General features: G+C 48.2%; 4 protein-coding genes, 2 non-coding genes and 1 pseudogene across 7 annotated transcripts in view; 3 read left to right on the top strand and 4 right to left on the bottom strand.

Moving 5' to 3' along the window:
* Positions 1 to 9,558: 9,558 nt before the first annotated feature.
* On the bottom strand, positions 9,559 to 23,802 carry LOC149371024 (uncharacterized). The gene is made up of 4 exons (XM_089579108.1): positions 23,429 to 23,802; positions 22,730 to 22,998; positions 19,785 to 19,942; positions 9,559 to 11,658 (listed from the first exon to the last, which is right to left on the bottom strand). The coding sequence occupies exons 1-4, from the start codon at positions 23,800 to 23,802 to the stop codon at positions 9,559 to 9,561; spliced, it is 2,901 nt and encodes a 966-aa protein (XP_089435234.1).
* Positions 23,803 to 29,185: 5,383 nt separating this feature from the next.
* Positions 29,186 to 29,267, bottom strand: TRNAL-AAG (transfer RNA leucine (anticodon AAG)). The gene has a single exon. It is a non-coding gene; the product is annotated as a tRNA-Leu (tRNA).
* Positions 29,268 to 40,142: 10,875 nt separating this feature from the next.
* On the top strand, positions 40,143 to 40,224 carry TRNAL-AAG (transfer RNA leucine (anticodon AAG)). The gene has a single exon. It is a non-coding gene; the product is annotated as a tRNA-Leu (tRNA).
* Positions 40,225 to 44,683: 4,459 nt separating this feature from the next.
* Positions 44,684 to 45,403, bottom strand: LOC149371027 (organic anion transporter 3-like). Its single transcript, XM_089579115.1, has one exon. The coding sequence runs from the start codon at positions 45,401 to 45,403 to the stop codon at positions 44,684 to 44,686; it is 720 nt and encodes a 239-aa protein (XP_089435241.1).
* A 5,011-nt stretch (positions 45,404 to 50,414) lies between these two features.
* Positions 50,415 to 51,880, top strand: LOC149371028 (uncharacterized; annotated as a pseudogene).
* Positions 51,881 to 56,509: 4,629 nt separating this feature from the next.
* LOC149371029 (solute carrier family 22 member 7-like) lies at positions 56,510 to 58,384 on the bottom strand. The gene has a single exon (XM_089584458.1). The coding sequence runs from the start codon at positions 58,382 to 58,384 to the stop codon at positions 56,651 to 56,653; it is 1,734 nt and encodes a 577-aa protein (XP_089440584.1). The 3' UTR covers positions 56,510 to 56,650.
* Positions 58,385 to 62,185: 3,801 nt separating this feature from the next.
* Positions 62,186 to 64,382, top strand: part of LOC149371030 (thymocyte nuclear protein 1-like) — a 7,708-nt gene continuing 5,511 nt past the window's right edge. Inside the window, exons 1-3 of one of the 2 annotated variants that reach the window (XM_089584469.1) lie at positions 62,186 to 62,520; positions 63,014 to 63,123; positions 64,203 to 64,271. In XM_089584469.1, coding sequence (XP_089440595.1) covers positions 62,472 to 62,520; positions 63,014 to 63,123; positions 64,203 to 64,271 — 228 coding nt within the window. In that variant the 5' untranslated portion in view covers positions 62,186 to 62,471. The remainder of the gene's footprint in view (positions 62,521 to 63,013; positions 63,124 to 64,202; positions 64,272 to 64,382) is intronic. The other variant, XM_089584475.1, reaches the window with a different exon arrangement.

The raw sequence follows: 64,382 nt of genomic DNA on the forward strand, positions 1-64,382 counted from the left end.
CATCGACTGGAAAGTCGGCTGGCAGCGCTTCCATCGCGCCGCGCTCTCGACGAGTGCTACAGGCAGGACCTGCCCTAGCATTACGTCATCTGGGGGGCCCAGAGCCGTCTGGTAGTCCTCGAGTTGTTGTAGAAACTCGTGGACTGATTTCGCGTCCGTGTACCCGGAAAAGGAGGGGACCTCCATATTTATCCGCGGGCGCGATGCTGTCGCCGATGCTACCGATGCTGCGGCCTGGTTGGCGCCAGCCACCGAACCGAGCTGACGGGCTAATGCGGCAAACATCTCAGTCACCTGCCCCATTACGGCCGCCGCGTCGGCCGTCTCACTACCGGCTGCCCTGCCATCCAAAGCCGTGGCTGAAACATCCTTTCTGGGAGGCATAGTTCGCGCCAACTGTCCGGCCGCACCGGCTAACTGCTCATGGCAACAAGAACATTCACATACACAACAATCTGTCTACAAACACGCGGAAATACACAACAGAAAACGCCCGAAAACTACATAAATAACACAAAACCCCTAACAAATTTACAACACTACACAAGTCGCTACCCCGCGAACATTCCGCCTGACCCGCACCTTAACCCTATCGGTTCGGAGTGGCCCTGAACAAAGAGGGCCTGCCACGAGTCTGGCTGCACGCTGGGCGCCATTATTTGTGGGCAATTCCTCCGCGCGGGGACGCACAGGCAGTCACTCGAGGCAGGACTTTGTACAAAGGGTTTATTCTCACATCAGGGGGGCCGGTCGTCGTCGTGGCAGCTGGGTCAGGCGGTCCTTTCGCAGGGCTGGTCCAAGAGCGAGAGAGCGCGAGCCTTCCCGGTCTCGCCTTATAAAGGCTTTCTCCCAGCCTCGCTCCCCCCGCCCCCCCCCCCCCACTCGGGAAGAAGGGGTCCGAGGCTACCCGCGGTGAGCGGCGCGAGATTTGACTTGCCCGCGAGCAGACCCTACAACGTGTATCCACCGAAATATGTGCGACAGTTACTGCGCAATTTCCTTTCCTCAAATACAATTTTCGACTTGTGTCCACCGAGATAGGTGAGACAGTTACAGCGTAATTTCCCTTCCTCAAATACAATTTTCATTTTCTTCATTACGGCCACTCTTTCTCTTTCTTCTTTCGCTCCCACTTCCTTCCTTCCTGTACGGTGCGCTTCAGGTGTCCACCGAGATGACAGAGAATTACAGCGTCATTTCCTTTCCTCAAAAAGCGTTGCGTTCAAAGGGCAACGCATCGCGCCGAACGGGTGGTGGCGTTCCGTGGACTCCATGGCAGCGCTACAACACGCTGTCGTGTTCCACTCCTAAAGGCAAAATTTAAGCATCATTAATTGGCAGTTAATTAATGCCCCAACAGAATGTGAAGTGAACAATCGCGTAGCAGAATGCAGCACTCAGGCTTTCGCCTTTCACCACTTTAGCTGCAAAAGTTCCTCGTAATTTTATGCGAAGCATATTACTCGCACAACCGAGCTCTTTCTTGCTGCGCGGCGCACGGCCGCGTAGCTACCACTTGACCTTCATCGGCGCACCACATGATATGACGTCACAAGAGCTCTGAAAGCTGCTGGGGCCTCGTGCGTTCGCTCGCGGACGCGCAGCCTCCACCGGCGGCCTAACTCCCGCTCCTACCGCTAGGAGATACTGACGTCGCGCAAAAGGCGACGCACTCGTTGAGTCAGTTGAGCAGCGAGATGTCGGCCAGGGAGAGGGCGGCTCGCCAGACCGCAAAACTATGCTTCGCATGCTAGGCTTAACCATAAGCTAAGCCAGGCCATTTTTTTAATTATAAACTAGAGGAGCAAAATATTTTTTTCAAGAAATATATAGTTTATTGAAGTACAGCAAACTTATCTCTACGCATTCCGAAGGCATTAAATAGTTCCCACAGACCCCACGAGACCTCCCGTGTCGGTGAGGAGGAGGAGGAGGAAAACTTTTATTTCTATTTACAGTGAGAGGTCGATGGGGCGAGCCGGAAGGGCCCGCCCCTTACAAACACTAGGAGGGATCCCTAGTCCGGGATCCCTGTAGCTTCCGCAGCGGCCCGGGCTCTAGCTACCAATGCCTGTTGGGCAGCGGCACAGCGCAAGATGATTTCTGGCAGCTGCTCACCCATGGGATCAGCCACGTGTCTAAAGAAAAAAACATTGCTTTTATAACTGAGCTTATCTTTAAATGCGAAGCCCTCGAGGTCACAGGTAAGAAAGAATCCCGAAAGAATACCTTGGCCAGACTTGCTTGCACTTCAGTGAAATGAAAAATTGTAAATGACTGCAATGTTCGTGTTTGTGTGTGCGCGCGTGTGTGTGTGCGTGTGTATGCGTGCGTTCGTGCATGCGAGTTGTATGCACGCGTGTACGTGCACAGAGGCAATGAAAATGTCAGCTAAACAAAATCAGGCAACGAAACCAGGAAGAAATTCAAAATATCAGAAGGGACGAGTGAACACCCGAAGTTTCACGCCCGTGAAGAGGAGTGGAGGCGTAAAACGCAAGAGGATCAAGCTAGCACTGAGCCATCTAACACAGGTGGCACTAACAGCCAGGTGGCAATGAGCGAGCATTAAAATGTGTGACGTCTCTGATGGTCGGCTTGCAATTTATAGTCGTTTGAACTCCCGCAGAACAGGAGCAGCCTGATGCTTCAACTTCGAGAAAACAGCAGTAATCCGATGAATTAAACACAACTTTTGTACAAAATGTTAGTACCGCAATTATAAACCATTGTCAACCGGGTTAATAATGCAACATTATAAGCGGAAGCCTGTCTTATGGTAGCCCACGTGACACGTCTCAGACGACACAGAGCCATTTTTCCCCAATAAATTGAATTCCGCGATCTGTTAGCCTGGTGGCGGTCCCCTGCTGCATTTAAAATGTTTCAGGACTGGCAAGTGTTCAAAGCAATACACGTTTGTCCTTTTTAACAGCTCGAAGGAAACGAACAAAGATTAGGAGGGGAAGTTTAAGCTCGGCCTTAAGGGTATGACGCGATAGCTTTGATGGGTTAATGCTGATATATGCGTGATCGATCATTCCCTACGTTTCAGTCACGGATCCCTCAGAGTCCTCGTACCCCTCCTGGCTCAGTGGTGCAGCGGTTATGCGATGCGCCACTGCCCTGCAATGGCAGGTGCTGTCACCGGTGGGGGTCTTGCGACCTAGGTTTGCTCTTCCCGAGCAGCCTCTCGCGACCAATCATTAATTTAACTGTCACCTGCCACGGGGAACAGTTTGCTGACAATCCAGTGGGCAGGTTGTGGTGATTGCACAAGGTCACGTGACCTATAGGTGGCCACCTAGGTTCCTCTGCGGGTATTTTTAGCTCACGACGCCCACGACAACGACGCCGGATTTTATGCAGGACGGGAGACTTAACGCTCTGGCGTTAATGACACGTAAGGCCGCTCTGGTTAATGCCAGGTGTTTTCGACGTCCCAGATGTACTTCGGACATTTCCAAATCCTCTCGAATTCGGGCGCACCCGCGAGCGCTCCTCAGCGCACTGCTGTGGTGACTAGCACTGGCCTGGCCCTCAGCGACGTTAAAGGTGAAAAAAAGCAAAAAATTTCTTTTTGTCGTGTTTTTTTTTTTCACTGGTTAAAAACCCGAAAATGAAAACGTCGAAAATTTCTTAATCGGATTTCAAAGTTTCAGGACTTCTTGCTTTTTGTTTTAAGAACTGCATCGTACAAGGAAGAACGATTGGAGAGGGATCATCTTCATCTGTGTAAGACAGCGATTTTTAAACGTCGAAGCTGCGAACTTGCGGGCTGAAAGCGCAGTGACATGGATGCGCCGGGTTGAACGTAAGAAAACTGAGGGGGTCCCTTAAGCTCCACCTTGACGATATGACACGATAGCGCAGTGGGTTAATTCCTAAATATGGGTTAAGCACAGTGGGTTACTTACTCATACCCTACCTGGCGCAGTGGGGCAGCGGTTAAGCGATGCGCCACTGCCCTGCGAATTCAGGCGCTTTCAGCGGCGGGCCTTGCGCAACCCAGGTTGCTCTTCCCGAGCCACCAATAATTAAAGGTGCACTGAAGAGGAATGTAAACTCGCGTTTGTGCTGCGGGAACCCGATCTGCTCGTTCGGAGCATTCTAAGAAACGTCAATTATTGCCCTGTGCGGTCGATTTCCTTAATTTATATCGGACTAACGTCGGGCTCCCGCCTTTGTTTTTTAAATTCCCAGCAGAGTGTCGGAGGAGTCGACCAACGCATAGAGTGCCTTTCAGGCAGTCGTGTGGCGGCTTTGCTTTCGCTTTTATTTCGCGTGTTAAGTTTCCGTGAATAAATACATCTAGCCAGAGACTACACAGCTGAAAATTAGGCCCATGGAAATAAAAATACGCGTGGGCTATTTGCCTTCGCCGATCACTACGTATCACTCCGCCGATGGCAGAGCGGCAAGCCGCCATGTGACTGGTTGAAAAGTTGGTTTACTCGTCCCATCGTCTGCGGGGAATTAAAAAAATAAAGGCGGGAGCCGGGATGTTTAATCTAATGTAAATTAGGGAAATCGGCCACACAAGGCAAAGTTCGAAGCATCTAAGAACGCTCGGAAAGTGTAGATCGAGTTCCAGCGGTAAAAAATACCAGTTCAGATTCCTCTTCAGTCCACCTTTAATTTGATGTCCACTTGCAACGGTGGGCCGTTGGCTCACTATCCGGTGGACAGGCTGTGACGACTCCACAAGGTCACGTGACCTATGTGGCGTATACCTGCCTCCTAGGTTGCTCTCTGGGCACAACCTGTCACAGTCATGCTCGTGATTTTTTGCTCACAACGTCGACGATGACGCCGACAACGCTGACAGCGGATTTTCTGTACACGGAGGCCTTTAACGGTGTCGGGTTAAAAAAAAAAAAAATATGATATCCGAATTCAGGGCTTAAGTACAGCAGAATGGCTCAACATGCTGCGGCGCGACGCACACGGCACAAAGCGTCAAATGTTTCTGCACAAGTAAACGGCTTTCTCCGAAAACAAGCCTTCTTAGCGAGCAAGATTTGTTAATAGAGATATTTAGAATATGGGAACCCTATCGATTGAGGGGATAGGGGCATAGCGCAGCACCAGTGGGCATGCGCAGTAGAATTACCCGAGCGACGTTATTGTCCTGCGCCTGCGCACTGGGGCCGCACTCTCTATCCCTCTAATCGATACGGTCACCTTATTATAAAAGGGTCCTGCTCTATATGCTTCCCACGGGAAGGCTACGGGAACGCGTAGTGCAGCACCTAGCGACACTCAGCCCGAGACCGACAGGGAGTGACTTATCTGTAGGTTTTCGTGTTCACTTTCCCTTAACAATAGAAGAAGAAGTTCGTTTCACGAATATGACATTTATATCTGCTTATTCATGTGAACTACCGAGCAGTGGTTTTGATATTTCTGATATTCAGCAATTAAAAATATTTTTCTCGCGATTTATATTTTCAGAAAATTCCCATTTTTTTTTTCACTCGAAAAAAGAAAGTTTTTTTGTTTTCAAGCTGCACAAAATTTCCGGAAATTTTGCATCTAGCTGATCCCCCTCTCCAAGCGACTTAGGCGGTGTGACGACCACTGATCTCCACTAGGTGGCTGCATGGATGCCGCATTCCCGCTTTCCGAGACGAGCGCGAGTGAAGCCACCGGAAGTTGGACAGCTTGTCCCGGAAGTCGGGTGTCTGCTGTGTATTTCAATGCAGAAAGTCGCGTCTTTCGCCCTTTCGTTCTCAGTGTTTTGCGCTGTTCTCGTATAACGTCTGCTGCTAATATGGAAGCAACAAGCAAGCTGAACGCGAGAAATGTGAGCATTGTGTGCAGAACCCTGTAATTTCAGATAAACCGAAGAAAACAGGCATGCAGATCTCATCCTGCCGCGAATAAGGAGTACGTGCATTAAACACTATGTTCTTGTCTTCCGAACGTGAAGGAGAAGTGGTGGAATGACGATGAGGCTAGGTCATCTTAAAACCGAATTTTCGTGTAGCAAAGAAAAGGCACAGCGCGAGAGGAACGACTGACAAGAAAGACGAATGCTGCAGTGCGCGTGAGAAGCGCTTTTTGAAGTCAACTGCACCAAGCACCACGAATAAAAGCCCATTCTGGCTTAACTTGCTGCAATACGAAACAGTACATGACATGCTCCGTCGAAAAAGCAGTACCATACCTTTTGGAGACGCTAATGCGAACCAAATGAACACCGTCGACACCTCACCAGATAGTAGCCTAGCCCTCGCTCCGGTTTTGTGTTAACATAATTCAGTAAAATGATCACTGCAAAATCAGCTGCCCGGTGAATGTTTCCCACCTATTCTTTCTTATGTTTATTCCCCATTGATAGCATAACTTGGCCTTGAGCGTGGGAACAAGCATCGCAGTAAAGAGCAGAGTTGGTGAAGCTAGACAAACGAGACGACACCGAGCCGAGTAGACGAGGCTCCATACTTGCTGCGTGTAGCGACGTCCTGTCGTCTGCTAGTGTCGTCCCATTGCGATGCAATGGACCCTTACTTTTGAAACGTCTTTCCCGAAGGCTTCGCTGGTCTCCTCGCCCAGTTGACGGCGCAACAGATAGGCATTGTCATGTAAAAAGACGAGAACGGAGAAAAGACGAAATGCTAAGGGGGAAAACAAAACTGGAACTGAAAAACCGTGCTGAGGACCAACGCTGAGGACTGACTTCGTGCACTGCCAAAGGCTGACTTCCGGGACAAGGCTGCTTACTTCCGGGGGCTTCACTTTCGGGCGCTCAATGCGCCATCCAGCCCCCTAGTAGAGATCATGGAGACGACCGTCAGCGAGGGTTCGAAAAAAATCGGGAGGACGCGAGAGGATCAGGGGGGAGGGTGCGACCTGACGCTGGTGGCAGTGGCATCCGATCGCAGACCCACCGCAAAGTTCTAGAAATTTCGCGCGTGTTTATATAAGAGCGCATTGCGTGATAGCATGCGGTTCCCGCTCAGGCTTCTTCGAAGGAAGAAGGGCATCGGTGTGTGGGAAGCCGTCGTCCCCAGTCAGCTACGAAGGCTGAGTCGCTGAGTGTGTATCTGTATTGCGTGCACGTGTAGCCTGTACCGTCGTTTAGGTGTCTGCATTAATTTCAATTATATGTTTTATTTCTAAATTCCTCCCCCCCCCCCCCTTCCACAACGCACTTCCCTGCTGGCCAAGCTGGGCTATGAGGGCAATATTCGAAAAATTAATGAAGCGTGCGTGAACCCAGATGAGCTGTGTAAGTCATTCTAGGTACAGCCGCTCCCCCGAAACGTACACTCCAAAGTACACAACTGGCGCTGGGAGGCAATAGCAAGGGCCTAGGAGAAACGCCAAACCGGAAGAGGAGACGCGGTGTACGTGGACGCCTCCAACTACAGAGGAATCAGAGCGGGAGTAGCCTCAGTGGTCGGCCACACTCATCGGGAGGACACCAGCGCCACCGTGCACTACGACAACCCAAAGGAGGAGGAGGAAGTAGCCACTGCCCTCGCGATGGCCGAAGTCCGCAGGACGGCCACTCACTACAAAACAGTCGCGGACTACTAGGCAGCCTACCGGAATTATGTTAAGGGTAGGATCAACAAGCCAGCCCTCCATATACTACGCCTAGGCCCCACGGCCGACATCGGTAAGCACTAAGTTGCATGGACAGCAGGACACGCCGGCGTGGCTGGGAACCGCGCGGCCGATATCGTAGCTTGAAGATTCAGCAAGCGACTTGCAGAGGACCCACTTGAACCATGGAAGCAGCAGTTCCGGCGTATTATGGTATCTTGGAAAAAACTTGAGGGTGGAGGATGGTTCTGCCCGCACCTCAGAGCAAGCTCAATAAAGAAAAGGCGACCGCTTGGAGGTGGCTCCGGACATTTCACCTAGTTCACACATCCAAAGAAAAGTTCACCCAGCAGCCTATAGGGCCTCCTGTCCGCTGTTCGGGTAGGTGTGCATACTATAATACTCCTCGTGGGCCTGCCAACGTAACTAGGCAGTCCCCAATATACAAAGCCCATCACAGGTGCAGTGGGAGGATGCTTTGTGCAACTCAAACGAGGAAAACCAGGGACGCCTAGTGGACCGGGCAAGAGCTGCTACCTTCCGCGTAGGGGCCGAGTACTGGGGGCTCCACCCATCGGCAATAAAGACTTCCGTCTACTTAGTAAACCTTTTCATAAATTCATTCTCACATGTTCTCCGGGTGTCAACCGTTCGTCATACTCGCGGCGATGTGCACTAAATGTCCTCCGTCAAACCAAAAGGAACTAGAAAAAAAGATGCATATGTGTAAAAGCACGCGTGCGCATTACTATCACTGTTGTTAAAATAAAGCATGAGGCCTTGGAGGCATATCAGAAAGCAAACGTATTTTATACAGTACAGTATATACCCATAGGAGCGACGCTATGAAGGCAAATGCGCTTGTGAGAGACCCCCTTTTGTATTAGCATGATATAAAGACCAGCCTGGCCAGTGTACACGGCACTCCAAAGTATGGGAAGAGCAAAAGTCTACCGCCCGCCGCCTATACTGAACACGCATAAGTGTGGCTAAGATTTTACTACCAATTTACTGGATGACGAAATCCATTGAAAGCGACATGAAATGTGTACGTGAAGATAACTGCCAAATCCACACTTGAATATGTTATTGCAGAGAAAATAGTAGAGTTCAGCCATTGTCGTGCCTCAAAGTTGCTCAGACACTTGATGGTGCAATAAAAAAAATTTTAGTGCTTCTTCAAAATCAGTGCGCGATTACACAATGCTGTTATGATCTAATATGGCATCGACATTTCGCAGTTTAAGCGGAGTTATCGATCTGCGCTTGCCAATACTCTTTTTTAACACATTCACAAAGGACACACACACCGCCCAATCACTGATAAAAATCACGTGTATGAGCGAATACTTAGCTCCTTTCAGGGAGAACTGGTTCAAATCACATTACAAACGCGCAGTCAAAGACTAATTACTGAAGTGCAGGGATAAATTTAAGTTCCAGTTCACTTGAAATAGCGTCAATCTCAGACAACACTCAGGAGCGAGATGATAACGAGGACACCTTTGACGTAATTCATACCAACTTATGCCTGTGGTCTCAAGCTGACACTCCAACATAAATTATAACATTGACGATCGGGCCATCCAAAGGAAAGTTCTGAAGAAGTGGAATTTGTCCATTTTGAAAGCAGAGCCTTTGGCAGCCCTGCGCACCATTAGCGGTCAGAAATAATTTTAGAAGGAGCACCTATATTCACAGCAAACAACGCAAGTGCTCAGTGGTGAATGTTGTACCCTGGCACGCAGGTTCTTAGCTGCAAATAACAGGCTGAATGCCAGTGTTATGTCGGCTGCCAGCAGCTGTACAAAAATTTGCTTATGAAAAGAAAATATTGAGAAGCCATCGCGTCACATTCGTGCATTGCAAAAATCCTGTGCTAGAACAAAAATATAATAAAAGCTCAGAATATTAACAAGTATCGTTTCCAACGAGCATAACACGTGCTGCAACAAAAGCTAGTCTAAAATTATACTTCGGCTGTCAGTCTGATGTAACAGGTTATCACACTTCGAAGAAGCGGCACTTCACTTCGCGATTCATCTTTGATCCTGGCCGGCAGGAAAAGGCCTTGGCGAAGGGCTCAAAGTTTTCCACCGCACTGTTACATAAGGGCGCCGAAAGTTTGCCCGACAAATCCACCTGACAAGCTGTCAGGCAGAACGTGAGGAAAAATATTTGTTCGGCGCTGTACTTCTCCAAACCCTTGAGAGGAAGATCATGTTCTCCATCTCGATATGTCACATACGCGGCATAGGCTATTTCCAGGGCTGGTAGAGAGGGAAACAGTAATTCGACGACGGACGGCTCCACACCGGGACACGACGCGTTGTTCACCAGCGTGATGCCCATCGACCCGTTGGATGGCCTATTTGTATCGCTGCCATCGTCGAGCAACAGCGTCAGGGTGTTTACTGCCTGCACCACCTCTCTGGCGTAGATGTACCCAAGGCCTCCGTACAGCATTGCACTTGTACCGCTCGTGTAGTACAGTGCGGGCACCAGGGTCGCGAAGGAAATGGCGATGACTTCGAGGACTGGATCGTACAACGTCACACTTCTCATGTCAAGCCGTGGTAGTTTGGCGACCGCGGCATGCTGTTCGCTTAAAGCAGATGGCTGTAGGACCTCCCTTAACGAGCGCCACCACGAGAATACGTTAGAGTCGTTGAAGGCAGATGCGTAGTGAGTGTAGATGTTGCTTGGGTCTTTTACGGACGCGAAAGCATCTTCGGGCCATGTGACGGCAGTCGTCCGCTGCAGCAAAGACAGCAGGGCGTCCTTGACGGGACTTCGAATCGTCGACGATGTGCGGACTTTCTCTACAGCCGTGGAATGGACGAGTTCCAGGTAGCGCTTGATGGAACGACGCTGCTCGGAAGCAAAGTTTGCCTGGCTCACAGCGGCCAGGAGGAGATAATCCGTCGCCTCGATGTGTATGGCGCAAACTATCTTCTGGAACTGGGCACCCAGCTTGTACAGGCTTGCATAATTAAATAACTGGTTGCTCGCAAAAATACCAACAATTTGCAAGAACCACCAAGACGTGTGATAAAGGATGGATCGGGCGTCATAGGCGTCCAATAGCATGCCAACAGCAGCCAATATTTCGTCATTTGTCGCTAGAAGTACGTCGTGAATTTCGATGGCAGGAGAGATGTTGAAGGCGGACTGCAAAGCGATCACCCAGTCGTCCGCTTTTAACTGAGGGATAAGAGATGGCAGCTGCTGAATTTTCATGGAAGTGGGAACCAAGGTGGACGCTCTGTTTGCTTGGCTCAAAGTTACCAACACGTGGGTCTGGATGAAGGCACTTTCATCCAGGAACTCTTGGTAAGTTGGTGTCGGTGTTCGATGCACGAAGAACTCTTCGTGAAATAGGTCCAAGTAACTCGCATAGACGTCCTGGTTAGATAGAAGCTCCTGGTGGAAGATCTCCCATATGATCGGAATTGTCGATGGCTTGACAGTGAGGGTACGATTTCCAGTCGCTTGCGAAGGCAGAAGGTCTATGCGGAACCAGAGTGGAAGGGCCCACCGCACGGCTAGCTCGATGAGCACGAGAAGTGCCCTGGAGTAGCCGAGTGATTCACTGCTTTCGTCCTCGGTAGGCCACGCGAAACTCTTGTCGTGCACGAAGTGAATCAAGCTCATGACCGCGTCTTTGTCGTTGCCTTGCCTGTGGAGACACGAATGGAGGAGGCGCATCGGCCTTTTCATTACGTCACTTTCATGTCCTGCTATTGCAACGGCGTCCTCGATGTTGACTATCCAGTCCATGACCACATGCAGCACAACACTCCAGACCAGCCCACGATGCCTGTTAGTCCACGTGGAGCATACAAGGAGGCCAAAGTCTTCGCAAGCCTTGGCTGCAGCCTGACTCGTGGCCGAGCGAATCGCATTGGCGTGGAGGACGCAGTCACGTGTGTCGCAGACTGCCTTTCGAACGGGGTCTTTTTCGAGCAGAGGCAGCACAGCGAACACGAAGAGGAGCAGCAAGACACCAAGCAGACAGAGTGCGAATGCGATCACGATGCACTGCGGTACCGTGCACTCCTTGTCCGGCACTCGTGATGCGGGGCCTGGGTAGAAGCTCGGCATCTGCGTGTAAAAAAGGAACGTCTTCGCTAAGATATTGTGTAGGTACACTCTGAGCACAAATATGCCTATATGGGATTAAAAAGGCAGTAAGCTGTCCTCTAGCACCTTCCTTTCATGAAAGGGAGTGTGCTAGAGGACAGCTCACTCCTTTTTGTTTAGAGTGTACTAGCGACGCACGCTAGGGTGAAAACGTTTAGGCATGAGAGAGTGGAGGCTCTGATTCTTATGGGTATTTATCAGTTTTGTGCAAGAGGAAGGGCACTCGACGACCAGAAATACGCTTCTGCTTGGACCATGACGATTTGTACTTCTTCATCCTTACGAAGTTACGTTTTTTTTTTATAGTACCATGGCCCACACCGCGTACTGGAGCGCACATCTCCAGTTAATTATACTGTAGAACCTCTCAACCCATCTTCTGATCGCCGCCGCCGTGGACGCGAGACTGTTCACGTCCAGCGCCTCAAGCCATTCTACGACCCAGCCGTCCTGCCTGCGCCCTGAGTCGCCAGGTTGGCTCCTTTTCTCCCCGGGGGCAATTGTAAAGACGAAGACGAACATTCTGTGCAGCGGCGGCAGTGCCATCGCTGCGCGTGCTTTGGGCTCGCTTTGGCTGACCGCAGACTGTTGCCGCCCTGCTCCTTTAATAAGGTCCCAGTGCCTTTAATAAACCCCCGTCTTACAAGAGGAATAAAGGAAACATCGAAGAATTGTCATATTCTTTTGGCATGATGCATACAGCCATACACGGCCAATAAGAAAATAAATGACATCCCACCTGAAGAGGCACAACGCTTGTCTTCTAGAGGAATGGGAAGATAGTGAATTGAAAGTACAGAAATAAGACGATACTGATTCATACTGTACGATTCCCCGGAGCACCACTAACAAGTACCCAAAAGTGGCATAATCACAATTTGATCGAATTCCGACCTCATACTGAAAATTATATGATTATAACCAGTCTTCAATAGTGATTAACCACTGTGAACATATGATAAGAATGTTAATGAGACTCTAGCATGTGAACACTCCGAAGCAAGTACTTCCGGCAAGAAACAAGCCTTCGTGACGCACATCATAAATATATTCTATGAGAAAAAGCAGAAAAGCAGTGATATGTGCCGTACCTTACGTTTGCGAAAAAAAACAGCTGCATTATTTTGTGAACAGCAGAAGAACAAGTAGGAAATACGGTTTGTAGCAGTTTAGAATCAGTGCCCACCGTCACAGAGATCATAAACTACCATTCTGTACCAAAGGATATACAGTATTGTGCGTTTTATCGTGAATATTTTCAAAAATTTTCCCGCCTCAACCGCTAGCTCGTTTGCGGTGAAACTGCACCCAGAGCTTACGTATTATGGTAAATTTTGTATCGGAGCAAGTTTTACAACGGTACTTACTTAGTTGAGCCGTGAATGATGCGAAAACGTAATCGTCTGCGTAGAGATCGGTGATCCAAAGCCCGCAAATGCAGTTTTTTCGCTGAAGGGCGGCAGTGGCGCCATATGTTTCCTGCAGTGGAAATCGTCACGACAAGGTGCCGAGGTAAGCGTTGCAAACAATTCCTTTGTATAGTAAAGACTCGTTAAATCAGTTGTTATAATATTTTTTTGTGCTCGGTTAGCCGAAAATGTTGGAAGCGCTACAGTTGAAACGGACGCAAAGGACGGAAGGGCACATTTAAAGGGTCCGCTCATCTTGGAACGCTCGCCTAGGTGCCTTGTCGTGACGCTTTTCACTGCAGGAAGCAGATGGCGCCACTGTCGCCATTCTGCGAAAAAACTGCGTTTGCGGGTTTTGGTTCACCGATCTCTACGAAGACGATTATGTTTTCACATCAGGCACGGCTCAACTAAGTAAGTACCGTTGTAAAACTTGCTACGATACAAAAGTTACCATAATACGCAAGCTCTGTGTGCAATTTCACCGCAAACCAGCTAGTGGTTGAAGCGGGAAAATTTTTGAAAATATTCATGACAAAAACGCACAATACTGTATGTTAAAACCTGCAGCATAGCCTGCAGTCGCTGAAAATTCCGCGTCCTTCTGTGCAGTCGTTTCTATCCCAAGACACTTTTGTCGATAAAATTCGCAAATAATTTTTTTTATTTTGTTTATTTATGTACATACTGCAGACCATGGTTAGGTCCAAGCAGGACGGGCACTGTACAGACTGAGTAAATCAGAAAAATCACATGGCAACAAAAAGTCACATGGCGAAAAAAAAAAGAAAAGAAAAAGAAACATGCATACAATTACAAAGCATGGCTGATGTCAAATATGTCAGTGTTGGTCCGTGTGGGGCAGAGAGTTCCAGTCCGCTATTGTGCGCGGAAAAAAAAAAATTTGAACAGATTTGTGCGTGCAAAATACGGTGCTAACAGGCTGGTGTGATAGTGGCGTGTGCTTCTTGCGGGCTGAAGGAAAAGATATAATGACGGGTCAAGACCCAACTTACGGTTGAGCAAGAGGGAAAGAAAATCTAAACGAGTACCTTGTCGACGACACTCAAGGCGGGGAATACCATGAAATTGCATTATTTCGGAGGGTGAATCAGATTTGTAAAATTTAGAGAACACAAATCTAACTGCCTTCCTTTGTATTTTTTTTATCTTCTTTATGTTGGATACCGTATGCGGATCCCAGACTACACACGCGTATTCGAGTTTTGGCCTGATCAAAGATATCTAACTAAGAAGCTTTACATTGGGAGGGGAATTCCGAAGTTTATGTCTCAGGAAACAGTTTTCTGAACGCAGATGAACAGATGTTGTTAATGTGGGCGTTCCATGACAGATCATGAGTGATTGTCACACCCAAGTACTTCACCGAAGTGACTTCCTTAAGCGGGGATGAACCAAGAATATATGCATGTTTTATCGGATTTCTTTTACGAGTAATGCAGAGAGAAACAGTCTTCTCCGGATTTAAAGCCATTCCCCAACGACTGCACCAGTTCACTATATTAGTGAGGCTATTATTCAGGTCTATTTGATGACGAACACTGGAGATTTCGCGAAATAACACACAGTCATCAGCATATAGTCTAATCTGAACACCGGGCAAAACTTCATTGAGAATATCGTTAATGTACAGTAAAAACAGTAAAGGCCCCAGGACGCTTCCTTGGGGCACACCAGATGTGACAGGAAGAGAGCCGGATTGTTGTTCACCAAGAGCAAAGTATTGTTTTCGGTTATTCAAATAATCACTTATCCAAGAAATAAGAATACGCGGGAGGCGAATGGAATGTAGTTTTAATATTAGGCTGCTGTGGGGGACTATGTCAAATGCCTTGCTAAAATCTAGAAAGATTGCATCAATCTGACCATTAATATCTAATACTGAGGCAAAGGAATGAACTACGGATACTAGCTGCGTCACGGTAGAGTAACCTTTCCGGAAACCGTGTTGGTGATTTGTTAGCACCGAATTACACTCTAAAAATTCGTTAATGCGGGTGGCGATAACATGCTCCATCATCTTGCAGCAAGACGAAAGTAATGATATAGGGCGGTAGTTTCTTAATACGAGCCGGTCACCTTGTTTAAAAATGGGAACAATTCGGACTGTCTTCCATTCACTCGGCACTTTCCCTGACAACAAAGAGGTGCGAAACATATTAACAAGAAACTTGGCAACAGATTCGGGATATTTACGGAGAAAAATGTTTGGAATATTGTCGGGGCCGGACGATGTTTTAGTTTTCAAATTTAGAAGCATTGAAAGTACACCTTCATAAGTAATAAAATTCGCTTCAGAGGGGTAGGCAGGTGCAGCATCAAGTGTGTATGGTCGTGACACCGTGAACTGTCACACTGTGGAACTATTCCTTGAAATGGTGAGCAATGGCCCTTTGATCATTTACCAACGTATCAGCAACTAATACTTCAGAAACCGGTTTCTTTGTGTCACTTATAAATCCCCAGAATTTGCTATGGTCATTTTTATGAAGTTTGGGAGAGATATTTTGAAGTAGTAATCTTTTGATCTGCGTACTGCGCCCGCGAGTGCCTCTTTAAGCTCCGAGATCAGATCAGGTTGCACGTGTTTTTTTTTTTTTTCAGTCGTTTTATTTTGCGCTTAAGGTGAATAATGTTCCGATTCATCCAAGGCGTTTGCTTATGAACATTTTTGTGAACATAATAATCACAAAGAAAACATCAAACAGCCTCATTGTGAAATTTGTGCCCCTAGAAGAATTGATATCTTATTTTGAAAACTGTGATGGTTACGTCTTGAAAGAAATAATGTGAAAGTTACATTATACTAGAAAAAAAGGCCGAGAGGAACGCATGGTAAGCGCTTTCTGTGTCTTCGCTCTTATGACTTATTTCCCGCAACTTCCCCGTGGAAGCTAAATGACTGGTTCATTTGCTTGTTTATCCTCAGCTCTACAACCGATTGTAGAGGTGGGGTGCATCATAAGTACGGTGCAAGTAAAAATGCTCTTCTAGCGATGTCATGGAGAACGTGATTCCAAATCATAAGTTGTGTGCATGGAAGAAACTGGGATGCCTGTAGCTAAGCGCGAACTTTGCGCTGAGCGGAAGACCCTACATTTCCCGCAGAAACTTTTGGCGCGGGTTTTAGTGACGAAGAAAGGACGGAAGGTTGTTTTGTGCGCTACCTGTGCATCTGTTGCTATTGCCGTGTTTAAATTAATCCTACAGTGGACTGTTTTAGCGTAGCCAACCAGCCATACGGCAAAATACGGTAATGGGTTGTCGTCGCTTCTGTTGCCAGGCTTGCTTAGCCACATATGCCGCATGGTAGCAGTTACCGTAGTTACTGTGTGCTAGCGGCGGTGCTAAAACTACGGCGGTGCTAAAACTGACTAAGTAGCGCATCGAATTTCCTAGTGCAAAGGTTGACACGTATGGCATCAAGCCTAGCGGTACGGCGACTTCTCGCCCATTGCACGCGGTGAAGGTGACCACCAGCCCTTATGTAGGGCCCAGTCTGCTTTGTTATCAGGCTGAGGGGGTATTGCGTAGTCATCACAGGGAGGAACCTGCATGTTTCCATTCACTGCGGAAGTCGACTTAGCTGTCTTGATCTACTCCCGTATGACACACTGATGCGACGTGCTTTCCTAGCGCATTATCGCCGCTTACACGAATGCGATGCGCTAGAAAGTTGATGTGATGCGATGCGCACTCATGTAAACACAGTTATGTCAAACTGTCGATGGGGCGGATTAGTTAGTTTAGTTTAGTTCATGGGGTTTAACGTCCCAAAGCGACTCAGGCTATGAGAGACGCCGTAGTGAAGGGCTCCGGAAATTTACACCACCTGGGGATCTTTAACGTGCACTGACATCGCACAGTACACGGGCCTCTAGAATTTCTCCTCCAAAGAAATTCTAGCCGCCGCGGCCGGGATCGAACCCGCGTCTTTTGGGTCAGCAGCCGAGCACCATAACCGCTGAGCCACCGCGGCGGCGATGGGGCGGATTAAAGAGGCGAAGGCCACGGTGTCGCCAGCCTGACTGGCGCCCTATCGTGCCGCCGACGCCACTTCACGGTGCTAACAAAGGGGTGGTGGGAGCCCGATTCGTCACCTTCCTCTATTGGGGTAAACATGCCTTGGTTATACAGCACGACCTGACTCAGCTGAAGATCCCAACAGGCCTTCGTCAGCGCTTGTTTCACGGATCGAGAACGGTGTACTCTTAATTTTTTCCGTCCAGTTTAAAACTAATCCACGTAATCGAGGTCCAGAAGCCGGTTCTTAGTTGGTTGAGGAAAAGTATCGCGAAAATGCTGCCGAGTAATTTTTAAGCACAGATGTAAGGATTTCGAGTGGTAGAGGGACAGCGACGGTCCTTTAGCTGCCAGTGACCTCTGCTCCGGAGACGCTGAGCTCCCCTCAGTGTATACCTGTATTGTTGTGTTATCTTATATCTTTGAATCTTGCGTAGTTAATGTTTCGTACCACCTTACGGTAATAAACCGAGTAATCCCATCCTACTCTACGACGATTGCCGATCCCCTTCTTCTAACCGGCTGAGCCACAACTGCGTGCGGAAGTTGAACTTCGCTACAAGTGATGTAGACCGCGTGATAACGACGACCCCGCTCTGCTAGCATTGCAGCCCACTCTGAGGAGCGAGGCAAGCTAAACGTTCGCTGACGTTGGTACAATGATGAGCCATCAACACAAACCGTCTCAATCGCCCCGCTTGCATTCAAGGGAACCCAGGACTAGTCCTTGGTGGAATGGCTTACCTGTTGCATGCACGACACATCATTAAATGCCTGGAACAGTGATACCAAGGTAAAGTCCCTGTACTTTGCTCTTGACGATGATGCGAAAAAAGTGGTACATAACTACACCAGTTACTGGTTGGCAAAATTATTGGGGTGAAAAGCTCATGGCCAGCTTCAGTAGCCGCCACGTAGCGGAGATCGCCCGTCTGCGAGTCCTTAATCGATTTCAGCTGTCTTTAGAGTCTTTAGAGTTGTATTTTTATGACGTGTTGCAGTTCTGCCCTAGGGTCGACCCCAAGATGCCGGAAGATGATCGATTGCGCCCCCTTGCTGTGGGGTGTTCGCCTGGACACTACGGAGAAAGTAATCTCCAGCCCGTCAGCTGCGCCTATTTCCTGTAGATTATCCAACGCCTGGGCCAGGCTGTGCTAATGGTTGGTTTATTGGGGTTTAACGTCCCAACGCGACTGAGGCTATGAGAGACGCCGTAGTGAAGGGCTCCGGAAATTTCGACCACCTGGGGTTCTTTAACGTGGTCATTACAGCCAGGAGGCTGCTGACCCCAGCGAGCAGCGTCTAACCGATAACCGGGCATTGCGTTTGGGGCTCGCCCACCCCTACGACATCCAAGAAAGGGCAGAAGAGACGGCCTCACCCTTGTACTTAGAGCACGACAGAGTTTCGGAAGAACTGCTATAAATATGGTGAGTGGAAGCGGTAATGGACTATTGTTGTCAATCTCTATTCAGCCCATTACACTAATCGGAAACGCTGTTAATGTCACACTCACTAAGGAAAGGACATATCATCATCATTTTCACGGTAAATAACACCACCATCAGCAAAAAGAATAAAAAGATATGTAGCCCATAAGTATAAACTTTACTTAAATGCTCCATACGACGGTTCTCGATCTTGCGCTGGCCGGCTCAACTCGTACGCTTAGAAAGTGTCCATAGAGTCGGGGCTGTAGTCACACAGCCACCACGCCGGGTCGGAAACGCCATAGACGTTTTGGCACAGAAACATGTCGGGGTACACAGTACCGTTGTCCTTCAAGCAAGAAAGTAATTGCCGACCGTACACTCCAGCATCTAGGGGCAGTGTTTTCCAAAGATCCATTTCATTATAGATTATGTTTAACCGTGATGGCAATCGTCACGGCAGCAACAACAGGTGGGCAAGCAAGCAGATGGCCAGTCAGAGCTGCAGTCTCTCTGGTCGATGGGGTGCCGCTGGTCTGATGCCTCCTGGAAGGAAAAAGCCTCCGCAGTCCTGTGACGTCAAGCACCTTGTCCGGTGGACCCTACCATGCGATGAATTTGGAACCCAGAACTCAAGAAGCGACGGCCGCCAAGCCGTTGGAAGCCGTGTAAATTCATGCCGTGGCATGACCAACCGGTAAAGGTACCTTACGTCCCGGGATGAGCGCAGAGGCCTTTTCTTTCTAGGAGGACCTGGCTGGTCAGCCTCTTGGCGACGCATCTAGCCCGTCTGAGTCACACGGAAGACGCTGTGCCAATACGTCGCACAGCCGGCGCCCAGTATTTTTCGCTGACACTGGATTAGCGCCGATAAAGCTCATCAAACCCATCGTCGAAGTCCATCATTCGTCGGCACTGGTCCGCCAATGCGACATGGGCGCGGAACGCTCTTATGAAAGAGCTGATCATCACGGGTGTGTCTCTGTCACGATCCGCGTGGCGTCGTATCAAACAGTCTACGTCATTCAGAACAGGCACCAACAGTAGAAGCCTAAAGGAGTGGAAAAAGAAATGTATTGCTAGAAAAACCAGTTAGAGATGTCTTCATACAAATGGTTTCTGTTCCTGCGGTGGGTCGGCAGCCATTGACGGAGGCGTCGCTCCACTTCTCAGCTATACCTATCGTATGAAGTGCCTCGCGTACCTTGGCGGCCTCCTGCATCAGGTCAGGGTCACGTGTAACCTTGGGAGCGGTAGAAATGACTGCCGACTGCGGGGCAGCCGCCTCAATATTTGCCATTACTCCTGGTACATCGACAGCCGTTGCCGCCATGGCGACCAGCAGTGTGCCTCGCCGGAGCACTGGGAGCCACCAGAACAGAGGCGGAAGGGTGAGAGCGTGAGTTAGACACCTTGTTTCGCACTTTGAGAAGGTCCACCTAACTAAATAAGGCGCCTGTGGTCCGCTAGTCTCCGACAAAGACAAAGATTTGCCGGCAAGAATGGCACTCCGTAAAAAGACAGCGCAAAGCGAAGAACTGTGCTGAAAAAGCGTTTCTATTGTTCAAATGCTATCTAGACGTTCTTTTCTGCGATGGATAAACATGGTAATGATGCACGCTTGCACAAAAGGGCACAAAGTATTCAGCAGCATTCGCAAATTAGCAGTAGCTATGAAATTAAGAAAGGTACGTTTATCTCATATTGGCCAAAGCCATTTAACATTGCTGTCTCATAGCAAAGGCGCATTTTTAAGCTCACTATAAACGCGAATGCATCATCAAGGACAAATTCATCGCGAAACATGGCACAATGAAAGACGAAGAAAGAACAAAAGGATGTTATAGTTGAAGATTTGACACTTGCGTTTCTATTAATCACTTAAAGTGCGACGACCGCTCTTCGAATGTGGCAGCGAACCAGGTTTGCGCAACATCCTTCGATTTTTATGTTTTTATGATAGTGTTTTCAGTCATTTTGAGTTTCTCTGTTTAAGACAATTTACTACACAAGAATGTAAGGAAACATCTAAAAAAAACATCCAATGTGCCTGTCGAAGTCACGGCTCTTGGATGCTGTGGACACACGACCAAATAAGAATGCACCACTAAGAGCGCACATCATAAAACGAGTGAATAACTTAGTAGTTATTGCACCTAGCTTGCCGCACATAAATTTTGATTTGCAGACACCAGTGTAGGAGCCGAGACATTTTTAAAATTCTACTCTCGTAAGGTTAAAGGATGGTATGGTACGCGATATAGGTTTAATGACCCGAAGGAAACCATAGACCATGGAAGAGGTTGAAGGATCTGGACAAAAATTTAAAAAAAAATCAACTGTGAGTACCTGTACTGTTCTCAGTTTATGTGGAGAAGAGCTCAGAGGTCATGTCAAAATTTGTTTCGCAGTGGTATTAGTGAGCAGTTCATAACAGTGAAATGTTGACGTAACGAATCCAGTATACACAGGCTTATTTTCTGGACGAAATACATGAAGCGGGAATCTGGTTTTGTTAAAGAAACTTGCAATGAACCCATTAGCGAATTTTTTACTGAAATTTATTTTACATGTACTAACCGTACATCACTGACGCAAATACACACAAGAATGATATTCGTTGGAGTTTAGAGTTAGGGATAGCGTTTTTAAAGACTTGGGAATTCGAAGTTCAACGCTCGCTTTTCTGGAGAAAGTAGTGAACGTGAATTACCTTAAGTCCACGTGAACCGTAAAAAAGCAGTATCTAAAACGCGGATGTTGTAGCCGAAAGTAAAACTATATTAAGCAGTGTGAGGCATACGATACGGCACTTCCGCAAATTTATAATGCCGATTGCTCGAACCTCCTTGATAGTACGTTGCATTTCCGTGTTAGTGCACGTGTCAGTTTTGGTTTGGTTTGGCTTATTGGGGTTTAACGTCCCAAAGCGGCTCAGGCTATGAGAGACGCCGTAGTGAAGGCCTCCGGAAATTTCGACCACCTGGGGTTCTTTAACGTGCACTGACTTCCCGTCAGAGATGTTAGATGACAACATTTCTCTGCACACGTTCCGCACTTGTCGCGTAGTGTATGATTATATGTCGATAGTCGCAGAACAGTGGATGGAGGAAGCTGCCGAGTAGTCGAGGTGGTGCATTTTGTGAATCCTCAACGCTCCATAACAGCATGCATAGGCGCACCCTGGAGGTACCGCGCATGAAGTGAAGCGCATGAAGGTACGAAGCATGAAGTGCTTTTGGCTTCCATTCCGGCATTTTCTGTCTAGGGTCCTGAAATCACGGCTAGATCGACTCCGACATCTACATCGATACTTATGCCGATGCCAAGCCGAAGCAGGCGCTGAAATTTCTACGGCATATGCATTCAGATTCAGGACGCGATATATCACGTGCGCCGAGATGGGTTCAGTCATAGCGCCAGCAAGGAGAAAGGAGCCATCGAAGGAGTCATGCCAGCAAGCAAGCTAGACGGGTCTATGAAATAATCTCAGAGTTCGTAAAAGAGTACTGTTTGAAGTATATTCAGGAATCAAAATCCCTGACAATCTTCCGCACACGCGAGAGGGTGTGGACGGAGTGGGTTAACAGAGAAGGCAAGCGTGTACCAGGCGGCGGAAGAAATTTATGTGGGCGGATGAAATGAAGAAGATTGCGGGAATATGGTGGCCGCAGCTGGCAAAAGACAGGGTTAATTGGAGATGCTTGGGAGAGGCCTTTGCACAGTAGTGAGCGTAACAGTGTGATGATGATGATGAATTTGAACATACATTAAAATAGACTTCAAAACGTGAGCTTTCTTAATCTGGAGAGGGGGGGGGGGGGCGGGGGGGGGAGGACGATTGAGAACACGCCCACATTAGAAAATGTAGAATAGGTATGAGCGAGTAAAGATACCAAGAGGCACGTGAGAAACCGCACTATGTGCCTGCAGTACGCCACTACGCGACGCCACTCTGTTGCCTCGTGCTTCATTGTCAGGAGAAGAAGGCAGTTATGTTGGTTACAAAGTTACGCGGGACAAGTGAGACGTGGCTGCGCGAAGAATGCTCTCCGGAAGGAAGCGCGGACGGGTTCTGGAATGAAATGAACTCGCGACACCCCACGTTTCCAGCGCTCCTACAGCGGACGCTGTACGTCTTATGCTCACCGGGCCGGGACAGAGCCGAGACCATAGATATCATCTCGGACTTCATTTCTCCGCCCTCGGGCGGACCCTGTGCAAGGGGCTCAAAACCGAAAAGCCCGTTGCTGGGTTCCTCGCATACGCAGGCGCCTGTCGCCGCTGCAGAGGCTGGCGGCGTTGCTTCCTGCGCTGGCTTGTTGTCTGGGGTGTTGCTGTCAGCACGGGCGCCACCTCGAACCGTGAGGTCGACAACATCGGATGTCTGCGGCTCGTTCTGACGAGGTCCTCGAGGTCTGAAAGAGAGGATTTCAGGAAGAGAACGCGAGAGGAGTGCTGCGTTGGAGATGCGAAGGGTTAAACACTTTAGTTAACATAATTATCACGCAGTTTTGTTTTTTTTGAAGTAATACCAATTACTGGCTAACAGCATGCGGCCAGCAGTAATGCCATCGCAGCACAGAAGGACGGAATTTACGCGCGCAAGCGGCGTGCTTGAGCACAAAGCTCTTCACAATTTGCCGCCCGACAGAGAGTCGTGAGGATGGTCTCGCGCACGGTGGGATTGGACCGGCCAGTGGAATCGAAGTTCACGCATTACACTGCGCAGTTATAGTGTATATTTGTTGCAGTGGCCATAGTTCCGTCCTAACGGCGCACAGCGGGAGCGCCCGTAGAGCTCATTTTCAGTGGTCTGCAAGAATGATGGCATAGGCGACAGTTCACCTGACCGGCGTACTGGAGACGTCGAGTTCTTTTCTGCGTTTCCTCCGACGTCGGCTGCCGGCCTCGGTGGTCGTGTTCGCAGTGCTGTCGGCCTCCGCGTTCTCCCCGGCCTGGGATGTGCCGGACCTGGAGGAGGACGACGACCGGGAGGAGCTGCTGCGGCGGCCGTTGCTTCGGTGGCGGCGACGCTTCGATGGCTTCTCGGACGGCCCCGTGGCCGAAAGCGATGGCGGCTGCAATGCGGCCGTGGCAGCGGTATCAGGCGCAGCGGGTTCGCTCTGCGAGCCGGCCTGAGTCTCTGCGGGTGATAGGGCTCGCCTTTCATCTCTGAGCTTCGCAGCCTTGTATGAGGACCCGTCGTCGCTGGGCCGCATGTCGCTTTTCCCGCTGGAGCGAAGATGCGAAGAAAGACGCAACTCCCTGGGTTCAGTGGAGTGGCTGTGAGCAGATACGTTTTGGCTGTGCCAAGGCTCAGACGAACCGATTCACGAGCGCCGAGCGGGTGGCACGTGCTACTCTTTTTTTCGTCACTTCATGGCCCGCGGCAACCTTTAGATTAAAGGACGATATCAAATAAATCCCGCTTGACCTGCCTTTTCTCTGAATAAAATGTACTCGTTATGAGCGTTATTTATTTTAATCTTCAGGGCTGATACCGTAGACTGGGACTAAACGCAGCAGAAATTTACGCAACTTTGCCTTCTGTTAGTTTTATTAAATATTAGCCAAAAATATTATACGGATGCTTGCTACATTCCTGTCATTGCGCTTAGTGAATACAAACAGGCCAGCTGAAGCGGTACAAAGAAAACTGCATATTCTAATATTAGAAATGCCGCAAATGCGATACTGCACGCCCACTTATAAATGTAGCTGCAGGTTTAATTGGACATGGAGTAATGTCGTCAGGGCCAGGGGCGTAGGTGTTTATAATAGAATTTATGGAGAATAATTTCATGCTGAGATGTCGGGGACATAAATATTGAGCTTTGACATCGTGGTGTCACATAAGACACAGCTTATTTTACTGGTAAGTGTAAGTGATCTGAAGTAAACGTTTCCACGTTTAAGAAATGGGAATTAAATTTGTTAGCGAGCGAAATAACGCTCTAACGAATCCCTTTGGTTATCAAATCGGAAGGGAGGCTGTGCTGTTTATTTCCTATAAATTTATTGATACATTGCCGAAATGATCCAGCCTTGTTTATTTATGAAAACTTTAGACGGTAAAAAGTGGCTTTTGCTCGTTTTATGTTCAGGTTTAATTTATTGTGAAATTTCGTAAATTCCGCAAGCTGCTATTTACTCTGCGATTCTAGAAACCGTGCAAATGAGTATTTTGTTAAATATGCTTGAGTAGGTGACCAGAATTTACTATTTTACTGCCTTCCTGTGTTTTCTCACTTATACGAGTGGAAATGCCCTGTTAAATATATCTGGTGTTCTCGCAATGAATATTTCATACGCTGCATGCCAATGTGTCGTTTTAAACACATCTACCCAGCTAACTGCATAGATCCCGGCCGCGGCGGTTGAATTTCTTTGGAGCAGAAATTCTAGAGGCCCGTGTACTGTGCGATGTCAGTGCACGTTAAAGAACCCCAGGTAGTCGAAATTTCCGGAGCCCTCCACTACGGCGTCTCTCATAGCCTTAGCCGCTTTGGGACGCTAAACCCCATAAACCAACCAACCAACATAAGTGAACAGAATTTAGGAGTGCTTGGTCGTTAGAGCTGCCGGTGTAAAGAGAAATGTGAGATTTTCGTTTGAAAGATAAAGTGAAATAAAAAGAAGATGATCGATTATTTCGAAAGAAAATACGCCGATAGTGGGACTGCTTGGCAAAAGGCTTGTGAAGCATTAACCAGGTAATGTTTCAGTCTTGCCGCTTATTCAAGTGGGCATGCCAACAACGTTTTCGCACGTGTACGATAATATTGTTTTAAGTAATCTGATCTGTATTGAGTTGGTATCCGAATATTATTGTTCATATTACCAAGTACTATAACAAGGAACTTGTTTTGGTTCGTGAATTTCTGGAAAGACTCAACAAATTCATGAAATAAGCAAATATTGCCATGAGGCGGGCGGTAAATAACCATTATAGTGTATTTTACCCGGGATGTTTAGACCATCAATGTAATCATTTACGAGAGATTAGCTCTACAAGGGATCGAAATATACGCGTTCTTTCACTTAGAAGGTCATCCCACCCCCTAATTTCTCTTCGCTGAATTCAGAAATAGATTTATAACCTGCGAAGAGCGTAATGTGCTGATCTGAGCTAAACCAAGTTTCAGTAAATGCCAGAAAATGAAAGTTAAATTGCAGCAACTTCATATCAGTTTCAATTTTTTTTAAGCTTTGAGCGTATAAATATTAAACATACATAGGCTTCTGGGCAGAGTAATTGATATTAGTGAGGAAGTCTTTAAATGAGTGCCTTGTCGCGTGCATTCCTTTCGAAGAAGAAAACGTCAGTTATATGCTCCAATTCAGCCCGAGGACATCATCATCATCATCTCCTCCATTGGCCAGCAATTAACTGCCTGTGTCATGCCCCTCCCCCGTAGTGGGTATGCGCCATCTTTATTTGAGGCCAAACAACCGTTGGTCTGCGTCCTATCTTCCACCGCGGATAGCTGACGGATTTGGAACCAGTCATACATGACTCAAATAGCCACCACCATGGCAGCAATATTATATTTGTGGTCAACCTACAAAGATAAAGAGGCCCACAGAGTTATGCATAATATTTTCCAAAGTCGACAGCCCGAAAAATAAGTTTGTATCTCGAGACTTCAAAATAATTCAAGAAGCAACTTTGATTCTCCAGGACTGGAAGCGCAAATGGAGAGAGGGTTCCAGCTATCGGAAAGACACGGCTGAACGGCTTCGAGATCAACTGCTATCAAACACTGATAGCAGCCAAAAAGCCGACGCCGACCCTGTCGTACGCGAGCGTAATACGCATGTCATTACAAGGCAGTTTGATAATGATGACAATTGCTTTGACAACTCTTTCTTCTTAGAACTCGAGAGCCCGGTACCACAGAGTTTATAAGAATGTCGTGGGCGCGTTTCCAGTTTTAAAAAGCGCTGATGAGAAAGCGTCGGCCCTGTCTTGTCTTCAAGGTTGGTGTCAATTGCGGTGCAATCGTACGAGACTAGAACCCATATCCTTCGGCCGAGTGTCTAAGCTGGGAAGCCGCATTTTTTCTACGTAGTGTGTTGACCTAGGCTTACCATGCAGAAGTTGGACTTGCATTACTCTGATTCGTTACGGAGTGCTTCAACCATGCAGTAATAGCGACAGGTCCCAATGATTCCAAGCGGAGTGACCACGTGAAAATAGAAAGTATGACGTTCCAGAAAAGTTCCCTTGAGTTTCAGTGGTTTACGTTCATCCGTTTGGAGAAGTGCAATCTCAATACGGTTTAACGTAAACCACTGAAACACAAGGGAACTTTTCTGTCCTTGTTCAGCACAATTTCTGCTCAGATATTGGGGAACTCTTCTATATAGTGTATATTATGGCTTTGTTTTGCATTTGCCACGCATAGGGAAACTGTTCACATGACGGGATGGCTGTCTTAGATAACTTAGAGCGTCCTCATGAAATACATTCGTTGGAATATATGCTACATTTTCATGGTTCTGCATTAAACAGAAGTCAAATACAGAATTAGGAGCGGTGTCCTCAAGGCTATTTGTATGGGAGGACTCGTCGTGAGAATCTGTGAATTTGAGAAATTTCCTGAGATAGACAATACCAGAGGCGCAGTTGAGAAAGGGTCAGACACTGCGAAGGAAAAGTACGCGGACAAGCAATACGAAGCGTATATTTGCTGCCCCATGCCAGTTAAACGACCGTTCCTAAGAAGAACTATTTGCAAAAATTGATCCCTGAGTTTTTCTCCTTGAAAGCGCAGCACTGATTGCAATAGTTGTGCAGATGCAATTTTTCCATCACCCAGAGACATTTGGATCATGCTATCTGAATCGGCATATTCTCGGACGGCTCACATGCGCCACAAAGACAAGACGTAACACCATGATAACTCCCTCTTTTTTTGGCAGGAAATAATCTTTGAACTTATTTGCTGCAACGTACAAGAATTGTGTGTATCCTTGAGAAAGTCACTGACCTAAGCATCAAATACAGAGTAGGCTTTTTGATCGCTTTCACGTTAATGTCCTGCAGAATTGCAGAATTTTTAACCCCTCTGTGGGCCGGCGGATGTGGACGGCTGCCGACGAAGTGTTCGAAGGTTCGCATTGCTCAATTTGTATACCAAGTCGTGAACAGATGTGGCGTTGCCGTCATCTGCTCCAAAATATCTCCATCAATCTACCACCAGTAGCCATGATCATGCCTACAGTAGTTCGGTTTTGTTTGGTTTATGGAGTTTAACGTCCCAAAGCAACTCAGGCTCTGAGGGACGCCATAGTGAAGGGCTCCGGAAATGTCGGACCACCCGGGGTTCTTTAACGTGCACTCACATCGCACAGTAGTTCATAGCATTTCTGGCGCAAAATGCTGTACAGACCGCGGCGGCTGGAAATTATGCATGTCTAACAAATTCACAGCGCATCTCACATAAATGAAACAACTTCCCATTAAAGCGCGTGTTTAAGCGAAATGCGTCCCGAGAAAGCATTTGTTGATCTGAGCACATCCTTGGAGCCGGGATGTGTGTTGGAGAATTTGGCGCTTATAAGACGGTATGCAACACAGCGGTTTATTGACTTTCCACTTTTCGCTGCATTACCCGGTCAGACTACACGAGTCTAAAAGTTATTAAGAGCCGCCGCGGTGGCTCAGTGGTTATGGTGCTCGGCTGCTGACCCGAAAGACGCGTGTTCGATCCCAGCCGCGGCGGCTAGAAATTCTAGAGGCCCGTGTACTGTGCGATGTCAGCGCACTAAAGAACCCCAGGTGGTCGAAATTTCCGGAACCCTTCACTACGGCGTCTCTCATAGCCTCAGTCGCTTTGGGACGTTAAACCCAATAAACAAACAAACAAACAAACAAAAGTTATTAAGAGTCTCAAACAGATGCAGTTAAAGCTGCAATTTAATAACTCGTTTGTCGACGCAATCACGTATCTGGGGCAGATGGAACGAATCTTTTTACAGCAGATGTTCGTTAGTCGCACTTCAGTGGTACGATGCCTTTTGTTTTGCGCCCACACACACAGCGCTCTTTCCTCAAGGCATACTAAAGGCATTCTTCGAGTGCTGTATAGCCCTCGCGTGGACTAAACTAGATGTCCATGAGAAAAACTGCTTACATACCTGGCGTGCGTGAGAACGCGCTTCAATACGTTCACACTCGGCTGTCACAGACACCGTCGCTTTACCACATTGCAATGCAAGCCCGCGCCTTGGACTAGGGGTGCCACCCAAGTTGCTCGAGCAACCTTCCTCAATTCCAATAAAAGTTTTCTATCTCTCTCTCTCTCTCTCTCTCTCTCTCTCTCTCTCTCTCCCAAAGGTCGAAAACATGCTTACTTCCGCATAGCTTTGGTCGTTCATATGCACTGACATCGCGGAATATCCGGTGCAGCTGATGCTCCGAAAACCAACAATGCTTTCTGAAATACACACAGCTGCCAGCTGCAGTACGCAGGCGCTCTATGCTGCAGGCAAACATTCGTGATACTCCGGTGCAGCCGTTGGCGACGCTGTCACTACGATGCGCTGCTCCTTCTTTAGGCTTTGCGCGGTACCAAAAGCAAAATAGTACAAAAACTTTGGCAGCGGTGGGATTCGAACCCACGCCCCCGAAGAGACTGGTGCCTTAAACCAGCGCCTTAGACCGCTCGGCCACGCTACCGTCGAGCATTTCCCGTTTGCGGCGCGCATTACGAACGTTGGCTGCCTGTCTGAACTCGATACGTGACCTATTTTTTTTCTCTGCTCTGTGCCACGCTCAAGCGGCCGCTGTTTTTCCGCTCTTAAGAGCGGAGGCACCTTGAGGAAGGAGAATGTATATTTGATTGACACGTTCCACAGAGTAACTATAGGGGAAAGAGAACTTTCAAAGAGGAGGCGGCAGGCGCAAACACATTCATCTGGAACACAAAGAACCTACGTGCTTTTATTGGATAAATAATCAAATAAAAAATGAGTGCGCAATGCATTATGGTGGTCATTGAAATTAGTGAAAGTGAAAAGAAACTAGGACGCGCGAAATAAATAACTTATGAGATGCCGTATACGTGCGAACCACTGCCGATTTGGACAATAAATGGTCATTTTTCAGCTTATTCCTGACTCTTCACAAGCGGAGCGAATGAAAGCTAGCAGTTCTTCCAGTGAAACAAACGCTGTGTTCACGTCAACTGAAAAGTTACTTCTCCCATAGTCTAGACTTACGCCTAGCGGTACTGAACCTTTGTGTATTTGCAATCTTGCCTGTCAGCCAGCAGATGCCTCAAGTTTCAGTGAACGCTATTAGGCATATATCCGTATACCCACAATCATTTCATAGCTCTGATATTTATGTGAATGCTTGGAAGCGGGGCAGCATGGCAGAACATCAAGGTTATGTGTATTTTTATAGACATTGATCGTGTTCATACCACTAATAGAGAGTTTTAGTATAGCGTTAGCGCGATAGCGGACCTAAGGGAAATTACGTTAGCGTGCCGCAAGCAACTTATCCCCACAGACAGTTTTAGTATAGCGTTCTGAAAACGTTAAACGCCACCTGCTTAACATGGATGCGAACGGTCCTTCTAAAATGGTCGACACTGCCGCTACCTTGCCAAAATATAATATTTCCGAGTTTTTTTAAACGATTTATTACTGTAGTGCTTATTTTCGTCGGCAAAATGACCCCGAAATTTAAATAAAATTTGAAGTTTAATATAAACTCTCTTTGCATAATTTAAGTCCATAAAACATCACGAAAAACCTCCAAATCTATTTTTGTCTCGTTCCAGACGTTTTTGCTAGGTGTCTGCTGCGTTTCGGGCCGTTGCAGACGGTAGCAGTGCAGCTGGAGGTGCTATTAGGCTTGCGCGCTCCAGAATCGAGAGCGTATCTTAAAAACTGGGCTGAATTGCAGCATAAACTTTATCGTCGAAGCAAGGTAAGTCATAGCGAAAAGCAAAAACACCAGTAGTTGCCGGTAAACATGCCGACCGGAATCGCAAGAGCTGCTGAATCGGCTGAAGCGGGCGGCTGTCGCTTGATAGGACGCCGCCATGTTTCCACGCTAAGGGCGCAAATGCCGCAACGCTAAATTCTGAAATTGCGTGCGTACGCTAACGCTATTTCCCCGTTAGCATTCTGCGCATGCGCACTCTGGACCCGCTATTCCGCTATGCACGCAATAGAGAGTTTTAGTATAGCGTTAGCGTGATAGCGGACCTAAGGGAAATTACGTTAGCGTGCCGCAAGCAACTTATCCCCACAGACAGTTTTAGTATAGCGTTTTGAAAACGTTAAACGCCATCTGCTTGACATGGATGCGAATGGTCCTTCTAAAATGGTAAACTTGCCAAATAAACTTGCCAAATTATAATATTTCCGAGTTTTTTATACGAATTATTAGTGCAGTGTTCATTTTCGTCTGCAAAATGACCCCAAAATTACAATAAAATGAAATAAAAACGTAAAACAGTGGCGCCATCTAGTAAAGGCAATGTTAACTACAAGCCGTTGGAGCAAGAATATTTGCCATCACATGACGTCTAATGTTCAAAAAACCTATGTAAATTTAATATAAACTCTTTTTACATAATTTAAGTCCATAAAACAACGCGAAAAACCTCCAAATCTATTTTTGTCTCGTTCCAGACGTTTTTGCTAGGTTTCTGGTGCGTTTTGGGCAGTTGCAGACGGTAGCATTGCAGCTTGAGTTTCCATTAGGCTTGCGCGCTCCAGAATCGAGAGCGTATCTCGAAAACTGGGCTGAATTGCAGCTTAAACTTTATCATCGAAGCAAGGTAAGTCATAGCGAAAACCAACAACACCAGTAGTTGCCGGTAAACATGCCGACCGGAATCGCAAGAGCTGCTGAATCGGCTGAAGCGGGCAGCTCTCGCTTGAAAGGACGCCGCCATGTTTCCACGCTAAGGGCGCAAAAGCCGCAACGCTAAATTCTGAAAATTGCGTGCGTACGCTAACGCTATTTCCCCGTTAGCGTTCTGCGCATGCGCACTCTGGACCCGCTATTCTGCTATGCACGCAATTACGCAAAGCCCGCAATACTAAAACTCTCTAATTACGCAAAGCCCGCTATACTAAAACTCTCTATTACCTTTAAAGCGGCAGTTACCCCAAGTCCGAACTTGCCGGACATCCCGGCTGGATTTGTCGGATCTCATCGCAAAGTCGCGGGCTTCTGCATAACACTTTGGCAGCGAATTTTTAATGATAAACTAGAGGAGAAAAAATTACCGACGATTACATTACTTCCTAATGCGAAATTTGAGCGCAGCAAATAAGCTGTTTCACCTTTTCGATAGATTGAGGCAAAGAAATCGAGCAACACATGTATGCGCTATCACAGAATTTTTTTTTATTTTTCACACGTATTCCTTTAACAAAGACTCCACTAACAGTTCTTGACAGTCATGAAGGAAGCTTTGTGGTCGGAGAAATAGACTGATATATGTTCGACTTGGTACACCAATGCTTGATTCTCAAAGACGAGATCTATACAAGTGCCTCGCGAGGTTGTCACAGCCGTGGGACGCGTTACGAGCGAGAGGAACGGGATGTTCTCCCGCATAAGTGTTAGGAAATTGCTGTTTGTCTTTATGTCAACATTAAAGTCCCCCACTACTAACATCGGTGTGGATCGATGGACGGTTAATGCGAGTTGCAGGAAGTGCACGACATCTTTCGTGAGTACGGTATGGGCGAAGTAGGCAGCTACTACCAGCAAGCCGTTGGGCAACTTTACGGCGCACAGTTCGCCAACTTCATGTGACGTGCCAAACATTTCGACTGGTATTGCAGAGAGACCTGTGCGCAAGTAGATAGCGACTTCCGCCGCTCTGTTGTGGTCTCTGCGAGCACCACAGCAGTATAGGAAATGTATGATTTCGAGAGGCTCTTCGGGATCCATCCAGGTTTCAGCAAAGCAAAGTACAGAGGAATGGCGCAGAATGTGATCGTGGTGTACGTCCTTGGCATGTGCGGCAAGGGAGCGTACGTTAAGAATGTGGTTGTGAATGATGAATCAAGTGCTGCCAGCGAATGACGCGTCCATTGGCTGTCTGCGTGTGTTACTGATGTGTGGTTAACATGTTAAGCTTGGCCTGTAAGAGTGGAACGCGACAGCGTCTTGCAACGCTGCCAGGGAGTCGACAGAACGCCATCGCCAATTCGGCTGTACGCCTTGCTGGACGGTAAAATTATTTTTTGAGGAAAGGAAATGTATCTCTCTCGCATATCTGGGTGGACACCTGCACCTCGCCGTAAGGGAAAGGGGGAATATGGGAGTGAACGAAGACGCCGTATTAGCTAGACGCGCCTTTGTTCATTCCAGACCATTCAGCTGGCATTACGGAGTGGCTAGCGTGGTCGTATCGCACTCCGGAGACCCTGGTTCGATTCCCCAACTCGACCAATTTCGTTCTCGGTTTTATTGATTTATGCGGTCTAACTAGAAAGGTTAATTAGGCTATTTCATATTTATATTATTGTATTTCTATCCATCATGTTCTGTCATTAACCTGTCAATTGTTGGAACTGTCTAGGATGTTCGACACAATGTATATGAAACGAGCAACGTCTTACTGAGTGGGGAAGTTCGTGGTGGTGGAGGGAACGCGGCTTCGTACTTATCTGTTTTTTTCAGCAGCGTCTTTTTGCCGCGGACGCTGTTGTCGCTGCGGCGCGCGTCTTTTCTTTTCTTCTGACCTCTTCATTCTCCTCTATATTAATTAGGCTAATTGATTAATTAAGCAATTAACTAAACTCAGTCCAACTTAGTTGCAGCATCACTATACGATCCCTTTGATTGGTTGCATGGTTACTAGCCAAAGTACAATTGGCCCCATTTGAAATTCGCGCACTGTGACGTCACGAGCATTTCGACCAATTGAAAAGCGTGACATTGGGGGCGGAGCTGGTTACGAGGCCGACGCCGACGCGAAACCCAGGAACGGACGCCAAAGAGCTGCGCTCTAAAAAATACAAAGAACCGTGACAGATATCCCTCCGACAAGGCACGTCTTTGATAACACAAGACTAACACGTGAGCAAAAATTCATGTTCTTTCTGCAAGATAGCGACAGAAGGGATGCTTACACACCTCTGACTCAGCTTCAAGATCTCAGACGCTTCGATAACTTCTCTAGTCAGCTGATCTTTGTTAGTCAGCGCTGTGTGTCGTCCTTTCTTGTCCTCTGGCCTTGTGCCGTTGCGCTGTTTCACAAGAAATCATGTCAGACCAACGTGCCCATCAGCCCATCAGTTATTGTTGTACATTTAAAGATAAGCTCAGTTGCCAGTGTTGTGGACCTTCGGAACATAAACACTTGAGTGCAGTGGGGTCGTGCGGGGACCCTGGGGCGTGCCCCGAATTCCTCTGTAAATAAAGTTTTCTCTCTCTCTCTCTCTCTCTCTCAGTTATAAAAGCAATGTTTTTTATTTGTGCACGTGTCTAATCCAACGGGTGAGCAGCTGCCAGAAAACCTCTTGCGCTGTGCCGCTGCCTAACCCACACGGGAAGTCTCTTGGGGTCTGTGGGAACTATTTAATGCCTTCGGAATGGGTACAGATAAGTTTAGGCTATTTCAGTGAATTATATATTTCTGGATGAAAATATTTTAGAGCGCAGCTCTTTGGCGTCCGTTCCTGGGTTTCGCGTCGGCGTCGGCCTCGTAACCAGCTCCGCCCCCAATGTCACGCTTTTCAATTGGTCGAAATGCTCGTGACGTCACAGTGCGCGAATTTCAAATGGGGCCAATTGTACTTTGGCTAGTAACCATGCAACCAATCAAAGGGATCGTATAGTGATGCTGCAACTAAGTTGGACTGAGTTTAGTTAATTGCTTAATTAATCAATTAGCCTAATTAATATAGAGGAGAATGAAGAGGTCAGAAGAAAAGAAAAGACGCGCGCCGCAGCGACAACAGCGTCCGCGGAAAAAGACGCTGCTGAAAAAAACAGATAAGTACGAAGCCGCGTTTCCTCCACCACCACGCACTTCCCCACTCAGTAAGTTGTTGTTGTTGTTGTTGTGACTGAGAGAAGGATGAAAAGGAAATTGCACGGGCCTGCTACTGGCTCTAGCCAAGCCACCACCGCTGCCAACGTGCAGATAGAGGAGAGGTAAGAGATCAGAGGAAAGAGAAAAAGGCAAGAAAAGACGCGCGTCGCAGCAACAACTGCGTCCGCCGGAGCGGACGCTGCTGAAAAAATCAGATAAGCGGCCGAAGCCGCGCTCGCCGAAGCGAGGTCAGATACTCATAACCACTCAGTAAGGTTGGTTGGTTGCGACTGAGAGAAGAATGAAAAGGAAAGTGCACGGGCCTGCCAACTGGCTCAAGCCGAGCCACCACCGCTGCCACGTGCAGATAGAAGGCAGGTGAAAGATAAGAGGACAGAGTAAAAGACAGAGTAAAGACGCGCGTCGCAACAACCGCGTCCGCCGGCACGGACGCTGGCTGAAAAATACAGATACACGGCCGCAGCCCGAAGGCTGCGAACCGAATGCAACAGATCCACTCAGTAAGACGTTGCTCGTTTCATATACATTGTGTCGAACATCCTAGACAGTTCCAACAATTGACAGGTTAATGACAGAACACGATGGATAGAAATACAATAATATAAATATGAAATAGCCTAATTAACCTTTCTAGTTAGACCGCATAAATCAATAAAACCGAGAACGAAATTGGTCGAGTTGGGGAATCGAACCAGGGTCTCCGGAATGCAATACGACCACGCTAGCCACTCCGTAATGCCAGCTGAATGGTTTGGAATGAACAAAGGCGCGTCTAGCTAATACGGCGTCTTCGTTCACTCCCATCTTCACCCCTTTCTCTTACGGCGAGGTGCAGGTGTCCACCCAGATATGCGAGAGAGATACATTTCCTTTCCTCAAAAAATAATTTTACCGTCCAGCAAGGCGTACAGCCGAATTGGCGATGGCGTTCTGTGGACTCCCTGGCAGCGTTGCAAGACGCTGTCGCGTTCCACTCTTACAGGCCAAGCTTAACATGTTAACCACACATCAGTAACACACGCAGACAGCCAATGGACGCGTCATTCGCTGGCAGCACTTGATTCATCATTCACAACCACATTCTTAACGTACGCTCCCTTGCCGCACATGCCAAGGACGTACACCACGATCACATTCTGCGCCATTCCTCCGTACTTTGCTTTGCTGAAACCTGGATGGATCCCGAAGAGCCTCTCGAAATCATACATTTCCTATACTGCTGTGGTGCTCGCAGAGACCACAACAGAGCGGCGGAAGTCGCTATCTACTTGCGCACAGGTCTCTCTGCAATACCAGTCGAAATGTTTGGCACGTCACATGAAGTTGGCGAACTGTGCGCCGTAAAGTTGCCCAACGGCTTGCTGGTAGTAGCTGCCTACTTCGCCCCTACCGCACTCACGAAAGACGTCGTGCATTTCCTGCAACTCGCATTAACCGTCCATCGATCCACACCGATGTTAGTAGTGGGGGACTTTAATGTTGACATAAAGACAAACAGCAATTTCCTAACACTTATGCGGGTGGTGGTGGTGGTGAAAACATTTATTTCGAATGAACTGGAGGTATGTTTGGATCAGCCCGTAAGGGACCGATCCTTACAAACACTAGGTGGAGGTCCCTAGTATGGGACCCCAGTGGCGGTTGCCGCCGCCCGGGCGCGCCCGACTAAGGCTTGTTGGGACTGTAAGTCGTGGCAGCCGAGCAGGGTCGCCTCCCAGTCCTCCCGGGTTGGGTTGGGGAAGACACTGTAGTGCAGTGTCTTCTGACACCTATCACATGGTGTGGGCCTGCCCCTCCAACCCCGCTATTCACTTATGCGGGAGAACATCCCGTTCCTCTCGCTCGTAACGCGTCCCACGGCTGTGACAACCTCGCGAGGCACTTGTATAGATCTCGTCTTTGAGAATCAAGCATTGGTGTACCAAGTCGAACATATATCAGTCTATTTCTCCGACCACAAAGCTTCCTTCATGACTGTCAAGAACTGTTAGTGGAGTCTTTGTTAAAGGAATACGTGTGAAAAATAAAAAAAAATTCTGTGATAGCGCATACATGTGTTGCTCGATTTCTTTGCCTCAATCTATCGAAAAGGTGAAACAGCTTATTTGCTGCGCTCAAATTTCGCATTAGGAAGTAATGTAATCGTCGGTAATTTTTTTATCTGTTTCTCTATTTTTTTCTGTATTTTCAGTGTCGCTGGTGCCTTTATAAGCATGGCTTACTGAATAAACATTCTGTTAGTCAGCGCTGTGTATCGTCCTTTCTTTTCCTCTGGCCTTGTGCCGTTGCGCTGTTTCACAAGAAAGAAATTATCTTTAAATGCAAAGCCCTCGAGGTCACAGGGAGTAGGTAAGAAAGAATCCCGAAAGAATACGTTGGTCAGACATGCTGACACTTCAGTGAAATAAAAAATTGTAAATGACTGCAATGCTCGCGTTTGCGTGTGTGTGAGTGCGTGTGTGTGAGTGCGTGTGTGTGAGTGCGTGTGTGCGTGCGTGTTGTATGCACGTGCGTGTTGTATGCACGCGCGTATGTACCTGAAGACATTGAAAATGTCAGAACAATAAGAGAACGAAACCAGGAAGCCATTCAAAATAGCTCGAGGGACGACTACGTGAAGACCCGGAGTTTCGCGCCAGTGAGGAGGAGTGGAGGCGTCAAATACGAAAGGATCCAGCTAACACTGAGCCAACTGTAGCACTAACAGCCAGGTGGCAATGAGCGAGGATTAAAATATGCAACGTCTTTGATGGTTTCCTGGCAATTTATAGTCGTTTCAAGTCCTCCAAAACAGGAGAAGCCTGATGCTTCAACTTCGAGAAGAAAACAGTAGTAATCCGATGAATTAAACACAACATTTGTAGAAAATATTAGTACCGCAGTTATAAACCATTGTCAACCGGGGTATTAATTCAAGTTTATACGCGGCAGCCTGTCTTACGGTAGCCCACGTGTTGCGTGACAGACGACATAGAGGCATTTTTCCCCAATATCCCAATAAATTTAATTCCGCGATCTGTTAGCCTTATGGCGGTCCCCTGCTGCGTTGAAAATGTTTCAGGACAGTCCAGCGATGAAATTAATGCACGTTTGTCCTTTTTAACAGCTCGAAATAAACCAACAAAAAATAGGAGGGGGCACTTAAGCTCCGCCTGAAGAGTATGATGGAATCGATAATTCCCGACTTTGGATTCATAGATCCCTGGGAACCTTCATACCCCTCCCTGGCGCAGTGGTGCAGCTGTTAAGCGATGCGCCACTGCCCTGCGATGGCAGGTGCTGCCACCGGTGTGGGTTTTGCGACCTAGGTTGCTCTTCCCGAGCAACCTTTCGCGACTTGCCATTAATTTAATTGTAACTTGCACAGTGCACCGTTTGCTCACAATACGGTGGGTAGGTTGTGATGATTGCACAAGGTCACGTGACCTATAGGTGACTACCTAGGTTCCGGGAGGGGGCGCGGCATGTAAGAGCATTAAACGACAGGTCAAAAACGCGAAAGTTAAAAATTGGATGAATTCAATGAAAAAGAAACATAGTGTAGAACTATATCGATTCTGGAAAGGCAGATCAGGAAATAATTTTTCTATGATAACTCAAGTGGCAGTGCCCTACTTTTTGAAGCTAGGTCAGGGTGTCTTAGAACGCGCAGCTGCAAAAAAAATTACCGACGATTACGTTACTTCCTAATGCGAAATTTGAGCGCAGCAAATAAGCTGTTTCACCTTTTCGATAGTGTCGTGACCGTACTTCTAGCCACGTGGGCCAGACCAGTAGCAACCATGAATAATCAACGAGGCCGACAACCCCGCGACGACCATGGGAAGTGGGATGCTTGGAATGCCCCTCCGAGCCTCAGCGGATTAGTGTAGCAAGAATGCCAGGGGCCATTGTCAGCAGTAACCCCAGCGAAATTCCTTGATCGGAGGTATTGTCCGGGCGACCACAGAGGAGGCTACGGGCCGGCGCCGGTCACGCTGGCGGATAATTGAAGAATTCTGTGGCCCCGACTCGCGTTCTGGGAAATCGGCGGGGAAGCAAGTTTATTCACCTGCTGGAGGACTTCGGGAGATTCCTTTCCCGCAGGGCTGGATGAGGCGGCAACTCCCCCTCTCATCGACCCCGCTGCGAGAGAGAGTGGAAAAGCTCGCACCTGCCCAGCCGTGGGCGGTAACAAGAACGTCCCCTTCGGTCCATCGGATTGGACAGTGTTCGTCGACCATTATTCCCCAGCCAGGGATCTGGGGAAACCGGACGATATTTAACTCGGCCGTGAGTGTGGCCAAGAGAAGCCTTCTAGCTCCAGTCGACTACGGTTGACGAAGACGTTCCCCTTCCACTGAGAGCCATTCTCAGTCCTGCTTTGTAAATAATGTAAATAAGTGTATAAAGTTTTCGTTACCTTCCTCTAAACCCAGTCTCCCATACTCCTCGTCCAATAACCGGTCACCGGCCATGCTACCCGGGTCGCAACAATAGTGAGTCAACCCCAGCTGCGGAGTTGGTTTCAGGGCAACGCCACCGATGCCGACACAAACAATATGATACCCTCGCTTCCGCAGCGCTAAGAACCAGGTCTAGCCGTGGGAAGGTGGTCACGTATTCGTCGACGTGCCGGGGCCTACGTGAAATAACCGGCGCGTCGGCAACTGAAGAGCACCCTATCCGCCACACAAGAACGGGGGGGGGGGGGGACCCTTTCCTCCTCTTTCTGCATGGCGGCGACGGTGTTCTATGCAGTCACGTTATCTTGTCTCTCTAGCGGCGTCAGCGGCATCCAGCGGTATCAGTCGGTCGTTATCAGTCGGTCGCTGCTAGCGCTGGGGGGATGAAAGGGGGGCGGAGCTGGTTACGAGGCCGACGCCGACGACGACGCGAAACCCAGGAACGGACGCCAAAGAGCTGCGCTCTAAAAGAAATTTGACGAAGATGATGACACATGTGCAGTGTGTGGTAGATCTGTGGAAACAATTGAACACCTCATGATCAAATGTGATGGTATCCATCCGGATGTCGATGCAGGAGCAGTCACTCTTCCTGAGGCCCTAGGGTTTAAAGATTACAATGGTCATGTAAATAAATCTGCAGTGGAAGTTAGCAAAAAGCGATTGGAGGATTGGTGGCTGAAAAGCAGAGATGTTGCATAAGGTTAGAATTGTAGGAAACTGTAGGTAAAGATGATGGCGATTCTTAATGAGAATTGCCAACACAGTAAACAAAAAAATAATAAAGAAAGAAAAGCTGAGCATGGTGGCAATTGCCACCACCCCGTTTCAAAGGGGGCGCTCCTATCCATCCATCCATCCATCCTACTAGGTTCCTCTACGGGTATTTTTAGCTCACAACGCCCACGACGACGACGCCGGATTTTCTGCTGAACATGAGACCTAACTTAAGAGCGGAAAAACAGCGGGCGCTTGAGCGTGTTGCAGAGCAGAGAAAAAAATAGGTCACGTATAGAGTTCAGGCGGGCAGCCAACGTTCGTAATGCGCGCCGCAAACGGGAAGTGCTCGTCGGTAGCGTGGCCGAGCGGTCTAAGGCGCTGGTTTAAGGCACCAGTCTCTTCGGGGGCGTGGGTTCGAATCCCACCGCTGCCAAAGTTTTAGTGTTTTATTATTTTGTGATGTCGAGGGAAGGAGGGGAACCGAGGCCAGTTGGTACCGTGCAACGCCTAAAGAGGGCGCCAACGTCAGCACCGGCGTTAAAATGAATGTTTGCCTGCAGTCTGCAGCTGGCAGCTGTATTTTTATGGCACCCGATGTTAGCAAGCACCGTTGGTTTTCGAAGCATCAGCTGCACCGGATATTCCGCTATGTCAGTGCATATGAACGACCAAAGCTATGCGGAAGTAAGCATGTTTTCGACTTTTGGGAACACAGCGCGAGCTTGCGTTGCAATGTGGTAAAGCGACGGTGTCTGTGACAGGTGAGTGTGAACGTATAGAAGCATGTTCTCACACACGCCAGGTATGTAAGCAATTCTCCTTATGAAGACCTACCTGAGTCCACGCGAGTGCTAGCACTGGAAGAATGCCTTGAGTATTGTCTGAAAGTGTGCCGTGTGTGCGGCTGCAAAACAAAAGGCTTCATACTACTGAAATGCGACTAGCGAACATCTGCTGGAACAAGACGTGTTCTATCTGCCGCAGATACACGATTGTGCTTAAAAATGAGTTAGTAAAATGCTGTTTTAACTGCATATATTTGCGACTCCTAAAACTTTTAGACTAGTGTAGTCTGACCGGGCAATCCTACGACCAGTGGGAAGTCCATAAATCGTCATGTTGCATATTGTATTACAAGCTCCTAGTTCTCTAACACATGTCCCTATTGCAATGATGTGCTCAGATCAACAAACGCTTTCACAGGTGGCACTTGGTTTAAACACGCACTAATGTGAAGTGGTTTCATTTGTGCGAGATACGCTGCGCATTTGTTAGACATGCATTTCCAGCCATCGTGGTCTCTACAGCTTTTTGCGCCAAAAATGTTGTGAACTACTGAAGGCATGATCATCGGTACTGATTGTAGAATGGCGGAAATATTTTAGCAGACGAAGGCAACTCCGCATGTGTTAACGATTGCTACCTGCTAATAGAGCACTACAAACTTTCGAATACTTCGCTGGCAGCCGTTCTTATCCGTCGGCCCATACAGGGGTTAAAAATTCTGCCATTAGCAGTCGTACAGCGATCATAAGCATGAAAGTACTAAACATGTCAGCGAATACTCGTTTTATGCGCCGCACTCTCCATATAAAGCGATATATCGCTGGTATTAAAACCAACGTTGCATTTAGAGGATCTGGCAGAGAGAAACAGATTCAGAAACGATAGTCGAATATTCAAGTTAGAGACCGCCGACGCTTAATATATGCGACTTGCAATGCCCACACTGCTTTCTACGCCGGATGGGTCACTCCAGGTACCTTTGCTGGGGACCGCATTGCGGCGCCAACGTCTTTCTGCACGCTCCAAATTCTTCGCTACAACTTATGTTGGCAATTGAGAGAAAGCTACAGTTTGAAAAAGTGGAGGGCAAGTAAGGTCATTATACTCCTCTAGAACGTTTTTGGCAACGAAGCGAAACTTTTTGTTCTACGTAGTGAAATAAAATGGCTGGTTATTTCGCATTGCCAAGCACGAAATATTGTGTCTGAACGTCTGAACTTCACGCTAGCACCGCTCCCATTATAATCCTTAATAAAGGAGCGTGTAGGTGCTTCAAACAAGGCAGCTCCTCCCCCCCCCCCCCCCCCCCCCCCGCTCACTGTACGCTTCAAGAGAGGAAGCCGTAATATGTCGGCAGGTACAGACGGGGACATTCCCGTCGCGTGAAAACCGATATGGCCGTCACCCCAAAGACACCCCTCCAACAAGCACTTTTTGCACAGGTACCCCGACACTCTACCACAACGTCTGGGAATGCGCCCGCACTCCGCAGATGCCATCTCTTGCTCATCCGTCGTACGCGGGGCATTACGGTCAAAGTTGGCCTTTGTAACAAGAGGCCAATCACCCTCTGAAAACATTATTACTTTCTATTTATTAGTGGTTCGTCTCTCTCTCCACCAATCCGCCACTGTCTACTGCCCGCAAGTGGCTCTTAATTAAAAGCAATGATAGTAGGTGCATTAAACCAATTATGACAGTAAACCTTCCCTACTTATAACACGTGTACAGACGCCAGTAACGACGAATTGATCATACCAGAAAGATCATATGCGATAGCAAATTCCAAATTGGCCCGCAAGGTTAGTTTACTTGCCCTGTGATGTCGATGGTGACAAACAGCACTGAATTTCGCAAAACCACATTTTCCGTAGCTCAGAGGTAGAGCACCGGACGCGTAATTCGGAGGTCGTGGGTTCGGATCCCACCGGCGGCATGCGGTTGTTTTTTCTTCTGCATTTCTAATCAATTAGCTTTAAGCGATGACATATTCAGTAATATTCTTACTTGATCAACACCACAAAAAAATAAATTAATTAAAAAATCCCATGTGCTCCTTGGTTTCTGTGGCTGTTGGTTTCTCTCATATTTATAACGAGCCCCTCATTCCCCTTCCCTTGTTTGCTTAATTGCTTAGCGAGGGCCTCGGTTCTGGTAGCCTTGACGCCATAGGAAGCATAAGAGGGTTCTCACACAGCTTCAACGCTCGCCGTTCGATGGCGTTCTACGTCACACCAGCGGTAACTCAGGACGTTCCACGTCCGCCGCTTACGAACGTGGGTGGCGCTGATGAACACTCTCAAGGTTAGGTTATTTGTAAACATAAATACCCCCGAAAGCAGAAGGTTTGACAGCCGTCGCCGTAGCTCAGAGGTAGAGCACCGGACGCGTAATTCGGAGGTCGTGGGTTCGGATCCCACCGGTGGCATGTGGTTGTTTTTTCTTCTGCTTTTCTAATCAATTAGCTTTAAGCGATAACAAATTCAGTAATATTCTTGCTTGATCAACACCACAAAAAATAAATTAATTAAAAAATCCCATGTGCTCCTTGGTTTCTGTGGCTGTTGGTTTCTGATTTTTTTTATGGTTAGCTATAAATTTTCTTTAAAATTGCTTGCACGCTGCGTGGTTGCATTTCCCTTGAGGAGCAATAGTAATGTATTCCGTGGAAAATTATGAGCAATTGTACATTTCGTTGTAAAATGCGCCGAACTAATTCCACCAACGAACTACCTTTGGGGTGCAGGTTTCACCTTACTCAGCACTTTCGAGGGAGAGTACGTTAATACAGTTGGCACTGAAGTCGGAAACTTTACTATATATGTTGCATAACGTTTCATATCAGCTCGCCACAAGATCACAAGTAGCAGCGTAACAAGGGACCAGGGTACAATGGGTGAGATAAAAGCTATACAGATTCGTGTGTAACTTCACACGCATGAGTACTAAGACGATAAAGTGACTAGTCGGTGTTTAAAATAAGTGAAAAGTTTTTTCCGTTACGATTTAAGCACAACGAAGGGTTGAGGACGTTTGCAAACTGCAAACACAATATACACGGCTAAATCAGGCACATCCCTCGAATCAATAAGTGTCCGTGGTGTTAACCTTCAAGCCTAGCCCTCTTGATGACAAAGCACTCGCACGGGACATGCGGCGGCTTTCCTTCCTATAACTCATTTGCGTATCGAGTGTGTGCTTCATGAAATCGACTCCGCCAATGTTTTTGGTAGTGGGAGCTGCGCTGCTCACTATCATGACTTCGTGCTTCGGCGGGAGTCTGAGCTGTGCAAGCAGCATCGCGAAAAGCGCCGTCCCAGCGAGAGCGAAAAGCAGGTCTCTATGTCCCAAGTTTTGCATCGCGAACAAGAAAGTAACGCAGGCGCCTCCCAAACGGCCGAAGCCGAAGAGCCAGCATATCGTCACGCAGCGGACAGCAGCACCACCCAGACTCATGACAGTCGTGAATATGATCACGTCGTTAGCGTATACGAGCGGCTTGGCTACAAGGAACAACACAGAGGTTAGGAGGTCATATTTAAATGCTAAAGTCAGACTTATCAAGCCGGTGGTGCCGCCAAGAGCGCCTAAGACGAAGAATAGCAAGGGCAGCGCGGTTATCATCCTCAGCGCAATGGTAAGCAGCGCGAAGCCGACAAACATTCCGCAAATGGACGACCACTGGGACCAAGAGTTTGTTAGGGATGATACCTCGGCCTCGAACAGCACTACTGAGAACAGTGTGAACGTAATAGCAAAACTGGAGCTGTACACCACCAGCACGTAGTCCCGCAGATCACGCGCCCCGGAGACGTGCCCTCCAATAACCTTGAAGCGTGCCTCACTGAGCGCATTCTCCTCTTTGAGCATTCCCAGCACGCTAGCCGTGGTGGTCTGCGGGAAGTTGTTCTTCTTAGCCGCACAGAGCATAATCATTTCGGCGCTGGTGATGTCCTTGTTGGCAACGTACCAACGCGCCGACTCGTATGCTGCGGTGAACGCGTACTGCGCGAGGACTGTCGGCAGGAGCATGAAGACCTGCAGAACAATCCAGTTGACCTGTCGCAGCTGTCGCAGAAGCCACGCAACGGCGAACCACCCTTCGGCTACGAGCATGCCCGCGGACATGGCGACATGGCGACGCGGACATGACTCCGGTGCCTATGAGTCGATGCCTCAAACAGCAGCGTGGCGGAGAGCACCGTGACCGTCGCGACGCAGCCAGAGTTGAGGAATCTCGAGAGGACGAACGTGCGGAACGTCAGAGCGAAACAACCGCCCAGTGTTGCCAGCAGCAGGATCACCACCGACCAGAGGAGCACGGGCAGTCGCCCGAAGCGGTCCGCAAGGAGTCCGACGCCGCTCATGAAAAGCAGCGAGCCCGCAATGTAGACGACCTGCGTCAGAGCAAGAAGCGGTTGCCTGTTGCACACCAGGTCCCAGCCGCTCACGATGGTGCTCCTCTCCCGCTCCGGGTCGTAGTCCCACTCGTCGCAGCCCACAACACTTGTGTCGTTAGGGTCGCCCGGGTGTTTGTAGACGGTGCACTGGCTGAAACCTCCATTGGAGTCAATAGGGATCGCCGCATTCCTCCAGGAGGCAGCAGACATCATCGCTTCGCCCTGTGGTTGCTTGCACCAGTGGTCGACGTCGCCGGAGATGAGACGGAAGACGAGTGCGTGGCAGTGCATCGCACACACGGACACCATCGTGAGGATGAAGAGCCAGTGCTGGAATCTACCTTGGCCGAACATGTCGCCGCAGTCGAAGCACTCGCTCGTCACCAGGTCGACCTGGGCCAGCTTCTGGGGTAGGATCGGCAGCATCCTTGCTGTAACAGTTTAACCTCGGTCACTGTTCTTCTTCTCCCCATGAAGAAGAAGAAGAGGAACAATGACCGAGGTTCCTCTTCTTCTTCTTCTTCTTCACCTCTTTATAATGACACATACCCACGTGGGGGGATTGGCCAAGGTGTAGTGGTATACATAAGAAAATTTTCATAGGATTAAACGTGAATTTTGAAAAATGTATTCCTGAAAAACTACAGAAGAATATTTGAATTGAAATAACAAAGAAGATTTTGGCTTGAACACTACTGTTCGAGATTCTTCTTCTTCTCCCTCAGTAAAAATTGCTCGAGATTCCTGGGCTAGGCTGTCTTCTTTCTTCTTGCTTCAAGACAACCGCATGCTCGCATGGTTGCCTCTGCCTCTATGGCACTATTGTGCTACTAACTTATATTAAAACAAAAATCAGATTTCAGTGCTAACACATGAGTACCAAACCATTCATGTTGCCTACACAGTTCTATAACCCGAAGGGTAAGAACACATAAGGTTTTTGCTAGAGAGCCGCCTAAAGGTTCGGTTAAAAACCAATGTTTTTCATGCTGTAGCTTCCTCTGCTTTTTTCTTTTAAGCTCGGAACCTGATATTGTTTTTCTGCGGACGCCTCTTTGTCACGGTGTATCAAATGTCAGCTTCAAATATGCTGCGGCAGAATCACGCTGTTGGTAATGCCTCGACAACAATATTAAGCCTGATTCAGGGCTCGTCGATATAGTTCTGTTGTCACACGTTGAGATCTCGAATGAAAAGGAATAACTCGAATTAAAGACAGGCTGTGCGGCCGAAGCATGACTTAACTCTCATTCTAAGATACAATATAATTTAAATACCCTGAACAGAAAATTGCGGTGATTAGTTGTGAATCGAACTCACGGCCCTTGGGTTGCGAGTCAGACATGCTACCTCTAGGAAATTGAGGTACAGTTTTGGTCAAAAGTCTTAAGGTCAAAGGCTTTTCGCTTCAGCCCCATAATAGAGCCATTGCGGCACTATTAAAGACCGAAGGACCTTGAAATGAAAGCAGAAGGTTTCTTCTGGACGTAGAGAAGTTTCATGTATGACTTGTGTTTTGAATGATCCGCTACACAGAGCATTCTAGGGGCATTCATTTTGTTGCAGGTGAGCGCTGTGGTCTTAGAGCCGTTTCACATGCATGCGATTCTCGCCTGCGACGCTGCGAATTCTGTCGGCAGACGGCCTGCGACCAAGTTCCGTCCGGTTGGAATTCAGTCGCAGCGTCGGTGTGTTCGCTCTGCTACTGACCAATGGGCAGCGCCGAGACGGCACGGGACGTGATGTCACGTGGGAGCTGTTGCCGCGGCGTAAGCAAAACTGTTTATTGTAATCAAAACACCCGAAATATTGCCTTGCATCTAAAAACACGCTGGTCATAACATCATCAACACATTCCGTGCAACGTTTCTGTCGCGTTTAATCGTGGGTTGCCTATGCGAACATCGAGCAACCTTGCGTGTCCCTCCGACCGAACTCGCTGGGTGCTCGTTGCATGTGAAAGCACTGCGCGAAAATCGCAACTGCGGCGTCACTGACTAGGCCGACTATTTTCGTTCTAGTCGCAGCATGTGAAACGGCCCTTAGGACTTTTGACCAAGACTGTACGTTGGTTCGACGTGGCTAAAGCGAGACCTTGTGTTTTCTGGTGTTTCAGGTGGTCTGGTATCTACTGATGTATGTAAAGAGGGTGTGTAATTAGAAACACGCACGAATTTAGAAAGTTTTAAACAACCATTAACTCTATCCGACCATATCGTTAAGGTAGACCTTAAGTGTCTCTCTAATTTTATGGCTGACAACCACAGAAATTTTCCGGCCCTATTATTGCTGAAGGTGTCCTCCGATGCTGCTGTTCTTCATTACCACTTGTTGCAGCACATACATGCGTTCTCTCAGAAAGTTTAGGTCTCCTGCACACCCGAGGTAAGACAGAGGTAAGAAAATGCCATGTACCGACACTTATTTACAGAAACATGCACCAGAATAACATAAAAGTGGGAAATTGAGAGCAGAACCGGTTCTGCTCTCAATTTCCCACAGTAAATAAATCTCCCCACGAAAGTTCGCGCACGCATTTCATTTCTGGTATGTGCGATACAGTGACGAATAAACTGCGGAACATTTTATTTGAATGAGCTTGTCCCAGTGAGCACCAGGATGCGTAATCGAGCATATTTTTTAGCAGCTGTTAATTAACGTGTGAGAATCTAGGCCTTTGGATGCCATCTATTGAGGATTTTCAGTAAGTTATTTGCTGAAATATGATGCAATACATAGAGGCCATTATAATTGTCCTTACATGTTGCAACGTCGTTTTTGATAATGATTAATATCCACCTGGGTTTCTTTTTTCGTTCTAACTATTGTTGCGACGCGTTGAAGGTCGCTCACTAGTAGTGGATGGAGTGAAATTAAGCGTCAAGATACCTGCCATGACAGAGTTTTTTACAACAGAAGTAACAACTAGAGCACTGCATGGGCCTCAGTCTGTGGCCCAAGCCCGGCCCGGGCCCGAGACCTGAAGCCCGAGCCCGGCCCAGGCCCGCTAAATTATCGCTCTAGTGAGCTCGGCCCGGCCCGTGAATCCCGGAGTGAAGCCCAGCCCGGGCCCGGCCCGTTTCACAGTAACGCTAGCGGTATACTGCCACGGCCTTTTGATGCAAAGCGCAAAGCGCCTCAAAGCGCCTCGCTTTGCGCTTTGCATCAAAAGGCCGTGGCAGTATACCGCTAGCGTTACTGTGAAACGGGCCGGGCCTCGCTTTGCGCTTTGCATCAAGCAGCCGTGATACTGAACTGGTCGCCGTTCGGCAAAAACGAAAAGCTAAAAGGCTTGAGCATTTCACGGTGTGTGTTTTGAAGACTATAAGCGTCCTAAACAAATATGTTCTTCCAGAATGCATTTCTCATAGTGTATACTCGTAGGTATGTTTTGGGATGACGAACGATCAATGGCCATTTAAGACCGGTTGAATTTTACTCTTACTGGTGGAGCAGAAGATAACGCGCGAACCACGTGATAACTTACAGGGCAAAACACTTGTCATGACAACTAGGCTGAAGAAGCGAGGAGGGATAGATGTGGTTATGAGATGAGATGTTCAAACTCTCGCGAGCTTTTGTGGCTAGTTCATTTACGAGATGTTTCGGTCAGCTGATCAAAAAGAAAACCAAACGCGCTTTAGTTTGTGAATTTTCTCACATGAGAAAAATAAAGCTATAAAATAAAAGCTATGTTTTGGGGGCTTAAGGGCCCAAGGAAGGTCAGGCTGTGAGAGACATCGAAGCAGAGGGCTCCGGATAATTTCGACCACCTGGGTTTCTTCAACGAGCAGTGATACTACAAAGTGCATGGCTGTCACGCTTGCCGCCTAAATGGAAATGCGGCCGCCGAGACTAGGAGTAAACCCTGGTTCCCCGGCTCAGTAATCAAGCGCCTTGACCACTAAGCCACCGCGGCGTGGAAATAAGGAAATAAATAAGTCAATGAATAAAGCTTAGCTTTTTCCCCGAGCGCGCAATAACCCATAGCTCATCCGTGTCGCTGCTCCAATGCCGCAGTTGTGTACTTCAATCTGCAATAGTGAATGAATAGTCGGACACCAGCCGTTTCTGTACGGACCCAAGCCCGGCTCGGGTCCACAGCTTTAAGCCCGAGCACGGCCCGGGACCGGGCTTTCGGGCCGGCCCGAGCCCGTGCAGTGCACTAGTAACAATTAACCCTGGCAATATTCATGAGCGCGGGTAGTGTGTGTATTTTAAACGTTCACTTTCATATCTGGCTGTCAAATGGCGAGTAGCATCGCGTAGTCTTGCCAGGGAACCTTCGGAAGGTTTGCGAGGGAACCTTCGGTGACTTCAACAGGCCGACACTCAGCGCTGTAGCCTGGTTTCAACCAAAAGAACCCATCGCATGATGGCTTTCAGTGGCGCCCCAACAAGCAGCGCTCGTGAAGTTCGCTGTGCCGATCGCAGCGCATTAACGCCCAGCCTAGCGAGAAAAGCGAGCATTTTTTACGCGCACCCGTCGTGCTTTCCACGGCACCTTTCTATGCTTATCGGCATGAGCTAGTCAGACGTGGCGTGCGCCAGCTAGCTAAGATACGTCGAAACCATCTGACCAAAGGCAGTTACAAGCCGAACGCGCACCGTTTCATGCATGGCGTGCAAAGCTGCCTAAGCTGGCCCCCCTCCTCGGGCCGGCAACTCCCGCGCCCGGTGAGCGATTCGTCATGCGTGTAATGTACAGACAAGGACCTTTCGCTGTGATAAAGCTCAAGTCGCGCCACTGAGAACATCCTGAACTTTGATTAATTTACCTCTTATCTCGCTTTCGTACTGCCCCTCAACGAGACCTCGAAAAGTAAGTGACACGCGGCGCCGTGATACATCGCTTGCATGCCTATTAGCTGACTCCATCCGCCTGCAAAATAATTCACGGGAGCACCTATTTACACTATACATTGGCAATGCGATAGCAATAGAAGCTATTGATGGCTTTACTGAAGGTGATTGGTGGGGCTTGTGAGTCTCAGTTGCCTCTTTCCTAGCAATGCGGAGAAGGAAAAACTCCCGTAATCTTCCTTTTTAGCACGTCGGAAGGCTGTCTATTTTTCATTTAAGCATGCTGTTGGCTGAGCTATTTTATTCTTAATCATTAGTCAACGCCACTTGCCGTCGCTGGTAGGTGGAGTATTCTTTTTCTTTATTTCGCACACTTGCCACAAAGGCATAATTTGGGTCCTCTGTATACTATAGAAAATCAGGCAAGGTATTTTCGTGCGGGAACCGGAGAAGGCTCCTGAGTGACGCCCGCATCTCAACTTTGGTTGCACACAGTGCACTTGGCTGTGGTAAATTGGTTTTTGAGGAAAAGAAATGGCACAGTATCTGTCTCACGTGTCTCGGCGGACACCTGAACAGCGCCGTAAGGGGAGGGAGGGAAAAAGAGAGAAAGAGGTGCCATAGTTGTTGTATATGTGGTTTCGGTTCCGTTTTGGGAATCACCTGCCGCTAGAGGCACCAGTGTCGCTATGTGTATATATATGACTGTATGTGGCAATAAAGCGGGATTTGTTTGGTTGCTAGCAGTTCGTGTACTTGGGCGGCACCCGCCGCTACAACATTGGCGACGAGGACGGGATCATTTCGGGGGGCGTGACTTTCGCCGCTTGCTTTCCGGCGCCATGAGCATTACTGGAATCGCGCCGCCGCCCCCGTTCCTGCCTGTGCCTGGTCGGCCTGCTGTTGCGTGGCCGCAATGGTTCCGCATCTTCGAGAACTACCTGCTTGCTTCGGGGGCCTCTGACTGCACGCCGGATCGTCGCAAAGCACTACTTCTTCACAGCCTCGGCGTAGAAGGTCAGCGCATATTTTACACATTACCACTTCCATCGTTGGACAACGCCAAGCTCGGTGAGCAAACTGCTACTGATAAAGCGTCGGAAGATAGCAAGGGCACAGGCGACACAAGGCCTGAAGTATCGTCGTACGATATCGCAGTTACCGCTCTGCACGCTCATTTTTCGGCAACAAGCAATGTTGTTGCCGAACGGCATCGTTTCAGTAGGCGAGTTCAGCAAGCTGGTGAATCAGTGAATGAGTACATCACAGCATTGCGGGAGCTTTCTGCTACATGCTCTTTTCCTGTCGAAGAAGATTCGCTGCGTGACCAGTTCGTTGCGGGTATTTCGTCTCGAAGCTTACGCGAGCGTCTTCTGCTTGAAGGATCGTCTCTCTCGTTCGCTAGAGCAGTACTACTGGCAAGGCAGTTTGAGCAGGCGTACAATGATCTGCAAGAATTTCCTTCTGTAGATGTTGGACGCATAAATACTCGTGGAAATACGCCTACGCGTACACCAGAATCCGACGAGAGCTCGAAGCGGGCGCACAACCGCCAGTCTCATTGTTACCGCTGCGGTTCATCCCAGCACAATGCAGCATCAGTTCGCTGTCCAGCCAAAAGCAAGCGTTGTCACCATTGCGGTGTCATGGGTCACTTCCGCTATGTTTGCCAGAAACGAGGCTCCGCTCCGGTGCGTGAGGTAGACAGCCAAGATTCTCCGAGCGAGGAAGTTTTGAGCGTTCTGGCTGTGACGTCGGCCGCTCGCTCCGCTGTTCACGTCACAGTTTCGATTGGCCGTGCGGACATAACTTTCCTTGTAGATTCTGGGTCGTCAGTTTCCATTGTTGCACACGATCTTTTTAAGCAGTATTTTGAAGGCCAAGTACTTTTGGCCCCGACTGTTCGGTTACTGGACTATTCAAAACAGCCAATTCCGGTTCGTGGCTGTTTCTTCGCTGACGTTACGTACAAACCTAGCACAACAAGCCTTCTTTTCTACGTCGTTGAACAAGGCACCTCACTCTTGGGTATCGATGCCATCAAGGCCCTCGGTCTACAGATTGATGGGTCATCTCTTCAATGCCTTGAAACGACGCTAACTTCTAATTCTCGAAGGGAACAGCGCCCTGACCTGACGAAAGCCGTGCAGGATATTAACCTCCCAAAGGAATTAGTTGGCGAGTTTGGAGTAGCAGATGCGCTCTCACGTCTCCCTGCGTCACCTCCTCAGGAAGAAGAGACTTTACCAGATGAAACTGTATCAGTTGCCCTTATATCTTCTTGCATTACCAGGGAAGAGTTCGAACAGGCCCAGTCGGAAGACAGCACACTGCAACGAATCAAGGCCTACATTGAATTGTCCTGGCCTGCGCAAAAATCTCTGCCGGGTGAGCTTCAACCTTTCTTCAAGCTTCGCGATGAACTGTCAGTGGTGGACAATTTGATTTTGCGTGGCGAACGCCTTGTGGTTCCCGCATCACTTACAGCGCAGATAATTACCGCTGCTCATGAGGCTCACCCTGGAATTGTACGAACGAAAGCACGTCTGCGAGAAAAATTTTGGTGGCCAGCCATGGACAGGCAAGTCGAGCTAGCTATTCAAACGTGTAGTATATGCCAGGCAGCGGACAAGAGCACGGAGGTTATGGCTGCACCATTGAACCCGGTCCCCTTACCAAAGGAACCGTGGCTAAAGCTCGGCATGGACATTGTTGGCCCATTTGAGAGAGCACCACACGATTGTCGATATGCGATCACGCTGGTCGACTACTTTTCTAAGTGGCCCGAAGTATACTTTTGCAACCAAGCCACAACACGCACAGTAACAGGCTTCTTGCTGTCAGTGTTCGCACGTGAAGGTTACCCTGAGGAAATTGTTTGCGATAACGGGCCACAGTTTTCATCTCGAGAGTTCCAAGCTTTTCTGCAGGATCGCGGCATCCGCTTGCGGCATTCATCCGTATACTACCCGCAAGCAAACGGACAGGTAGAACGGTTCAACAGAGTTTTTAAAAGCTTTGTTCAAGTGGCTACACTCGAGCAGCGTCCCTTACGCCAAACGGTAACAGAATACTTGGGCATTTACCGTTGCACGCCGCATGCCACAACTGCAGTTGCCCCAGCACTTCTCCTGCATGGACGTCTGCCAAGGACTCGGCTCGATGTCGTTGGGTATCCGTCAGCAATATTTGCAACCGACCCTAGTTCAGAGCTCCACCGCCTACGCGAACGGGTGAAGCAAAAACAGCTATCCAGTAAACTATACACAGACGCTCGCAGGGCCGCAAGGGAAACCAAAGTGGATGTTGGCGACCTTGTACGAGTACGCAAACCGACAACTGCTTTTAAAGGTGACCTGGCCTTTAGCCGCCCAAGAAAAGTGATAAGAAAGCAGGGGCAATCGTCTTTCCAACTTGATGATGGAAAAACATGGAACGCTTCAAAGTTGTCAAGGATGCCACGAGCTTCTGCATCTCTCTGTGGGTGGGGGGAAAGGAGTGATACAAATGACACCGCTAGGGAAAGCAGCTCACCGCCTACCTTGGAGAGACCCGTTTCAGAAGCGCCAACCGGAACTTCAGCTGTGGCTGCTGCGAAGCAGCCGCCTATGCCACCAGTGACCGGCTGTGAGCCGGAAGAGACTTCGCCTGCCGCCAGTGGTTTCTCAGAAGCATCGGGACCTCAGCGTAGGGTACAGCCATCAAGGAATAGACGACCTCCAGACCGCTATGGACACTAAGTACAGCAAGACACGTTTTGCAGTGAACATGAACCTGTCACAATCTGCACGAGTGTTGAGTTTGCTGACGTTGTGAAATATGGACATAAATGGAGTTGTATCTTGTTTTCCTCTTTTTGTTTTATATTTTTGTATGAAGTGCATAAGACAAGCACATTGCTGTTACTGTAAATATACTTCTGTAAAAGAGCACTAACGTACTAACACTACTAAATCACTAACCCATGTAGCTGTTCTTTTTATAAGGAAGGGAATATGTTGTATATGTGGTTTCGGTTCCGTTTTGGGAATCACCTGCCGCTAGAGGCACCAGTGTCGCTATGTGTATATATATGACTGTATGTGGCAATAAAGCGGGATTTGTTTGGTTGCTAGCAGTTCGTGTACTTGGGCGGCACCCGCCGCTACAAGAATAGTCATATGTCTTTCAGAGTCCTGGATGAACGAAAAGCAATTTCAAGCAGAAATTTACCAGAAAGCAACTATCTTGGATGCCTTACTAATTCAGTTGAAAGTTTCAGTACATTCGCGAAGATTACAACAGCAGTGTGTGTTACTGTCGAGGACTCCACGCGTGTTTTCGGAAAGAACGAATGAATAAATTTATCCACAGGAAAGAATGGGCATGGTATTCGTCGTAAATTTCCGTCTCACATAAATGCACACACGCAACAGACGCGCCGTCCTGTATATCTTAGGTATTTACAGGTATTTCCCTCAGATGTCACCAAATATGGCCAAGGCATTAAACACGATTCTTTGTAACGTGCTTCATGTTTATTTCACGATTCTTTGTAACGTGCTTCATGTGACATCAAAGGATTTGCTTTTCAGTACTAGTTCGGGTATAAAAGCAATTTTTTTTCTTTGGACATGAGGTCAATCGAATGGTTGAGCACCAACCTGCAACCCTAACCAGCTCTGCCTCGCCGTAACGCCTGTTGCTAAAGAAGTCTGTGGAGTCTGTGGGAAATATTTAATGCCGTCAGAATTGATGCATAAACCTAGGCTGAGAGCATCGCGATAAACAACAAATTTCTGGTCAAACATATTTTTCTCCTTCTGTGCGGCATCCAGAATTTATTTATTTATTTATTTATTTATTTATTTTATTTATACATACTGCAGCACAATTATTGCGCTATGGAAGGAGAGGGGGAAAACACAAAATACAAAATACACAACAAAGGTAACAAAATACAACAAAATTTAAAAAGTGAGCAACTACAATAAAGTTCAAATCACACACAAAAAAAAGTATCAAAACAAGAAAGGAACTGTTAACGACACGGTAGGAATATTCAGCTATTATGCGTCTTCGATGGCAGTTATAAAACTTTGAACTGGACATGAACGAATGGACCCAGGTAGAGAATTCCAGGCTTCTATTGAGCGGGGAAAAAAACTGAATTTGAACAAATTAGTACGCGCATAATACTGTATCAAATTTAGCTCGTGATGACTTCTTGTAGATAATAATGGTGCAAAGTTAATGTAGTGGTTATCGAGAGCCTTACCGAGGAATTGACGATACAATGTAAGAATTTTAGTGATTCAGTGTGGCGACGGGCGGAGAGCGTGGTTAAATTCAATGAAAGAAGTGTAGAAGAGGGTGAGAAATCGCGATCATAACGATTACATATAAAGCGCACAGCTTTTTTCTGGACTGCTTCTAACATGTTAATTTCAAACTGCTTGTACGGGTTGCACAGCCTTAGAGTAATGGAGAAGCCGTCCGGTCAGCGGGCTGCCCCTGAGCAGTTTATGCTCAGCATGTGAAGACTTGGGATAACTGCCGCTCTATAGACATATGAAGAACATTATCAACGGGTATGAGAATTCACACATCTTCGATGCTCTTCAGTGCCGCTGTTCCCACGCATTCGTTTGGCTTCTTGGCACACGGAGCAACCACAACAGTCACATCTGCAGCAGCAGCAGTTCGCATCTGGCGCCGACGGAGTTTCAAGTTAGCAAGAAGCTGCAAAACTTTAGTGTATGGTGCGCAGATGTGAATTTTTAGTAGATGATGTTTTTTTTTTCTTCTCTCTCGAAACAACGCGATGAGTCGCGAGAAAGAAACCGTTTGCGCTCGCGATAAGGCTGAACATTTCATTTTGAGTTCTTTAGACTTTTTTCGACAATGAACTGCATTGTTAGTTCTCACTAGAGTTTATTGGCCAGAGTAGAATTGCATTTCGTTGACTGTTTGTACGTCGCTGGGCAATTTTGCAGATAACGCCGTGTCTTGCGGGCTATATCAATGTAGATTAGTAGATAGGTCTGCAGGCAGGTGCACAGACAGGCAACTTGGGGCCTTTGGTGATTCATAGATAGGCATATTCTTGAAAAGCTTTTAATATTTCAAAGGTTCCCTAACGCCAGGCCTTGCGCCCCTCCCGAAAGAACCTATACTGGCTGCGTGTCTGACGCGCACATTCGCCGTACTATAAATCAGTGCAAATATTCGAGTGAGTGAAAAAGGTAAAATTGACTATAACCAGAGAATCAGATGTGACACCACAAATCGACATTGGTTAGCCAGGTTCGGCTTCTTACCCTGCGAACTGAATGGGGAAGAAATGAGTTTTGCTCATTTATATTTTTGTTGAAAATTCTATAGCAATACGAAAAACTTCGGATATACTTTCAAACTGCAAGCACATTCTGTGGTTACGCGTTTCCTGAGGCACAATGACTTCACTCGCTGGGACAGTCTGCGAAGTGCTAGGTTTCGATTGACGATGCGTCCTACTGGCTGCAAACTATAAACTACATTTGGGTGTAGGTTTAAGCTGACACGTCACTTTTGAGGCAAAACACATTATAATGCAGTTGGCATGGAAGTCAAACGGATTACTAAGTACGTTATGTGACGTTTCATATTAACTCCTAACATTCTCATGAGTCGAGGCGTCATACGATACCATGAAAACACTGATTCAAATAAAAATACACAGAGCCGTGTTCTTCATCACGCACGTAAGCGATAAGACGATAAAGTCAACAGTCAGAGCATGAAAGAATTGAAAGGAAAAGTTTTCCTGTGATGATATTAAGGCAACAAAGTCTCGGGGAGGTTTGCAAACAACACACAAGATGCACGGTTAAATCAGACACAGCCCTGGCATCAATAGCTGTCCGTAGTATTAAACTCCGAGCCTGGGCCTCTCGATGACAGAGAGCTCGTACGGGACTTGCTGCGGCTTTCCTTCCTGTAGCTCGGCGTATCGAGCGTGTGCTTCATGAATTCCACGCCCCCTATGTTTTTGATGGCAGGAGCTGTGCTGCTTATTATCAGGACGTCGTACTTTGGCGGCAGTCTGAGCTGTGCAATCGTCATCGCGAACAGCGCCGTCCCGGCGAGAGCGAAGAGCACGTCTCCGTGTCCCACGTCTAGTATTGCGAACAAAACAGCAGCACAGGCGCCTCCCAAACAGCCGAAGCTGAAGAGCCAACACACGGTCACGCAGCGTACAGCAGCGCCACCCACATTCATGGCAGTCGTGAATATGATGACTTCGCAACCATGTACGAGTGGCTTGGCTAAGAGAAACAACACGCTGGTTATTAGGTCGTGTTTCCATGCGAACGCCAGACTGATCAAGCAGGAGGTGCCGCCTAGGGCGCCTAGCATTGCGACCAGCAAGTGCGGGGCGGTGATCATCCTGACCGCCACGACGAGCAACGCGAACCCCACGAGGTTCACGCCAATGGGCGCCCACTGGAACACGGAGTTTGTTCCGGATGATGTCTCCGTCTCGAGAAGCTGTATTGTGAACATTGTGAAGGTTACAGCGAAACTCGAGCAGAACATCACCAACGCCCGGCGCCGCACCTCACGTGCTCCTGCGACGTCTCCTCCAGTGACCATGAGGCGTGCATCACTCAGGGCAACCTCCTCATTAAGCCTCTCCAGCATGTAGGCAGTGGTTATTAGCGGGAAGTTGTTCTTCTTGGCCGCGATGACCATGATCATTTCGGCGCTGGCCATGTCCTTGTTGGCAACGCACCAACGCGCCGACTCGTATGCTGCGGCGAACGCGTACAGCGCGAGGACTGTCGGCAGGAGCATGAAGATCTGCAGAACAATCCAGTTGACCTGTCGCAGCTGTCGCAGAAGCCACGCAACGCCGAACCACCCTTGCGCTATGAGTATGCCCGCGGACATGGCGACGAATAGGTGCACACTCCGGCGCCGGTGAGTCGACGCCTCAAACAACAGAGTGGAGGAGAGCACCGTGACAGTCGCGACGCAGCCAGAGTTGAGGAACCTTGAAAGGACGTACATGCTGTAAGAGGCTGCAAAACAACCGCCCAGTGTGGCCAGCTGCAGGACTGCGACCGTCGAGAGGAGCACGGGCAGTCGACCGAAGCGGTCCGCAACGAGTCCGACGCCGCTCATGGATATCAGCGAGCCCAGAAAGTAGACGGCCTGCGCCACAGCGAGGAGCGGTTGCCTGTCGCACACCAGGTCCCAGCGGCTCACGATGGTGCTCCTCTCCCGCTCCGGGTCGTAGTCCCAGTGGTGGCAGCCCATAACGCTTGTGTCGTTGGGGTCGTCCGGATGTTTGTAGACGGTGCACCGGCTGAAACGTCCATCGGGGTCAATAGGGATCGCCGCATTCCTCCAGGAGGCAGCAGACATCATCGCTTCGCCCTGCGGCTGCTTGCACCAGTGGTCGACGTCGCCGGAGATGAGGCGGAAGACGAGTGTGTGGCAGTGCATAGCACACACGGACACCATCGTGAGAATGAAAAGGCGGTGCTGGAATCTACCGTGGCCGAACATGTCTCGGCAGTCGAAGCACTCGCTGGTCACCAGGTCGACCTGGGCCAGCTTCTGCGGAAGGATCGGTAACATCCTCGCTGTAACGCGTAGGCCTCGGTCACTGCACGAGATTCTTCTTCTTCTTTCCTCAGTAAAGGTGGTACATGCCCACGCGGGGGGATGGGCCAAGGTACGGTGGTGAATGCCAAGGAAGTATTTATGCGGAGAAAAAAAGGAGTGAGGTGGCGAAGTAGAATGACTGAAACTTGAAAAAATATATATTAATTGTTGAAAATTTTAAATGAATTAAACAAATGTGAAGTACCAGGAATAGAATAAAATACACTTTTTGGACATGCGGCAGAATTTTAGATGCAGTTAAAAAGGTAACCGACCAGTTGCAATAATGCAATCATGAAGGTAGCCGCAGACACTGCTTAACGAGAAGCCCTTGGCGCTCGCACCGAGCGAGAGAACAACTGGTAGAGACATATAGGGAATCCTAACATCGAAAGAGGGACCTCCAAATATTGCTTTCTCTGAAATGCGAACCGCCGGCAAGAGAGGAGAAAACGCTCTATTGTTTCAACTTCACATGAGTCACAAAGGTTTGTCGTAGCGAACCCGCATCTGCATAAGTACAAATTTAGGTGAGGGGATTCTGCATCACTGTAGCGTCATTGACACCTCACAGAGCCTTGACGAGATTTAGAGCCTCTCTTCTTTCTCCTTGCTTGGAGACTAGCGCATAGTTTGGTGGCAGCGCAAGCCTACCGAAACGCTACCGTATTGCAAGTGGAGTACTTGGTTTCTACCGAAAAGTGCTTCGCGGTACCTCATGTTGCTACAGAACTGGGATTTGAAAAACAAAAAAAAAGATTTCGGCGTGTGCCGACCGCGCTAGGTGTTCAAAATTTTGACGTTCAAAGAAAAACAGACAGAACGAAATGCATTCATTAAAGAAGCATCGACACCTAATTTTGGCGGCTTGTTTTCTTCTTTGCAATGATGCGTAAGACATTACGGGCCACCCACCCCCTTCTATGCTGCAGCTGCAACCGCCCCCCCCCCCCCTTACACCCGGTGCGGACCGCACCCCCCGCACTCCGCTCGATCGTGGCGCCCACTGCATCGAACTATAAGACCCCATTCTGTAGAGCAATACGAACGCTCCTCTTTATATGTAATAAAATGAACTTTGCTTGATTTGTGAGAAATTGGATGGTGGTTTAGCGTGGCTAGCATGAAATATTGTGCTAAAGCACGGTTTTATGCGAAGCATATTACTAGAGCTACACTACAGCCCGTCGGGCGCGGCGGTGGAGCTACCATAGACCTTTAGCGTGACCACGTGACACCACGTGACAACATGACGTCACAGCAGAGGAGAGATGGGCTGCCGGCTCGCGCGGTCGGCCGCGGCAGTGGAGGCTCCACATCAGAGGCGCGGCGGCTGACCACGTGACAACATGACGTCACAGCAGAGGAGAGATGGGCTGCCGGCTCGCGCGGTCGGCCGCGACGGTGGAGGCTCCACATCAAAGGCGCTGCAGCTGACCACGTGACGCTACAGCAGCGGTATAAAGCTGAGCTTGCCTCGCTCTCCGGGCACTTACGAGGCGGCCAGGTGTTGGGATGCCGCCTAGAAGCAGGGCTGATTTGAACGAGAAGCGAAAGCTTCAGCGTGTCACAGAGACCGATGAAGAGCGGGATGAACGTCAACCAAGGAAAGCCATGTGTTACCAAGCCTAGCCATCAAAAAAATTACGAGGAACTTTAGCGGCTAAAGTGGTGAAAGGCGAAAGCCTGAGTGCTGCATTCTGCTACGCGATTGTTCACTTCACATTTTGTTGGTGCATTAATTAACTGGCAATTAATGACGCTTAAGCTTCGCCTTTAGGAGTGGAACGCGACAGCGTGTTGTAGCGCTTCCAGGGAGTCCACGGAATGCCACCACCCGTTCGGCGGGATGCGTTGCCCTTTGAACGCAACGCTTTTTAAGGAAAGGAAATGGGGCTGTAATTCTCTGTCCTCTCGGTGGACACCTGAGCCGCACGGTACAGGAAGGGAGGAAGTGTGAGTGAAAGTTGCGCAGTAACTGTTGGTGACGTCACGACAATTTGGACCAATCTGAAACGCGGAGAAATACGCCTTGCTCGTCGGTAAATTGGTTTTTGAGGAAAGGAATGCATATGTCTCTCATATCTCGGTGGACACCTAAACCTCGCCGTAACGGGAAGGGAGGAAGATGGGAGTGAACGAAGACACCGTATTCACTAGACGCACCTTTGTTCATTCCAAACCGTCGAGCGGGCATGGCGGAGTGGTAGCGTGCTCGACTCGCACTCCTGAGACCGGGTTCGATTCCCAAGCTCCACCAATTTCTTACTTGGTTTTATTTATTTCTCTGTTCTGACTAGAAAGGTTAATTGGACTAATTGGTTAAGTAAGCAATTAACTAAACTATACGATCCATTTAATTGGTTGCATGGTTAGTAGCCAAAGTACAATTGGCCCCGTTTGAAATTCGCGCACTGTGACGTCACGACCGTTTCGACCAACTGAAAAGCGTGACACTTCTGTCGACAGCTCCTGCTTACAACGACGAGGCATTAAAGGCTTCCGCCTTAATATGCTTCGCATCTGACTAAGCTTAACCTTAGCTAAGCCTCAGCCATTTTGTTGCTGGTGAACACCACCGCCACGTACCTCAAAGCGAGATTGAGGTGTCCACTGATCCAGGGAGCCAGTTATACGCCTTTCCTTTCCTCAAAGTCAATGGAGGCTAAACCTTCCGCTGGTTTTGAGGAGAGGAAAAGCGCATATAACTGCCTCTGTAGGCGGACGCCACTGCCTATTCACAGCGCGATTGAGGTGTCCGTGTCACCCAGTGGGCCAGTTACACTTGCTACTCAGAAGCTCCACACACAGAGACACTGCTGAAACCCATTCCACCCCACCCCACCCGAGAGGACTGGGAGGCTGCCCTGCTCGGCTGCTCAACTCTCCAGGACCAACGAGCCCTGGTGACAAGAGCCCGGGCCGCCGCGGAGGCCACACGGGTCCCGGACTAGGGATCCCTCCTAGTGATTGTGAGGGCCGGGCCCTTCAGGCACGTTCCAAGCAATACCTCTGTATATAGTATAAATAAATGTTTTACACCACCACCACCGAGAATTGCGGCTCGAAGCGCTTTTCGCACTGAAATCTGGCGAACATCACACAGCTATGCTTTGAGTCCTTGCTCATCTTTCCCGCACGTGCATGCAAGGAATAAAGATCTCGAGGCTAAAAGACTTTTATCCCGACAGTGAACTAGCCCCCCCCCCCCCCTTGCTTTGAAGATTTTCCCCGTGTCGTGTGCCTGTAGATGTCCATCCTTCCCCTCTATCCGCAGACGTTGTTGGCGGTGGTGGCAGATGTTATTATTGGTGTCATATTCAGACATGGCCGTACGAGGGGAATGGACAGGTTTGGGCAACAGTTGTAATCTTTTCGGTCATTTTCTTTTACCAGTGCGGAGTAGATAGTCAGAGCCCACTCGTTAAGAGAATTTTCTTTCTGTTATTTTTCTCTTGTTGTTCCTCTCACACTTAGGCCTGCTGCTATTGCGTGCACGCGAGAGCGTCGCGATCAATACACTCTGCTGTTTGAATATCCCGCCGTGTTATCGTCTTGTTTCCGCGAAGTAGCGAGGACTACGAGATTGTCTTTGTCTATCTTTATATACCGACGCTTCCTAAGCACTGACTTTCGAAAACTTACTATTTTCTCAGTGCTGTATAGAAATATTAAATGACCAGCAGAGACTGATTAGAAACCCTCATGAGATTAAATATTTCAAAACGGAGCCATCAGATGGCAGCACCAGTAAGACTAAATTGCACTGGATACCGCATACCGCGTCAGCGCGCGAAGACGATACGCGCATGCAACGTACGGTGTTGACTGCGTCACTGCGCCCGTTTTTGAACGTTTGGACGTCTTTTACAGCGTGAAATTTGGTCGACGTCAACCGTATTTTCGACTGTGCCTTATTCTTGATATCTAAGAGAAGTTGGTGTCGTGTTACGGTGTTGTCGCGCGCGCCTGTCTTCAATAAATCGTGATTTCGCAGCCCTTTGCTTGGCGATCCTAACTTCGCTGCTCTCAAGAATACCGGCCGTGTTCCGGCTTGCACATGCCTCGACAGAAAAGAGCAAGGACGTCAGGCGCAACGGGAGATGCCGGCAAGAACATTTGTGCATTCATTTGACTGCATAGTGCTCAGTGGTGTAGAGACTGGGGCCTTACTTGTATCTCTCGGGCGCTGTTTACTTTTACTGGCAAGCGAAATAATGCTAATTGCTGGCTTTTTCCTTGGCTGTCAGTCTCTGTAGTTGTTGATTGATCACAGCGGGCTATTTAGAATCTGCGCCAGGACGAAGAGAAATCTATTGCCAAGTAATTTTCTTATAACGGCGCCGCGCGAGAAAGCCAAAACAGAAAAAGGTGACGCCAAAGAACGAGCTGTTCACTTGTTTTGCTTGGGCTTCCACCTAATGTGTCTGTACGAATGAGGCCTGCAGCTTCCTGACTATCGTGCTCGTTTTCTTTTTTTTTTTTTTTTGCCTTTCATTGGTAAATGGTGATCAGCATGATTTGAATAATAGCTTTCTTTTAGCTGTGTTTAATATCACAACCACATGCTCTTATATCTAATCAGGCTCGCTTTGCTTTCAGATGAACCAGATAAGAAAGTGTCGAAAGGATCGCAAGTAAAAGAAGAAATTGTGCACTGGCTGCTGAAATCTGAACCAGAGAGCCGCATAGAAAATGGTGTTGACATGAAGGTATTTTTACCTCATTTGCAATGTTTTGTGCGTCACTAGGTACTAAAGTATAGATCAAGAAAAAAGCCCATTCCTCCTTACGTTAGGAATTCAGTTTAGAGCAAAAACTGACAAATTTAGTCATTCTTGGCAGCCATTCGAAACTGCCAAAGGCAGCCTGGTGTCTCATCCTTGTGGTGGTATCGCATGTGTTCAGCCACATGCCAGTTAACTGCAGAGCACAATGTGAAGAGATGGTTAAATGCAGACTGCTCTACTGCAAGCAACTGTTGAGCTGCTACTCAGAATAGTATAAATTGAAAACAAAAAAGCTAGTGCCAAGTTTGAGAGAACAGTGAGAGGTGATCACCCTGATTAATAAATTAATGTTAGTGTTTGCAGCTTCTCACATGAGGGCAACTTTGATGGGGGCGTGAGGCTGTCGTCGAGTGCATTAGGTGGGAATTAGGTAGCATGGAAAGGGGAACGGACTATAAACCGAAATGTGTCCTGTCTGTTCGATTTGGCATGTTCACTTTTCAAGCTGTTCCGCTGTCATGAGTGCATGCCAGTTAGCCGTGTTTTCATTCTTCCCGAAGGAACGCATGCTCATTCCAGCTGTTTGCTGAATAGAATGCACAGTCCGATGAGCAAGTATGACATGCAGTGGGAAGTGAAGAAAGAACTGAAAGAAGCTATGCCCACTTGTGTTTAGGTGCACCATTCAAACTCCCACTTCAATGTAGCTCTGAGCTTACTTTCACATCAGCATTGAGTATCAACTTGAAGCACAGCACGGCATCATTCTCTAAGATGCAGACTGCAAGCCTTTTGAAGGACCGCTGGCAGCCAGCCCTCAAAATGGAGACACAGGATCAAACATTGTATTCTTCACTTGTTCTCGTGAACATTATTGTTTTATGTTGTTTTCTTTCACCTCATCTCCATGGATTACTTTTGCAATCCAAAAAAAGCTGCAACATGGATGCTGACATGTTCCTTCTTTTTTCTTTTAATGGGATCACATGGAAGTTTAGTGTTCAGAAAATTGAGCCTATCATTGTTCTAATTTTTTTTTTTCTCTCTTTTGCACCCTTCAGTTCAGCATTGATGATTTAATCGAGTGCCCTGACAAAACATCATGTTGGGATGGAGTGAGAAACTACCAGGTAAGATATACTAACAAAAAATTCACAGTGGCACATGGCTGTCTTCAAATTTTTTATGAAACTTCTCTCATCTAAAATGATAGCTCAAGTAATTTCCTTCTCTGCAAATAT

The sequence above is a fragment of the Amblyomma mixtum genome, chromosome 1 (assembly GCF_055824585.1).
Source record: "Amblyomma mixtum isolate Tamu chromosome 1, ASM5582458v1, whole genome shotgun sequence".
Taxonomy (NCBI): domain Eukaryota; kingdom Metazoa; phylum Arthropoda; class Arachnida; order Ixodida; family Ixodidae; genus Amblyomma; species Amblyomma mixtum.

Coding starts and splice junctions, on each gene's coding strand:
- LOC149371024 (XM_089579108.1), bottom strand. CDS start 23,802: ATGCGGCCCAGCGACGACGGGTCCTCATACAAGGCTGCGAAGCTCAGA. Junction 22,999..23,428: donor GTCTCCAGTACGCCGGTCAG/GTGAACTGTCGC, acceptor CCTCTCTTTCAG/ACCTCGAGGACCTCGTCAGA. Junction 11,659..19,784: donor TGATGCAGGAGGCCGCCAAG/GTACGCGAGGCA, acceptor TTTTACACGCAG/ATGCCGAGCTTCTACCCAGG.
- LOC149371027 (XM_089579115.1), bottom strand. CDS start 45,403: ATGCTGCCGATCCTACCCCAGAAGCTGGCCCAGGTCGACCTGGTGACG.
- LOC149371029 (XM_089584458.1), bottom strand. CDS start 58,384: ATGTTACCGATCCTTCCGCAGAAGCTGGCCCAGGTCGACCTGGTGACC.